A 71,875-nucleotide genomic window follows, 5' to 3' on the forward strand; every position below is an offset into this window, starting at 1 on the left:
GAAGTCTGCCGGCGCCCCCCAGCTGTCCTGTGAGGCCTAAGGACCCTTTTGTTCCTGCTGTACACCTCCCCCCTTTGCTGACTCTATGTCATCTAAAAGTACAGCCACTTTTTTTCCAGCAGGGTCTTGTCACACAGCTAGACTGAACACGCAGTCCTCCCGCCCTGGCCTTCTAAAAGCTGGGATTATGGGCACACGCCGCCATGCCAAGCTTCACATCAGGTTTGGAATGAGCCCATCAACATCACTTGGAGTCTAATACTATTTTCTCTTCCCCTAACTCCTCAAACCTTTTGAGTCTTTAAGCAAAAGAAACCATTTAAAGCATCTGAATATAGAGATAGGAACAGTACAACCATAGACTAGAACAAGCCTTATAGTGACTACGTGTGTCTGTGGAGGCCTGAGGTCAACACCAGCTGTCATTCCTCAGGGGCCAGACACCTTGTTTCATGGACAGTTGCTCACTGGCTTGGAAGTAGCCAACTGGACTTGGGTGTCTGGTCACCAAACCCCAGGATTCTTCCTGTTTCCAACACATAGACACAGACAGATAAGACACTGAACCCCAGGGTCTGCCTGTTTCCAACACACAAGCACGCATGCATGCCCAGGCTCTTCCATATTGTTCTGGAGACTGAACTTAGCTCCTCATGCAGTAAATACTGAATCACCGCTACTTCCTCAGTGCCAACCTTTTTTAGTCTGTTTAGGGCTATGAGAAACAAGACCTATAAGAGGGAAACCTGGTGAGACAGTAAACTATTAGCTCTGAACAGACTCCGTTTCATTTCTTTTTAAGTACTCACTGGGCTCACTGTTTTAAAGGAAACAGGACCAAAAGATTTGATTCAGAACCCAGAATTTAATTGTAATCTGGACTGGTGAGGTCTGATAACAGTTCTTGGCTAAGTGAACATTCACAGGATACTAGTCTTAAAGAAAGTCCTCAAGCAAGAGACTAGCTCTGTGGATTTGGAGACAAAGTAATACGCAAAGATACTAGAGCTAAAGGTGCGACATTCCTCAGATAAGCAGCCTAAGCTCTGGGTCTTACCCCATGCTAGCTATATGTAAGGAACAGTGGGGAAACTTGTTATATAGTCAAAAGGTTTGTTTTTGTATGAAATTTTTAAGAAAGAGAATGTAGATGAAAGTCAGTCAACAAACATTTCACTGGGTGAGCATTCGGTGTTCACTGGTTCATGCTGTGTGGCCGTAAAACGGCAAATAACAGATAAGAGCTCTGTCCTCATACTGCAGGGAAAACAAGGGTTATGTAATCTAGGGGACAGGGTGAGGGAGTGGGGAGCAGTCCAGGGGCTCTTTGAGGCCACTGGCTCTGGAATCACCTAGTTTGAATTTCCTGCTACTTACTGGCCACAAGCCCTTGAATAAGGAGGAAGAGTCAAGGACTTCTGCCTCTGTGTGGACCAGGAAACACACATACCTGTAAATACCGAGCAGAGTATAGTGGGACCACTCCGTGTTGTTATATATGTAGCCTTAACCGTTATACATTTATATAAATAATGACAATCTATCATCCAATTGCTAATGCTGCCAAGTGATAAGAAAAAACCAAGAGGCGTTGCTAGTGTCCTTATTTCAAAATGGCTTCATTAGTCTGAGGGGCCAAAAACAGCTCCATTATTTAGGAGATGGCATTTAGCTGGCAGTGGTGGCACACACCTTTAATCCCAACACTGGGGGCAAGGCAGAGGCAGAGGGGCAGAGGCAGAGAGGCAGAGGCAGAGGGGCAGAGGCAGAGAGGCAGAGAGGCAGAGAGGCAGAGAGGCAGAGGCAGAGAGGCAGAGGCAGAGGCAGAGGCGCAGAGAGGCAGAGGCAGAGAGGCAGAGGCAGAGAGGCAGAGGCAGAGGGGCAGAGGCAGAGAGGCAGAGAGGCAGAGGCAGAGGGGCAGAGAGGCAGAGGCAGAGGGCAGAGAGGCAGAGGCAGAGGCAGAGAGTCAGAGAGGCAGAGGCAGAGAGGCAGAGGCAGAGGCAGAGAGTCAGAGAGGCAGAGGCAGAGGGGCAGAGAGGCAGATCTCTGAGTTTGAGACCAACGTGAGTTCCAGGACACCTGGGATGACACAGAGAAATGTCCTGAAAAGCAAACAAACAAAAAGACAACAAAAGGAGATGGCATTAAACTGAGACTAAAGGACTGGAAGGCCAAAGGGGGCGGGGCTGCAGGAGCACAGACAAGTTCCAGAAAACCAAGAGACACGTACCGGGGGACAAGCAGTTATCTTGTGGATGAGAGCCTGGGGGGGGGGGGATAGTAAAAAAGTACAGAAAATGGACTGAGAAGTCAGACTAGACCCAGAAGATGAAGGGTCTCACACCGATGTTATGGCAGGAAGTGAGATAAGATGATCCCCCAGCATGTGTTCCAGGACCAGAGCCCTGCTCATCCACATGACAGTGAACACAGCACTTCAGAAGGAACTTGTGCCAGGCTGCAGAGAGCCCAAGGAAGGTGATGCTGGGGTACCAACTGGGGAGGCGCCTGACGAGAGATGCAGAGAGCAGGAAAGGATGGGACAAGATGGACAGGACAGGAACTCAAGGATGAGGCAACAAAGGCTTAGCTGGCTGGGACTGAATTTGCACGTGTCCAGCCGGGACACCTCCTAGGCCTGGGAACTGAGATTCAGAGATCATCTCATTACATTAGGTTCAATTATTACGCTATGTATCTGAACTGAGGATGCTGTTCTTTAACGATGATGTGACTATGCACTTCTACTCATTTTAAGGTAGCAATATTTAAACCATACTAATCACCTGCTAATATAGTAAATACACTGTAAACAGTGCCTTAATATGTTTACTTTTAAATCCCTCATGAGATGTTCATGGCCCTATGCAGTAGCTTAAGAAAGTCAGTGGTAGGCCAGAGAGATGGTTCAGCATGCACACAGGCTTGCCTCCATGCTTAACGACCTGAGCTAGATCCCACCTCCACATCATGCCATGGCATCTACTCACCCACAACCACCCCTACACACACACACACACACACACACACACACACACACACACACACACACACTCTCTCTCTCTCACACGCTCACTCACTCGCTCTCACACACTCACACTCTCTCACCCACACCCACACACACTCTCTCACCCACACACACACACACTCTCTCTCACATGCTCACATTCACACACACTCTCTCACACACTCACTCGCTCTCACACACTCACACTCTCTCACCCACACACACAAACTCACACGTGCTCACACTCACACACACTCACTCTCTCACACACACTCTCACACTCTCTCACCCACACTCTCACCTACACTCTCTCTCACACACACACTCACTCTCTCTCACACACTCACACTCTCACCCACACTCTCTCACACACACACACTCATCACTCTCTCACCCCCACACACACACACTCACACTCTCACCCACTCTCTCACACACACACACACTCACACTCTCACCCACACTCACCCACTCACACTCTCTCACCCACACACACAAACTCACACACACACACTCTCTCACCCACACACACTCACTCTCTCTCACCCACACACACAAACTCACACACACACTCTCACCCACACACACACACTCACACACACTCACTCTCACCCACACACACAACACACTCACACACACACTCACTCTCACCCACACACACACTCTCACCCACACTCTCACCCACACACACTCTCTCTCACCCACACACACTCACACCCACACTCTCTCACACACACACACTCACACTCTTTCACTCACACACACTCACACTCTCTCACCCACACACACAAACTCACACACACACTCTCTCTCACCCACACACACACACTCACACACACACTCACTCTCACCCACACACACACTCTCACCCACACTCTACACACACACACACACTCTCTCACCCCCCCACACACACTCACACTCTCTCTTCTGAAAAAGTAAAGAGGTGGATGGATGAGGTGCGGGCTTGCCTGAGGTGATGGAGTACTCCGTATCCTTACGGAACACACCCCTGCTAGCCTTCCCTCCAGTGCTCAGGCCTGATTTTCCATGCATCCCCTCCATTCTCCACCTACTGGTTACATATTGAGCGCACTGAAGCTGCTCTGAAAACCAGTGTACCATTTCTAAAGTAGTTAAGCCGTGTTCTGGAGTTTAGGAAGAGTGTGGTCTGGGTTGGAGACACAGCTCCCATAACTGCAAGTGCGTGCCACAAGGCACGGTCCCTCCCGTGGGTTGCTGTAACAAGTTCCTGTGCAATGTCCTAGCAAAGACACAGAGCTCCTCAAGAGCACAGGCCTCTGCCTCTTGTAGTGACCGTCTTTTCAAACACTGGTTCTTTCCAGGCACGGAGAGCTTTCGTCATACACGCCTGGCCTGTGTCCTGCTCCTTATCTTTTCTGCAGGGTGAGAAACAGTATCAGGGTTCCTCATCTCCGCTCTATTTCCAGCCCTGCCTGCCTGCCTGCCTGCTTACACGTGTCTCGTGTCGTCACACACAGTGCCCTCATGGCTGTGGAAAACCCTCACTTTCCCTACTCCCCGCCTAGCTCTCTCCCACAACATCACAGGGTCCTTACACAACTCTCCATTCTCGGGCTTCTAAATGCCACGGTGCCAACAGAAACTCTGAGAAGCTGCCTCTATCCTGCTCGATGACCACTGCAGAACTGACACCACGGCCCCATTCCCTCCCAAGACTTCCAAAGCAATACTCTCCCTCTCCCTAATTGTTAGCTTCGATCCAAGGCTACGTCTGCTCTTCCTTCCTCTATTCCTCTAATGAACTCACTAAATACAAACTTACAATCACCGTTTGCCTACAACACGAGCGGCCATCAGTGAGCACTAGGAAGGACACTGGAGTGTAATTCGCGCCCCATGCTAGCGACTCTGGGGGCATCACGTCCCTAAGTGGCCAGCATGGTCTTCAGGTTCCCACCTGGATCTGCCCCTCCTTTCTATCCCACTGTCCAGACTAGCTCACCAAAACTGTGTCCACAAGGTCTCTTGCATCAAATCCAAACATCCTCTTCAGAACTTTAAAGAAGGCTCCCTTCTTAGCCTAAGAACTCTTAGCACTAGAACATGCCTGGGGGACCACCAAAATGAGTGAAGCAACCATGACTCAGAGGAACTGCACCCTGCCTGAGGTCACAGATACTGTAGCAGGGGCAGATCCAAATATGCAGACCAGTCAGTCAGTTGGGAGCTCGTCAAGCCCTTTGCTGTGAAAGCCCCATCTGGAACAACTATCTGTCTCCATCTCCAAGCCTGTGACTCACTGGGGCTTCTGGGTTTTTGCTCTGGGTTCGACCCTTTACCTGGCCAAATCGCACCCATCTGTTGGCCCGGTTTGCCACGAGAACCCTCCTGACACTCCCAGCGTCAGCCACACCCCTTTTCAGCCCTTTCCATTTGGCACATAACCCGGCCAACTGAACACAGTCCCCAAACAGGAGGGCGAGCTCCTTACCAGCCGTCTCAGCCATAGGGGCCGTAGGAACCAGCGAGCATGTGCCCCTGGCTGACCAGAGCAAAGCAGACACACAGGCAGTCTGTCACGGCTTGGAAGATGCGCTACACGGCCCTCTCCAATACACCAGCCCTCCTTTCATTTCATGGAGCTAACCACACGGTTAAGACATACTTACTGTCATGAAATACCTCAGAGCTGTGTGCCAGCGGCGGGTGCTCTCCAACACCTGTCAAAAGCTGCTGGATCCTTGCCCAACTTTAATCTAAAAGAGAAAGATCGCTTAATAGAAGTGCACAGTCTCCAGGCCTTCTGAAAAGTAGACACCCAGGTCATCTTACCTTGCACTTAATAAATAGAGGGTCTACAGGGCAGAGTGGGAATGGCTGTCTAGCATAACCTTGAATTTGTTTTAATAGTAAATATCCATTACTCCAAATAAGGGACCAAATTATATATTATGCAAGACAATGAAAACTCACATATCTAAATCTCATAAAATATTAACACCAAGCCAGAAATATACCATATTAATTTCAGTGTTTGAAGATGGCATCCTTAAATGTTTCAAAAACACATAAATTTTTGAACTCGAAAGGGAGAAAAATTTCTGTTTGACTGTGATACATTTAAATTACCATATGTTATGCTGGAAAAGGACACACACTGCCTAGAGGGCACAACAAAACCCACAGGGTCCTTAGTCATAGTTTTGGAGCACCATCATTGTGAACTAAAATCGTGTCAAGATAGCACTTCAGTTTCACTGTAAGGCAAAAATAACAGTAAATCCGAAGCAATGGCAGCATCGGCACCTTCCTATTCGCTGTTTCCTTTTCTTTCAAAGCAAACAATTAAAAGTGGGGGTGCAAAACAAAAACCCTTCCAGTGTTAATTTCAAAGTAAGAATCCCACTGAGCCATGAAAGCAGTAAATAGCAGGGGAAAACTGTGGCTGTTGAATTTTTAAAATGGCATAAAAGGAAACAGACAGCAAAGACTGACTGACATTGTTATAATCTTAAAGGTAACTTGTATCATCTTTCCATAGTATGTCCCTTTTCTAGATCCAAAACTGCTCTGGTAGCTTTGAAATGTGTCTGAACACTTACAAACGTAAGTTGGGTATGTGTGTGTATGTATATTGCTTAGGATGGGTGTGGGGTGAGCGCCCTTACCACACTAGTAACCCAAACAGTTGGCTAAGTATATATTTAGGTTTAGTCCATTAAGAATATAATCACTCTATCACTTCATATGGAAAACATTTTCCTAAGGGTAGGTTATAATCTGTGTAATAGCTCAAGGGAATGCATACATCTGCTTAATGTTTGAAGAAATGCAAATTTGTATCCAAGAAAAGCAGTATTCCCTTCCTCCAACCTCCATTCTCTGGCATCAACAACCACTGTTTTGCATCGATAGAATCCTTAAATTAATCCTACAAGAGCAGTGCAGAGGAGGAATTTGCCTTTTAGAGGAATTCTGTAAAAACTCAATCCACAAAGCTCCTATCTGTTTATTAATGCCACTACCACCGACGACTTGAGCCATCACTTTTCGGCTGCCGATTACTTTACCTTACTGAGAGCTGAAGCCACCCCGGAGATTTGTGGCACAATCCACAAAACTAGGGTCTGTGAGGATTAGCGGGATGGCATTTTTTTTTAAAGGTCGCCTGCTACCTATCATTGCCTAAAGGAAACGGTCTTCTCCTAACACTCTGGGCATGAAAACCATCTGTGGGTGCTCGGTAATTCTTTGTTCTCGCAGACCCTCCCGCCCCCCAGCACGGGTGACTGAAACCACCGAGCAACCTCCAAGCTCCCTTCCCACCTTCGGGGCAAGTCCGGGGCGCGCCAGCCGCCAGATGGCTGCATGCTGTCGGCGCGGAGCGGGCCGGGGGCCGCCAGGCCGCTCGTTCCTCGCGGGGGACCCGCCACCTCGGCTCGCAGGTGTCCCGGCGGCCCCGCCGGGCGCATCCCCCGCCGCCCGCACCCAACGCCCGCCGCCACCGCCGCCGCCGGGGTGCGGGAGACAAAGCGGCCGCTCCGGGGCGCCGCGCTCGCCCGCCCGCCCGCCCGCCCGCCCATCGCCGGCTCCCCGAACAAAATGGAGCCGGCCCGGGGCTGCCGCCGCGAGAGCCCCACAGCCGCCCGGCCCGGCTCGGCCGAGCTCGCGGCCCCGCGCACAAAGCGCCCGCCGCCCCGCGCCCGGCCCGGCCCGAAGCACGGCGGCCTCGCCCGCAGGCCCGGGCCGCCCGAAGGCTGCGGCCGGCGAGTGCCCCCGACCGCCGCGGCGTTGGCGGCGGGGACGGCGCCGGGAGGAGACGGACATTTCATTCGAGCTAAAGTGGAGTCGGTTTAGGAGCGATCATTGGCCGAAGCGAGACACAAACCTCCAATGCAGCCCTGGTTGGCTCCCGTCTCCAATCGGCTGTTTGGTTGGACAGAAAATGGCTGCGAAGGAACCAGTCCCAGCGCGGAGCTCCACTTCCAGGACTCGGCCTCCCCTCCCTCCGCCGCGGGCCGCTTCCCTCTGCGTGACTCCCTCCCTCCGCGACGCCCGCGCCCGAGGCCACGCCCCGGCCACGCCCCCGGCCACGCCCGCCCCCGAGCCGCTCGTCCCGGAAAAGCGCGCGGGCGGGCTGGCGGCGCTCGTTCTCTCCCGGCGGCCCCGTGCGAGGGGGAGGCCGGCGCTCTCAGCGCGCGGCCCCGGGTCGGCGCCGGCCGAGCGGGCTTGCCCCGGCCTCTTTCTCCTTCCTGTTTCTTCTTGCCCTCGTGCCAGCGTCTCGCCCGCCTGAGTTCAGCCCGCAGGGCTTCGACACCGGAGCTACCTTCCGGGATGCCTTGGGCACCTTGTTTTCTAGTGTCCCTCCCAGTGTCCTCGGGCACACAGCGTTCCCTCTCGGGCTGTTAGGCTTTCAGGTTTCATCTTAGCACACCACCCCCTTCCTCCAAGTTTAACCGGTCGGCCAGTCCAGCAGACCACCACCCGGTCTGAAGATGCCGCTTTTTCTTGCTAGGCCCGCTCTACCAAGTTGGCCGAATCGCATGCTGCCTGATGTGCATTTTCCCAACCAGATGACACTGGGCTGCAAAAATTCTTGGCCTCTGTGCAGCCAAGGCCTTCCCTGTGGGCTTCACGGAAACCTGTATCGAATGTCCCTTGGCTGCTATGCGCCATTATGGTGGAGAGCCAAACGCCCTGCCAGGCCTGACACTGCAGAGCTCCTCAGGGTGCCTGCACCCAGGGCTGGGGATCTGTTTCCTTACTTTTGTGAACGATGCCTGGTATACTAACTTTCTAGCTTTACTTATTTAAAAATAAGTGGAGAATTAGTGTCCTAGAATTTACAGGCATAAGTAAGCAAGAAGATCGAGAGTTCCGCTGGGCAGTGGTGGCACACGCCTTTAGTCCCAGCACTCGGGAGGCAGAGGCAGGCGGATCTCTGTGAGTTCAAGGCCAGCCTGGTTTACAGATTGAGTTCCAGGACAGCCAAGGCTACAAAGAGAAACCCTGTCTCAAAAACAAACAAAAACAAAAAAGCAACAAAAAAACAAGTGAAAATATAAGTGTGTGTGCATAAAATATACAGAAAGGTTGAGAAAGATGTTTATTGAGCTCCTACTATGTCTAGAAAATATAAATATTTCCAGACAAATATGGAATCAAAAGCAAACGAGTTAGTTATTCCAAGAGGAGTAAGAGGCACTGTATGATCTGATGGACGACCTGACTTGAATTGCAGGATCCCTTCTCACAGGTGAGATTTACTCCTCTGTTATTTCTTATATTTTTGGTTGTGAGCCTAGCCTTTAATGGCTGAGCCATCTCTCCAGCCCTCTGTTATTTCTTTATAACAGAAATAATACTAACTACTAGGATTGGTTGCAATTATACATACAAAGACCTAAAACAAGGCTAATTCTAAGATTTTTTGTTTGGTCAGCTTGTTTTTTGGGACGTTTCTTTCACTATATAGTCCAAGTTGGCCTTAAACTCAAGATCCCCTGCCCCTGCCCCTGAGTAACTGAGACTACAAGTATGCACCACTGGTGTCTGTCTGTATTAGGGTTTTCTAGAGGAACAAAACTGATTGAATAGATAGACAGGCAGACAGACAGATAGATATAGATTCATAGAGATATTCCTATATATGTATCTTTTAAGTCCCATATGTACACATATATGTGATCAAATAAATCCTATATGTACTTATGGAATGTATTAGAATGACTTATAGGCTGTGGTCCAGCTAATCCAACAATGGCTGGTTCTGTATGGAAGGTCTACGAATCCAGTAATTGTCCAGCCCACGAGGCTGGACGTATCAGCTGGTCTTCAGTAGACACTGGAGTCCTGAAGAAACAGGCTCTAATCCCACTGAAGAAACGGACTTCCCAGTGACAGCAAGGACAAGCAAGCAGAGAGCAAGCGCTTCCTTCTTTCATGTCCTTTATGTAGGCTGCCAGCAGAAGACTTGCTCCATAGTAAAGTGAACTTCCCACTTCAAATGACTCAATCAAGAAAAATCCTTCAGCCGGGTGTTGGTGGCACACGCCTTTAGTCCCAGCACTTGGGAGGCAGAGGCAGGCGGATCTCTGTGAGTTCGAGGCCAGCCTGGTCTACAAGAGCTAGTTCCAGTACAGCCTCCAAAGCCACAGAGAAACCCTGTCTCGAAAAACCAAAAAAAAAAAAAAAAAATCCTTCAAAGATGGACCCAGAAACTTGGGTTTTAAGTAATTCCAGACATAGTCAAGTTGACAACCGAGAATAGCCATCACAGTGTCTATAAGCATTTCAACAGAAGGGATGGGATGGACAGGGATGGATTTTGGCACTGGGGAGCCAAAGAATACTAAGTGTTACAACTCAGATGGAAAGGTATTCTGGCAATCGGGAGCCAAGGAATACCACAGGAAGCATAGCAGCTTCAGCCTTGCTTCAAGGAGAGACTTCCCCAGTGTATCAGCTCTGCTCCACCAGGAGAGGGTTTCCCCAGCCAAGTTATTACAGTTTGGCTCCAGTCCCCCAGAGAGTGGAGTGTAACAACTTAGCTTAGCCAGGGAAGGTTTCCCTGGGCAAAAAGTGTTACAGCTCTGCTCCTGCGAAAGAAGTTCTTCACCCAAACCTCATTCAAGAGATTTCTTGGGAGGGAAGAATCGAGGAGAGTGGCTGCCCTCTGTTCAGGGCAGCCTGAACAGTCACAACCTGATCAGACAGAGTTTATATAGGGATTCTTAGGGGGCGGTGTTTTTCCAGAGAGATTTCCAGGGTGGGGATTGGTCAGATTTCAATCCCTGAACCCAGAATGGCCAGATCTCCTGCTCAGGGATTGGTTGGTTTTCTGTACAGGTTTAGGGTCAGATTTGGCTCTGGTTTCAGGGCCAAAGTGTGTTTCTTTGGCTGGCTCTTTTCCCCTACAGTGTCTATCATAGCGTGTTCTCCACTTCAAACCCCAATTCTCCCTTGCCTTCCTTCCTTCCTTTTTGGTTTTGGCTTTGAAAGACTGAGTTTCTCTGTGTGCAGCCCTGGCCATCCTGGAACTTGCTTTGTAGACTAGGTTGGCCTCAAAATCACAGAGATCCACTTGCCTCTGCCTTCCAAGTGCTGGGATTAAAGGCATCTGCACCACTGCTGGGGTTTCTCAGTCCTTTCTGTGTGCTGAGGCCCAGAAGGACGGCTTCTGCTTCTTTCTCCTGTCTCAGCTGTAGCATTCTCCTAGTCCCACCTCACCACCCTCTGAAGCCCCTAGCCTCGACACAGATTCACACACACATTCACACATACACTTTCACCTCAAGATCCTAAGTGACCCCCTTTTACCTCTAAGTCATCTCTCGCTTCAAAGAGAGAATTTCCCTATCATTCCATCTAAAGTAGCCCTTAGTTCTAGAGCATTGGTAGCACATGCCTGTAATTTTAACACCAGGAAAACTGAGTCAAGCCTTTGATGTCTTCTTCTGTCTCCCTTCCCACCAAATCAGCAGCAAAATAACATTAAAAAAAAACCACTAAAAGGAACTCACCTCCCCCAATAACATTACTCAAGGTCAAGCCTTTAACAGAACATTTGTGGAGGACACTTAAGCTCCCATTTCAATTAGTACATTTCATCTCGTCATAATAGGTGTTCCTTTGCTCTCCTTTCCTGACATCTGAGGAGCTTCAGCAAGAAGCTGGGTATCACAGTGCAGGCGAGGTTGGAAAGGCTCTCCCTGGGTGAGACGTAAGCAAAGCCCAGCTGAGAGCTTAGGTTATGGCCGTGAACAAAACAAAACAAAACAAAACAAAACAAAAAACAGTGCCACAGCTACGTGCAAATGATTTCCCCACAGAGACTGAGACATGGTCATTGTTTTTCACCACTGTTTGGGATGACTTGTTACACAGTACTAAGTAATCAACACAACCTAATTACCTAACAATCTGAAAGGCCGAATGTTATGGCATAAACCAAAATATCAGGTTGTAAGAATTTTTTCTTTTTTTTTCTTCTTTTGAGCCAGGGCCTTGCTTTGTAGCTCAGGTTGAACTCGAACCGAGATCCCCCATCCTGTCTTCCTAAGTTCTAGGGTTCTAGGTGAGCACAACACCAAGCTGAGCCGTTTGCTCGAACATTTACTTATTTGTATATGTATGTGTTCCACTGCCGTGCACATGCGTGGAGGTCAGAGGTCAGCTTTCAGGAGTCGGTTGCGTTCTTCCAACATGTGGATTCCAAGGCTCAAACTCAGGTACCAAACTGCCTTTACCAGATGAATCCCCGCTTGCTAGCCATGAGCCATTTCCTAATGGAGAGGCCGTCTTAGTCCAGCCTGCTGTAACTGAATCCCTGAGATTCAGTAATTCATAGCGAACAGGTTTACTGGCTCATCACTCTGGAGGCTGGGGAGTCAAAAATCAAAGGCTATATGTTGCACCTGGGGCATCTGGTGAGCACCTTCTTTATTCCTGGGAGATGAGGATGTGGAAGGAGGGGGGAGAAAGGAGAGACACAGAGAGTGCATCATAACTTTTCTAACAAGCCCACTCTGGAGATGATCACACGATTAGCATTGGTGAGAGCAGATGGTCCAGGACCCTAATCACCTCCTAAAAGACTCTGTTGTGTTGGGAATTATCTTCCTGGGCCTGAATTTTTGGGACCACTTTCAAGCCAAAGCAGTGTAGATGCAATGGAGAAAGAGAGTAGTGTGTGGCCTGGCATTTTAGTGATAGACCACCCTGCCCCCCCAAAGGTAACAGTGAAAACCAATGGTATTTACCCTTGGATCTCTGGCTTGGTAACGAGGGGATGGTGGTGGGTGGAGTCTAGAGTAGAGTGTAGATTAGAACCCTCCAGTCACCCTCTACCAGCTGAGTGCTCTGGAGTCCAGGCTACACACGCCCCACGTGCCTTTATTTCTGCAGATTGAGGGGCTTCTTCACCCACTTTGCTTACAGAGTTGTTTTGTTGTGAAGCATTAGGCAGTAGACAGGGTTTGGAGTGGTGCCAGCTTAGGGAAAGACAGCTAAAAGCCATATGTTATGGTGATTGAGAAGGCTATGACTGAAGAGGTTATTAAAACTAAGACTAACTGAGTACTTAGGAGGTGTAACCTTTATTAATATTTTTTATTAATATTTCTCTACCCCAGCAGAGTCCTGCCATCCAGTAAGGATTACCTAGTTTAACCAGTTATGGAAGTAATTTATGTGCTCCATGATAATTAACACTGTGGATTAGAGGTGCCCTAGAGAAGGAATAAGAGAGCAGTAAATTTTAATAAGGGCTCTAGGGACTGGATCTAGAAGGAATGAGTTGCTAAGACAAGCTGAACCTTGCCTAGGGGGAAAGGAGCTACAGAGTAAGCTATGGCAGGAATTGGAGGCCACTAACATGCCTCCTACTTCAGGTACCGTGACACATCTGGGGATGTTTAATGGCTCCACATCGAATATTTGAAGCCTTTCTCATAGAAACCAAAACTTCCAAATGGAATGGGAATTTCACCATAAAGAGAGGATATTGGAGCACACTGTGAAGCTCAGGTTTGCATTTGCATTGATTAATTAAATAAAATTAACCTTGGGTCAGGAGGTTGAATTAGCAACTAGTTGACAGAAAATAATCATAGAACGTCAGAGGGCATCTGGAAGAGAGAGGCAGATGTGCTGGATGTAGTAGGGAGGGGTTTTGAGTGCAGCAGGTTTTTCCTTTGTTTCGACCAAGCAGAAGGATATGCTTTTTGGGAGATGCCAGCAAGGAGAGAAGGTTACCTAGGTGCTACTCAACCTCCCTGAGCTAGCAGGTTTTCACCCCAGCCTTTGAATCTCAAGTCTTATTTATAAGTAACGCAATAGAGATTTAATTAAAGCAACCTTTAGTGGCAGAGACAGACCTGGTGCCTTCAGGAACAGAATTCCCACCAGGCTGCAGCCTGAGTGGCTGGGCCACTGCCAGAGAAGCAGGCCAGTAACTACAGAGTTGCATTTGCTGGTTGAAATGGCAGTAGATTAAGGTGCAGCCACTGTGCCAAAGATAAAACAACAGTAAAATGTGCGGGTGTGAGTCCTACAAAGCCCAGCTTTGTCAGGATGGACGTATCTTTATGTTTTGTGTTATCAATTTTTTTTGTTTCCTTCCTTTTCTTTTTCCTTGTTGTGGTGCTGGGGCCTCATACTCACTAGCTAAGTGCTCTGCCATCCAGCCACATGCCAGCCCTCATACCTCACCCTTTGCTATTTACTTAGCCAACTCCTCGGTATTCTTCCAAATTTAGGTTAGATAACAACACTTCATGATGGGTAATGCAGATTATCAAACTGGTTGGATTGAGATGTCCCCTAGGAGGTTAGCAGAGCATGCCACGGAGCGTGTCAGATCAATCATGGAAGGCTTTGACCTACAAAGGTTTAATACATTGATAGACTCAAAGTAAATTTTTTTGAGACAGGGTCTCACTATGTACCCCTGGTGATCTGGAACTGGCTATGTAGGCCATGCTAACTTCAAACCCACAGAGATACCCTGTGAGATCGAAACAGGAGCCATACATCTTGCAAACAAGTTAATGGGAGACCATGACAGGAAAAATATACCTGCAGGTTGCAGTTGAGACAGTTAAGCATAAGTTTGGCAGCGCACGCCTTTAATCCCAGCACTCGGGAAGCAGAGGCAGGCAGATCTCAGTGAGTTTGAGACCAGCCTGGTCTGCAGAGTGAGTTCTAGGACAGCCTCCAAATCTACACAGAGAAACTCGAAAAACAAATAAACGAGAGAGAGAGAGAGAGAGAGAGAGAGAGAGAGAGAGAGAGAGAGAGACTGAGAGTGTGTGTTCCTGTTTGTCCTGTATTGTCTTGCAAGTTAAGGCTTCTATTTGAAATTTAGAATAAGTTCCTGGGAGCTGGAGAGATGGCTCAGCAGTTAAGAGCACTGAATGCTTTTCCAGTGGACCCAGGTTTAATTCCCAGCACCCACATGGCAGCTCACAACTGTCTGTAACTCTAGGATCTAACACCCTCACACAGACATACATACAGGCAAAACACCAGTTAAAAATTTTTTTTTAAAGAAGAAGTTACTGGTTTTTTTTTTTGGTCTGATGTAAACTGCTTGCAACCATTTACATGATGTATATCCTTACCTTTGTTCCTTCCCTTTCATTGTGATTATTTATTATTTAAGATATGTTTATTAATTTATTATGTATACAGTGTTCTGACTGCATGTATGCCTGCAAGCCAGAAGAGGGCACCAGATCTCATTACAGATGGTTGTGAGCCACCATGTGGTTGCTGGGAATTGAACTCAGGACCTCTGGGAGAGCACTGAATGCTCTTAACTTTTAGCCACCTCTCCAGTCCCTATTTATTTATTTTCAATTTGTTTGGTTGTCGTTTTTTTTCTCTTCTTTTTGAGACAGCATCTCTATGTAATCCTGGCTGTCCTGGAACTCCCTATGTAGACCAAACTGGCCTCAAACTCACAGAGATCCACCTGTCTCTGTCTTCTGAGTGCCAGGATTAAAGTCACACACCACCATGCACAGCTCTTTCCTTAGTTAGTTTTGTTTTGTTTTTCGAGACAGAGTTTCTCTGTGGCTTTGGAGGCTGTCCTGGAACTTGCTCTGTAGACCAGGCTGGCCTTGAACTCACAGAGATCCGCCTGCCTCTGCCTCCAGAGTGCTGGGATTAAAGGTGCACACCACCAACGCCCGGTTCTTTCATTGGTTTTTGAGACAGTCTAGTGTAGCCCAGGCAGGTCTCAGTAGCCCAAGATGACATTGAACTTTCTCTACCTTCCAAAGCCTGGGTTACAGGCAAGTGCCACCATGCCTGGTTGGGACTGCAAATTTTGTTGAACCAGGCAGTGTTTATCTTTCTTTTTTTGTGAGTGTGTTTGTTTGTTTTTCAAGACAGGGTTTCTCTCTGGCTTTGGAGGATGTCCCAGAACTAGCTCTTGTAGATCAGGCTGGCCTTGAACTCACAGAGACCTGCCTGCCTCTGCCTCCTGAGTGCTGGGATTAAAGGCACGCACAGCTGCCACCGCCACCATCACCAGATCTATCTTTCTATTTTTTAATCACTACATGCATCCTCTCCCTTTCTGCTCCCCCATGCCTAGGACAGCACCTGGATCAGAAAAGAATGAACATTTACTAAACGAATGAGTTATTGAATCAATGACGCCTTCCCCCTCCACTTCTTCACTTCCAGAAGCACTTGCTGAAAGTTTGCCAGCTTTGTCCCATCACTCCCACCCATTTCTAGGACCTCACACTCTGCTGCCTCACAAGCAGAGGTCCTCCCACCTGCATGCCGTGGCGTGACACTAAGTTCAATTACAAAAATCAAAAGGTAAAAAAATACAATCACAGTGAAATCACAGGACTGACTCTTGAGCCCCGAGTGTGGCACAGGGAGCCTCTCTGAGGAGGAGTCCCAGGGTCTGTGGACCTACAGTGAAGGTCATCTGCACCTGTCCTTTCTAAGCAGCCATAACTACCTTAATCACACTCCAGAAATAGCACTTTCTTGGCTAGGAAAGCACCTCTCAATACTTAAGGACACAAACTCTGCCAGGGTCTTAGACAGGCTTTCTGAAGAGACTCCATGACCATGGCAACTCTTAAAAAGGAAGACATTTAATTGTGGTACCTTGTTTACAGTTTAAAGGTTCAGCCCATTATCATTATGATGGCTCATGACAGCGTGCAGGCAGACGTAGTGCTGGAGAAGTAGCTGAGAGTTCTGCATCTGCATCAGCAGGCAGCAGGAAGAGCCAAATGACACTGGGCCCTGGCTTGAGTATCTGAAACCTCAAAGTCTATCACCAGCGACCGCCTCCAACAAGACCACACCTACTCCAACAAGGCCACACCTCCTAATAGTGCACCACCAACGCCGAGCTTTCTTCACTTTCTTGTTGTTTGTGCTTAGTGTCACCAGTATGTACGTACTGTATGCCTTAAGAGTGCTTGCCGCCGGGCGTTGGTGGCGCACGCCTTTAATCCCAGCACTCGGGAGGCAGAGGCAGGCGGGTCTACAAAGTGAGTTCCAGCACACCCTCCAAAGCCACAGGGAAACCCTGTCTCAGGAAAAACAAAACAGAGTGCTTGCCTTGGCTTTCCACCAGGGTTCACTCATGCTGGGGTTTGTTCCCTAGAGACTCCTGTGTGAAGTCTGGCCTTCAGCAGAGTTGACCATAACTCAACGGAGCCAGAATTCAGTAGAGTTAGTAAAGGACTCCAGAAAGAGCATGTGTCAGTCACAGATGTCAAAACCCTGAAGAGCCAGTCTGGGGATCTGTTCCTGTCCTGTGAAGAAAATAAACATGAGGGGAGAAATACATGGGAGAGAAGGTCTCTGTAGTGTCTGGTTTTCTGTGTCATCTAAGCTCGTACTAGAGTCTGGTTTTTCGGTTAAGCCCTGAGTAGCAGACACTTTGTATACTACATTGAATAGTGTTACAGACAACAGCTGCAAATGAGGTTAATTTTGATTTGTGATGTTGCTTGACTGCTTCCTTCCAACTGAGTTAATAAATAGCCACCAGCCTGCTAATCAACAATGCAAGCAAAATCATTTGAAAGCTCTGGTCAGCCTAGCCTGGTGGTACACACCCTTAATCCAGCAGGCAGATCTCTGTGAGTTTGAGGCCAGTGTCAGTGTCATGGGTGTCCCCGCATGGAGGCTCAAAGAGGCCATTGTGTGAAGCTGTGAAGGTGAAGCCTGGGTCGCCTTGGAGACCCCAAGATGTTGGAGAGGCCAGAGTTGTGGGGCACTTGCTGAGGACAGCTGCTAACAGGAAGTGGACCCAGCCCAAGAGAAAGAAGAGTGATGCAGTCAACAAAGCTGAAAGGGATTGGAGATCTGGAGTGCTTTGACATCAGACATGGAGATGCAGAGTTTGGAGTTTGCCCAGCTGCTTTTCAGTCTTGTTTTGATTCGGTGTTTCCTTACTACGCTCCCTTTCCTCCATTTTGGAGTGGTAATGTATGTCCTGTGCCTTTGAATGTTTGAAGCATGTGATCTGCTTTTTGATTTTGATTTTATAGGGCATTACAGTTAAGAGGTTGTGTGAATCTCAAATGAGAACTTAAACTTTGGACTTTTAAATATTGTTGAGACTGTGATAGACTATGAGGGCTTTGGAAGTGGGACTAAATGAATTTGCATTATGTTATCGATACGAGTCTAGGGGGCCAGAGAGTGGAACATGGTAGTTTGAATAGGAATAGCCCACAGACTCTCGTGTTTGAATGCTTGGCCCATAGGGAGTGGCACTATTAAGAGGTGTGGAGTAGGTGTGGTCTTGCTGGAGGAAGTCTGTTTCTGTGGGGGTGGTCTCGTATACCCAGTGTGGCACACAGTCTCCTTCTGCTGCCTGTGGATCAAAGCGTAGAACTCTCAGTTTCTTCTCCAGCACCGTGGCTGCCTACACACGGCCATGCCCGGCCGTGACGATAATGGACTAAACCTCTGAATCTGTAAGCCACCCAATAGACCTCTTTATAAGAAAGAATTGCCGTGGAGCCGGTTCCATTCCCAGCACCCGCATGGCGTCTCACGACTGTCTGTCTGTAACTCCCCTTCTGGAAAACCTGACACCCTCACATGCAGGCTAAACACCCATCCACATTAAATAAAAATCAATAAACTGTCTTTTAAAAATGTATATGATGGCTGGGAATGTAACTCCACGGTACAGTGCTTGCCTCTCAGTCCCTGGAGTTGACCGCTCACACTGGGGGAAAAGCGTCCATCTGAACACAAAACGATCGTCTTGAGGATTCTGGACCAGGCCTTGGCACACTGTTCTTGCATCTATAGTGTTGCTGAGGCACGGCCGCTATGGGCTGTGTGCTAGTTGTGGTGTTTGCCCGCTGTGGTGGCAGCAGGGGAGCGGGATACAAAGTGGTCACTGCTCCCTGGCTGCCTCTTTGAGGAAGCCTGAGACCTCTGGCCAAGGACGGAACTTAAGACACAAAGAACTTGGGAGCCGCCCACCAGATTTCAGGCAGGCTGCACAGAAAGCCCTTCCAAGCCCATCAGAGAACATTCTGGAACTCTGCAATCAGCCTTATCCTGTGCGCAATCAGCAGAGCTGCTCATTTTCCACCCCGCTGTCCCCAATCCTGCTCGACCGCTCTCCGATTCTCTCAGTGTTGGCTCTCCAGGTGCATAGCCTGGAGTATTGATACCATCTCTGCCCTTCCCCCTCCCCCTCCCCCTCCCCCTGCAGCACACAGTCTCCTCCACAGGCTCTGTTCTACCAACTTCTACCATGTGTTTGGCCAGAGGCAGTAACTCAGCCAGGTTCCATGAGAAGAAACTAAGATGGGGTGTCTGTTTGCCTGACTCCTGTTCCCCCCCTCCCTTCCCCCTCGGCTTGCCACCCCCTGCCAAAGGCCATGGTCAGGCCCCTTCAGTCTGCCTCGGGCCGTAGATTCTGAAAGCTGTTCTCCGGTATCTTTCGGAGATCAGAGGCTAATGGTTTCCTGGTTCCTAACCTTCCTTCCCGGGATTTGACTGCTCTGTTTCCTAAACCTTGATCACACTTTGTAAATACTCACTGTATTGACTATAAATTGTTAATGCAAAGGAATTCCCTGAATGTAGTACCTTGAAAAGTAAACATTTATGGGGTCTGGGGTGCTTGGTAGAATACTTGCCAAACATGCACGAAGCCCTGAGTTGAAGCCTCAGCAGAGCATAAACCTCTAACCTAGCACTTGGGAGGCAGAGGCAGAAAGGTCAGAAGTTCTAGGTCATCCTCGGCTACCTAGAGAGTTCAAAGGTCAGCCTGAGCTGTGTGAGATCTGATCAGGATAACAAGAAGTAAACATTTATGATCTCATAGGGGGTGAGGGTGGGAACCCAGTAATGGCTTTGTGGGGAGGGGTCTGCCTTCCACGCTCATGACACTGTAGTCAAGTTATTGGCCACAGTTGTTTGGAGGCTTGAATGCACCTTGGGGATTGACCACCAAGATGCTATGATTCAGATCTTCAACGTCCTCCAAAGGTTTAAAACACTTGCTGTGCAAACCTGATGGCCTAAATTCAAGCCCCAGAACCTGTGGTGATGCACATCTGTAATCGCAGAGCTCCTAGGGCACCATGGGAGGTAGAGACCGGAGAATCAGCTGGAAGCTTGGAGCCTGCTAAGCTGGAGTACGCAGAGAGGCAGAAACACGAGAGGAACCCCGGTTCAACAAACTGGAAGGAGCGAGCAAATTCCCAAAATTGTCCTCTGACCTCCACATGCATACTGTGGAGCATAATGCATGCATGTACACACACACACACACACACACACACACACACACACACACACACACACAGAGCTGGGAGCATGAGGGAGCCAGGAGCCTATAATCCGGTATCTGTGTTGAGATTATGGACTGACTGTGTATAGACCTCTTTCCTTTCCCCATTACTTATTAGCTAAGCTATTGACACACCCTGTTGTTCACCAGTGGGAAATGAGATCCAAGAATGTCCATTGGGCAGAACCTGCCAACATTCCCAGGGCATAGACTAAATTGATAAAGTGAGGAAAATCTGAGGTGCGGACAGCCTTTCCCAGTAGAATTTCCCTAGCTCAGATCCATCAATCCTGACCAAAGGATGACCAGCCAATCCAGAGAGGTAGGGGAGGCAGAGGCAAGACTTATTACCTAGTAGTAGAATAAATATCAGCCTCTCAAGGGACAATCAAAGACCAAATGACTTAGGTCCATTCAAGATGCAAATATACTGTGAATATATGTGAAGGGGACCCAGAGAAATCATATTAGTGACGATTCTCCAGAGAAACAGAAACAATGACGGCTGTCCACTCTGTGTGTGAGGGGCAAGTGCAGGGTTTATCTGAAGTCCTTGCTGGAGTAGTCTATGAGGCTGGAAAATTTTAACCAGCCTCAATGAATTTGTGCTCTGAAGCTACTCATTGGGTGGTATTGCCATCTTAGTGGTGTTACCAGAATCCAGGTGAATCGATCGTTGCTGGGCCCCAACATCTTGTTGGAGACCTCAAAGGTCCCTGGTAGGCACGGTCATGGTTCACTGCAGAAAATTTAAACGTTTTAAAAGCCACATACAGCAGATCTCTGAAGGGCTAGAGGACCACAATCTATCAAGTACATTTGGGCTACACAAACTTAGTTCCTAATTACCTGCTCAGACTCAAGCCTGAAAAGATACAGGAAGCTAGATGAAGCTTATTTCTAGAATTAGTTAGTAGTTTATAGCCCACAAATATCACAACAAAAGGTTCATATGTGCATAATAATCTCAGAGATTCAGAGGAAATATTTATATCTTAAGAAAAGTTTCAAAGAGTCAAAATAACACCAAAGGGTTACGAGATTAGTAGCAGTCAACAGTTCCTTACTTCTGTTTTTCTTCTGACCTGCACCAGGTTGCTCTTTTAACTTGAGACAGAGATTCTGGATTTTCCTTGAACAAGTATGTTTGGGCTTAGAAGAGAGAGTCATGCTTTAACTCCAAAGCCATTTTTGACTTTTAATTGAGTTGGAACCACAAAAAGATCATTTCCCTTTTATGTCTGTAGAGAGCATAAAAAACAAGCATTTGGGAAGATTTATGAAATCCTACCCTATTGGAGGTAGGCTGTATCGTTAGGCCAATTTTGATTTTAGGCTATCTTTTAGGTGACTCTGTAGAGGATTTGTATACTAATCTGTAAACATGGCATGTTATTTCTCTAGTGTGCAAACATACCAATTAGGAGCTGTATCTGAATTTTGTCTCTGGGTAGTGGGATTAAAGGAGTGCACCACCACCACCACCACCACCACCACCACCACCACCACCACCACCACCACCTTGTTCACTGTAACTCTAGAATTTGGGAAACAAATACCTTATGGAGCTCCACCTGTCTCTACTGTGACTAAAGACACAGGTCATCACTGCCCTGCTCAAATATTTTATCTCAGCTCCAAATAACTCTAACTCTTAGACATTTAGAAAACAAGCTTGAATTGTAGTAACATTTTGGATTTACTTAAAAATTTTTAAATTGCCTAACTGAGTTTTTAATACCAAACAATAAAAATATCATTTGTATTTTCAAAGAAAACTCAAAAGCTGATGTCCAAGATGGTGTGGGCCACATGGAAATCTACAGTTTAACATTCTAATATGGAATTAGACACGTGGTTTGCCAGGCATTGGTGGCGCACACCTTTAATCCCAGCACTCGGGAGGCAGAGGCAGGAGGATCTCTGTGAGTACTGAGCCTGGTGCAAGTTCCAGGACAGCCTCCAAAGCAATGCAGACAAAACCTGTCTCAAAAAACTAAAAAAAGACACATGGTGTAAGAAAACCCATTTTTCCTTTCATGCCAGTAGTATGGCAATTTTACCTTTGGTAAATTATGATTTAAAAATATTACTATTGTTATATGTTTTTATACCTGATCTAATGAAAGGCATTTGTTAGTCTTATAGTTTGAATTGAATGACTAAGCTATTTGAGGAACTCCTGCCTCTCCTCATCAAGAGGTCTCTCCTATTGGAATCTAGTCTTTATCAATTATAATGGTACCCATCACTTTTCTTTTCCTGTGGGAAAAAAAAGCAAAATCTCTTCCTTAACATAACACATATCCTAGTTTACATTCTGAGGTCAACACATCTTTAAAATATATGGGCTGATTTAATTCACCAGTTTTTTCCTCCTATCCAATGCCTCTCCATAGCCATTATTCCTTTTTCATTAGCCTTTAAAAATTTTAGAGTTAATAAAGCACTGTGTAATTTATCCCTGGGGATCTTTATTGCAAAATTTCATTTCTTTGAGTACCTTTTGGGTTGCTTCCTGCAGGTAATGGAGTTTGGATATACAAAGAATAACAAGCAAGGCATTTCCTTACAATTTCCTTGGCTTGTTGCCAAGTGATAGAAAAATTTTTCTTCATACTTTTGCTATTAACATGGTATTTCTTACAAAATTCTGAGGCTTCTTGCACATTTCCTACTAATAGCTGATCAATTTCATCATTACCTTGTGCTAGAGGACCTAGGAGACCCATAGGGATCTGATATGTGTTATATATAAGGGGTGATTTCTGATTATTTATTGTAATTTAATACATAGCAAAGTTAATTCTGAATTGTTTGGAATAAGTTTAGCATTTTCAAACTGTGAAACAACTCTTTCTGCATATTGAGAGTCAGTAACTATATAAGGAGTTCTGGAAAATCTAATAATACCATGAGAATAGCATATAATTTTGATTTTTTAAAAGTGAATCATAAGGACTTTGAGTTACTTTACTTACTTTTCCTGACTTATAACTGGCCTTTCCTGATTTATTTGCATCAGTATAGAATGTAGGGGTTCCAGGAATTGATGTTTCTTTTATTATATGAGGGAGAATCCATTGAGTTCTTTTTATAAACTGAAGTCTCTTGCTTTGGGAATGTTTGTTGTTAATCTCTCCAAAAAATTATTGCAAGCTCTTTGCCAGGGTTCATTTTCTGTCCATAATGAGGAAATGTCGCGATTAGTGAAAGGCACCACAATTTTTACTGGGTGTCTTCCTGCTAATTGGTGAAGTCTCAATCTTCCTTTCAGAATCAATTCAGAAACCTTTTCTATATAGGCCTTTAATTTTTTACTCTGTTGCATGGTAAAGTCCCCATTCTACGACACTATCTTCTCTCTGCATAAGCATGTCTGTAGGAGGATGATTCTACGACACTATCTTCTCTCTGCATAAGCATGTCTGTAGGAGGATGATTCTACGACACTATCTTCTCTCTGCATAAGCATGTCTGTAGGAGGATGATTCTACGACACTATCTTCTCTCTGCATAAGCATGTCTGTAGGAGGATGAGTAGAAGGCAGAGTGCTAGGACACAATCAAGCTCTGGACCAAAGCCATCGGCAAACGCTTTTCTTCCAGAGTCACTTCTCTCTCAGCCTCAGCTAATTTTCTTAGACTCAGACCTCTTTCCTGACTTTTCAACCTTGTCCCAAGCATTTAAGGCTGCTAAACAGCGTAGGGCCACAGTGGGATCACCAAGTCAGACTGTCTTTGCAAGGCAGCATACTGGCCTTCGCCAGTAAATAGGTTTGGGAAATATTGATACTCCCAGCCCTGTTCCATTGTCTGTTGGCCCTAGTTTCCTCTCTCCACCATGCTCTCCATTACAACTAAGGACCAGCTTCCAATACTTCTGACTAAATATTGGAGAGTAGTTCTGCTCTGATTTGCCCATAAATTTAACACCTGCTTCATAGGGTGAATGCATCCCATAGGAAACAACCACTTCCTTAAATCTCCTCAAATCTGACATTTCTATAGCATTCCACTTAACTCCTGAATAACCTTGGGGATATCTATTGTGTGCTGGTCATCCTTGTATACCAACTGGATCAACTAAGGTTGGTCTTCTAATAACCCTGGGCTGCCCCTCTTCATCTTCATCCTGCAGTGGTGTTGTAGGTTTTTGTCTAAAGGAAGTTTACTGCTGAACTTTGCCAAGGCAAGGTAGGTCAGTCCTTCACAATTCCTGCTTCACAGAAAAGTCTGTCAGACATGCTAGGCCTGTAGGCTGACGATGGATGCCCCGACACTGCAGAGGAAACTTGGGTGACTGTCCAGGCAGCCAGCTGTCTCTGTCATTTTTATAGCTTTGGAAGTTTTGTTCTTCACCCCCTGTTTACTCACCGTCCCCTGTCCCAGGAAAATTTAAAAAGAAATAAAAACAAACCCATAAAAATTTTAATTAAAAACAAAAAAGCAAAACAAAAATAAACAGAAAACCGCTTTGCTCCTCTGCCTTTCCAGCCTCTCCATCTTCACTCACCCCAGGGGCGTTGGGAGCTGCTGTGTGTCATGCAGTAGACCCTTTTGTCCAAACAGCTTTACTTGCACCTTCTCTCGGATATCCTGCGGTTGCCAGAGTCACGGAGATTCTGTAGATATGATTCCAGTCCCTTCCGGGGTTCCAGAAGGTCATGGATGGGGTCGATGCTGGGTAGACCAACTCAAAGCCCTGCAAGTGTGCCTGAATGGTAGCTGAGTTGGGCAGTCCTGGCCGCTGGGATCACCTCTCCCATCTTGGGGTCACTAGGGCCCCCGGTATCCCAGGCGAGGTATGTGAGGCTAGCTCAGAAAGACCCTCATACTTCAGCACGTCTCAACAGATAGTTTGCATGGGCCGCTGTAGGTAACACAGGCGAAGGACATCAACACGGACCCCAGCTGCCGCAGGACCATGGCCCTCAGGGCCAGCATCAACTTCCATGCCACCATGGCCCCAGGCGGCAGTGCAAGCCTCTTAGTTCAGCATGGACCCAGCAGCAGTGTGGTTCCTGGACTTCACCATGGCCCCAGGTGGTAGCCCAGACCCTGGGCATCCGCACAGTCTTCAATGGCAACAGGAACCACGAACATCAACACAGACCCTTACTGCAGCAGAGCCTGGACCCAGACATGGCCCTTGGCTGTAGCTTGGGCCCAAAAGTCACCATGGCCCTGGGTGGCAGGACAGGCTATTCTGATCTATACACCCCTAGTTGCTGCATGGTCCCTGGAGTCCAACATGGCTTCAGGTGTCAGCCCAGACCCTGGGCATCTTCTCTGCCTTCAAGGGTTACTGGAGACACAGACATCAACACCCTGGCTGCAGTAGGACCACACCCAGGCATGGCCCTCAGCAGCAGCAGAACACAATAGTTTGTTTGTTTGTGTGTTTTGAGACAGGGTCTATGTCTCCATGGCTGTCCTAGAATTCAGTACGTCCACCAGGCTGGCCCGAACCCACCTAGCACCGCCAGCTTCTACTTCCTGGGATTAGACATTCTATTACTTTCCATCAGCACATCAAAGAAAGTCAGGGTACCTATTTTTTTTTTCAAGCCAGATGCTGTTTTAATTGCTCTCAACTATTTTGTACGTGGGAAGGAATCAGAATTTGATTCTGAGATAATGTGGTGCATTTGGAAGTTATCAGGTTAATTTTATTCATACCTTAAAATATGTCATCTCTATATTTATTCGAAGATTTATTTTTATGTGTAGGAACATTTTTTTTCCTGCACATACATATGTGTACCACATGTGTGCCCAGTGTCCACAGAGGCCAAAGGAGGGTGCTGGATTCCGTGCACCCGCAACTGGAGTTACTGTTAGTTCCGAGCTGCCACGTGGGTGCCGGGAACTGAACCTGGATCCTCTGCAAGAGCACTGCTGAGCCATCACTCCAGCCCTTGGCTTTCTTTTCTCTTTGAGACAGCATCGCCATGCCCAGGTAGCTGCAGAGTAGACATGGTCCTCAAGGTCTATGCCACATGCTGGGCTAGACAGTGTCTTTCTCAGGCGCAAAGTGACACTGAATCTCGCTCAGAACTCGGCCTCATCTTGTGCACCTCCCCCAACTCCTGCTCAGGGGTTCTCTGCTTCCTGCCCAGTATTTCTTGTCAGTGAGCCCAGAGTGCCTGCCTCTGCCTCTCAAGTGCTGGGACACAAGCCTGTGCCACCAAGTCCAGTTTGGGTAACCCTGGGGAGCCAACCCAGGGCTTCCTGCAGGCTAGGTGAGCCCTCAGTCAGTTCAGCTCCGCCCTCTGCCTTGTCTGAACATCTCAATCGTCCACATGTTGTTTTGCTGTTATGGAGAGTGAGTGCCGTGGGAAGAGGAAGGATGCCAGCTTCCCCTCTCCAGATTACACCCAGCACAGCGCTTAGCAGGAGCCAGAGACAGATTGGTTGGGAGGCAGATGAAATGCGAAGCCGTGAAGCAGCCTTGGGAAGTTCCTGACACTGCATCCCAGCAGCAGGCTCTGTTCTGGGAACCATACAACTGCCATGATGCCTAATGCATGACTCAGTCTGCTCAGAGCCTGCCAGGGGAGGGCAGTAGCTCCTCGATGTAGACTCTTGCCCTACCCCCCAACTATTTGCCTAGCCAAATCCCATGGATTCTCCCTGAGAGAATGCCACCCCCTTCTACAATGCCCGAGTATGGTCTCCTGTGGGAATAGCCACCCGGCCACTGACTGGGCTCCTTGTCAGCATTCCTGCCCCATCCCATCCTACCATCCTGTCAGCTGCCAGAGATATTATCACTAAGATGTTTGAAAAATTCAATTCTAAAGATTAAGTACTCAGTTTCTCTCTAAACCCAGAGATACAATCAAACTCGAGGAGTTTGGCATAAGGTACAAGGTGTTTTGTAATCTGCCCCAAGGTCCCTGGTTCCTCTCATTACCCGCCCAGGCACAGTTCCGGTGTTGAATAAACCTGCCGACCCTGCCAACATGCTGTCAATTGGCCAGTGCTCTCATTTGCCTGGCCGCCTTGCCTCTCCACTGTCACCTGGCAACTTTTCTTCTGCTCAACTTCAGACCTGACTAAAATTGTGCTCAGGGGTTGAGGATGAAGCTCCTGGAGTAGAGGGCTTGCTCTGGGTGGGAAGCTCTGGAGTAGAGGGCTTGTTCCGGGTGGGAAGCTCTGGAGTAGAGGGCTTGTTCCGGGTGGGAAGCTCTGGAGTAGAGGGCTTGTATCAGGCCAGGTTCAGTTTCTGGCCCTGTGTGACCTGGGTGGTGGTACATGTGTGTAATCCCTGTACTTGAGAGGTGGAAGCAAGGGCACCAATAATTCAAGGTCATCCTCAGCTGTATAAAGAGTTGAGGCAGGCTTGCCTATGTGAGACCCTTACTTAAAAACAAGGAAAGAGGAGGAGGAAGGAAGGGAAGGAAGACAGGAAGAGAGGGGGAGGGCATAAAGAATCCCACCTACTGCCCTCCATTGTTTAAAACCCTTGACAAAGGAGCTAGAGAGATGGCTTGGTTAAGAACACTGATTTCCAAAGGACCCGGGTTTGGTTCCCAGCATCCACCTGGTAGGTAGCTAGGACTCCAGGTCCAGGGATCAGACACCACCACCCTTATCCAGCTTCTCTGGGCAATGCACTCGTGTGGTGCACACTCATACAGGCAAAACACTCATACGTTTGAAAATAAAGACTCCTAAAAATAAAATAAAGCCCTTCATGGTGTAGCCGGATTCTGAAGGAGGAAGTAAAGTCAGAATAAAAACTATTAGGGGAAACCATGGCAGTGACCACCTGGAGGAAATGGCTACTTAGGGTATCTGGTCAAACAGCTGCCTGCAATTATCCTCTTTCATAGAAAGGCACACATGCCGACTTCTGCGCTCCTTAACTGCTTAGGTAAACACTCCTGGCTGCAAAAAAAGGAATTTCTGGTTTTTTCTCTTCATCTGGACCCCTGAGGCCCACCAATGATGGGCCAGTTAGAAAAGGCAGAAACGCCACCAGTACTCTAAAACCCTGTGCGGTTGCTGGGATTTGCGCTTTCTCCGCTGAGCCCCACGCTAGCACATTCCTCTTGTCCTCGGTGTCCTCCTGGTGTCAGTTAGAGCGTCACAATGCCGTGACCAGGGAGAAGAAGTAAGGAGGAGACTGAAAAAGTGTGTCCCACGGTTGATACTCCGTTCCACTTCTCATTTCTGTTTTCTCCACTCTGACTTTCCCCGAGGGATCACCTGCTGTGCTCGGATCCTGAACTTTTACCTTCAAGGCACAGGCCTGGAGCTGCAGAGAAATCTCACTGCTTACAAGCACGGGCTGCTCCTTTAGAGGATTGGGGTTTGATTCCCACACCCACATGGCAGCTCGCAGCCGTCTGTAACTCCAGTTCCAGGGGTCTGATGTCTTCTGCCTGCTCTGGCACTCGGCACAGCACAACCTAGACAAAAGACGATGTCAAAGCTGTGTCAGGCATGGCGGTGCACACCCATCGCCCCAGCAGCTAGGAGGCTGAGACAGACAGATCTTGCGTTTGAGGCTAGTGAGAGACTGTGAGGGTTGATCTAAATTTTCATCTGGAAGCTTCTGGGCATGCCTGGTGGATTATCTTGAACGCGTTATTTGAAGGGGAGATCTGCCCACTCTGGGTGGTACTAATGTTTGGCTTGTTGTCCTCGGTTAATAAAAAGGAGACTGAGCTGAGCACAGGCACTGTCATTCTCTGCTCTCTGGGCATGGCTGTAATAGCTCTGTTGCCGCAGCTTCCCCACGGTGATGGACTGTACCCTGAACCATGCATGAGCCTAGCTGACCCTGTCTCCCCTCAGTTCCTTTTGTCAAAGATATCTTATCACAGCAACAGGAAAAGCAACTAACAGATCTTGTTCCAAAAATCAAACAAAACTCTCTCTGAGACTCTTCTGCCAAAGGAAGTTGGAAACGTGGCCTCCTTCCCATGGGGATGTTACACTAGCAAGTGTATGGATTGCTAAGGAGTATCGTGTTGTCTAAGGGAGACAGCTTCACTTAAAGAGAAGGGGGTGTAATCTGATGTCATCTGAGCTTGGACCCAGGAGCTTTCTAGGACTTGAACAGCTGATGTTCTTCTGAATGCTGTGAATATATGTTTCTCTTATTGGTTGATGAATAAAGCTGTTTCGGCCAATGGATAGACAGGATTTAGCCAGGCAGGAAACACAAACAGGGAGAGAGAAAGGTAGTAGGCAGAGCCAGGGAGACACCATGTAGCTTCGAAGGAAGCAAGAGACCCAAGCATCACTGGTAAGCCAAGACCACAAGGAGACACACAGGTTAATAGAAATGAGTTAATAAAGCTGACCTGACAAGGGTTAGCTCTTGAATCCCAGACTGATGTCTGGGATTCCAGCATGAGACTGATCAAGACCCCCTGAATGTGGGTGTCAGTGAGGAGGCCTAGGTAATCTATTGAGCCTTGGGTAGTAGATCAGTATTTATCCTGGGCACACAAATGGACTTTGGGTGCCCATACCACAATGAAAGATGCACTCTTACCCTGGACTCTTAGGGGAGGGTCTAGGCCCTGCCCTGGATGAAATGACAGACTATGGATACCCCCTGGAGGGCTTCACCCTCCCTGGGGAAATGAGGGGATATTGGGGGGGCTGGTAGGAGGGCACAGGAGAAGGGGAGGGAAAGAGAGAGGGACCTGGGATTGACATGTGAAGCAACCTTGTTTCTAATTTAAATTTAGATTTAAAACTAAATAATTAAAAAAAGAAATGGGTTAATAATTAAGAGACTGGTAGTCAATAAGAAGCCTGAGTCACCAGTCAGTTTATAATTAATATAAGCCTGTGTGTTTATTTGGGACTAAATGGCTGCAGGACCGGGTGGGACAGAAACTTCCATCTACAAGCAGTAAATTATGTTTTCAATTAATCTGGTCCATTTATGACCATTGCATCTGAGTCTCCAAGTATTGAGTTTTAATTAAAAAAAAAGAAGAAATCTATATCTGGATGTTACCTTGCATAAGGTAATTCACTAGGAATGAGGGATAAGATTGGGATACAGAACACAACTCAGATGGGTCTTAGGTGTGGATTTAGGGTCCCAGCAGCCTTTGTTTTTCAAAAGCAACTTTATACTTCCCTTTCTTTCCCCCATCTTCCCCTTCTCCCCTCTTCCCCCTCCCTGCTTTATCCCTCCCCTACCTTCCCTCCCCTCCTCTAGTCTCTCTATAAATGTGGAAGTTGCCTGAAATTCAGTAAACCCATTTTTAAAATTAAATGCTAAGATGCATTCCTTTGCCTCATGGAATATGTCATTAATACCAACACTGGCCTGTATTGCTAGAACTATTCACAATTTAGAAGGGCTGAATTAGGGTAGGCATGCTGGCACTCAGGAGGTAGAGGCAAATGGATCTCTATGAGTTCAAGTCCAGCCTGGTCTCTAGTGAGTTCCAGGTCAGTCATGACTACATAGTGAGACCCTGTCTAAAAAGGTAGGTGTGCATGTGTGTGTGTGTGTGTGTGTGTGTGTGTGCACCTGGATTAAAGCCAAGCATGAGAGCAGGAACCTATAATCCCAGCTCTTGGGAGGAGGAGGTAGGAGGAGCTCAAGTTTAAATTCAATCTGGGCTACATAATGAGACCTTGCCTCAAAACAAAACAAGCTGTTTGTTACTGAACATCCAAATAAGCAAACCCAGTAAATCCACTTCTGCCCCCCCAGTGTCTGCAGTGAACTGTCCTTTTCATTCTTTTGCTTTTGTGTGTGTGGTGTGGGGAGAGAGGCACATGGGAGTGCTGGTGTAGCTGTGGAAGCCAGGTATCAGCCTCTGAAGCCATTTCTCAGGAACTGTCAGGCACATGGGAGTGCTGGTGTAGGTGTGGAAGCCAGGTATCAGCCTCTGAAGCCATTTCTCAGGAACCGTCTTTCATTTCTTTCTTTTTTTTCAGACAGTATTTCTCACAGGCTAAGTACGCACAACTGGCTGGTCACGGGCACCCGAGATCCTCCATTCTCCACCTCCTCAGTGCTGGGAGCCCATGCAAGGCCTGCTACGCGCAGTCTTCTTCACATGGCTTCTGAGGACTGAACTCAGGCCCTTATTCTTCTACCACAGGCAATTTACCACATGAGCTGCCTCCCCAGAGTCACATTCTTACTAATGCTCAGAAAAAGAAGCAAACAAAACAAAAATTAGCCAAGTTAATCCATCACTTGGGAGGCAGACTCTGATTAGGGGCCAGCCTCGTCTACTAAGTGAGTTCCAGGACAACCAGGGAGGGCTGTGTAGACAGACCATCTCAAAAACAAAACAAAAACCATACCAACAACAACAAAGCTAAAAGAGCCCGTCCTCTCAGGGCGGTTTGCGAAGTCTGTCTTAACATCAAAGGTGCTTAGGGGTGCTGAGCAGAAGTGAACCACAGCCCTAGGAGCCTCACGCTTTGCACAAGCCAACTGGTTCTTACTTTTTTCCATGAAAAAAATACATTAATTTTATATGCTCATGCATGTGTACATGTACATGCCACAACACGAGCATGGAAGTCAGATGATAACTTTTGGGAGTTGGTTTTCTTCCTCCAACTCTACATGGGTTCCAAGGATCAAACAGGCCATCAGCCTAGTGGAGCAAGTACTGTTACCCGCTGAGCTGTCTCTCCAGGCCACCATCTGGTCCTCAGATAAACAGAGAGCAATCCAAGCAGAGATAGTTCTGTGGAATCCATCTGGGCTTCCAAAGGCCTCCCTGAAAGGAGAGAACTCCTCTATGTAGAGGGTTTGGGGACAATGACAATTCAGGAGCCATTTTGGGAAAGGGAAACTGTAGGAGAGGCGGGACTGACGGGTATAAACTGGTACTGAAGCATCTGCCTTAGACCACGGGGCGTCACAGCCAGGTGCTGAAGCTCTGGGGCGATGCAGAGAAAACGGTGCGGGGGAATTCTATGGAAAGAAAACCATCTGGGTACTCTTGCTTGCAGGGTCAGCAGGGTCCCTGAGGCAGTGTGTCCAAGAGGCCGAGGCCCCTTTGCTACAGGTTAAGTGTTGATCACCCCTACACACACACTCTCTGTCTCTCTCTCTCACATCCCCGCACACACTCCCACACACTCTCACACTCACTCCTACTTGAAAGGGGTAAACTAAACTCAAGGGCTTCACTTCTGATAATTTAGAAATAAAGGGACCAGACCCTCACTCAGCCCCCTGCTTTAGCAGCCATGACAGGCTACAGAAAAGACACACAGGCCTCTGACACAAGGAAACTCCAGATCCCCTGGCCTCCTGGGAGTCTAGGGCCAAAACTGAACACAAAGAAACTCCAAACTGCTCCCCCCCCCCCAGCCTCCTAGATACTCGGTTCCTGGGAACTGTTTGGCCACAAAAGAAACTCCAGGAGAGACCAAAACCTCCCCTGTAGTCTCCAATATACAGTTCTGAAAACTATTGCTATCTATGTACAACAGGCCACCTGCAAGTAACAAGACAGTGCCATAGAAACCACAGAATGTTCCCTCTCAGCACTGACCAATAAAAATAATTGGTACACAGGTATTTCATGCCAAAATATGACTTTGAAAAATGTTCCTAATTGTACCCAAATGTCAACCAATCAAAAACCAACCCATACCTACTGATGTAATCCTGTAACTTTTGTCTTTAAAACCTAGCAGTAGACAGGAACTTAACTCGCTCTGGGGGCTGCTTACATCAGCTTGCTAGATGGGGTCCCTGTCATGGGTGGATGAACAATCCTTAAACCTTGCTTTTGCAGTTTGGTGGGTCTTCCTGATGGTCTCTGGGGACTTTGCAACTTGGGCACAACACTACACACATGCTCACACTCAGTCATACATTCACACTCACATACACACACACTCCCACACACAACACATACACACTCCTACTCCCCCCCCCTCTCTCTCTCTCTCTCACACACACACACACACACACACACACACACACACACACACACACACACACACACACACACAGCCCCCAGTCTGTGGTAGAACCTTTGAGAGGCGAGGCCTAGCAGGAGGAAGTTAGGTCATAGGGTCTATGCTCTGTAAAGGACTGTAGGACCCTGTCCCTTCCTTTCTTTTTGCTCCTCAGCCACCATGAGGTGAGCCGTTGCTCCAATCTGCACACCACACCACACCACAATATACTTCCTCACCCCAGGTCCCAAATCAGTGACCCTCAAACTTCTATGAGCCAAGCTAACCTTCATCTCCAGGTTAATTATCTCAGGTATCTTGTTCCAGAAACAGAAAGCTGACTTACTTTCCTCTGCTCTGTAGTTCTTCAAGGGAGGTCATCGCCATGGCCAGCTTCTTTCAAGGATTGCTCATCTGAGAAGTGTTTGCTGAGCTGCCTGCCATCAAGGGCAGGGCACCCACAAGCTATCCACAAGACTCCAAAGAGCACAGAAGAAGCTAGATTCTTCTTTTTTTCATTTTTTCAGATATTTATTTTTAAATTTAAATTAGAAACAAGGTTGCTTCACATGTCAATTCCAGGTCCCCCTCTGTTTCCCTCCTCTCCTCTTGTGCCCTCCCACCAGCCCCCCGATATCCCCTCATTTTCCAGGGAGGGTGAGGCCCTCCATGGGGGTGTCCATAGTCTGTCATTTCATCCAGAACAGGGCCTAGACCCTCCCCCAAGAGTCCAGGGTGAGAGTGCATCTCTCATTGTTGGATGGGATTCAATGAAACTCACCTTTTATTGGTTGGAGCTTATACTCTGGTGACCGCATGGCACATTCTTGCCCTGTGACCGCTCCGATGCCTCTCCCCCCACCCCAAGAGTCTCTCTCTGTCTTACCTTGTCCCCATGGCTACAAAACTAAATGCTATTAACGTGCTTTCTGTCTCAACAGTGCCACCCCTCCTGGGCCAGTTTCAGGCCTGCAGGGTCCACCCCAAAACTCTTCCAATTTCTTCTCCAGGCAATAGCCCCCTGCTGCCAAACAACCTCCCTTTAGATAAAATCTGTCTCCATGGCACACATTCAAAGCTGTTCAAGATCTGTCCCCCTCTCCCTTTCAACTCAATGTCTTCAAAAACACAGTCCTTTTTCTCTAGTATTGTCACTTTCTAACACTTTCTATTCTTTGCCTGATCACATGACTGTCATTGTCTCCATCCCTCTGTCCTTGTCATCACCAGATTAAAGACTTGCTGGGTTCTCCCAGTTCTTCTCAACTACTTTCTGTGTCCTGGCTGAGAGACAGTGAGCAGCTTATTGAATCTGTCACACTACCTGTGTGTGTACTTCCCCAAGCTGGGGCACTCCCAGGCACTGGTGAAGATGTTTAGACCCAGCCCTAAGGCACATTCCTTTAAGCCTATTATAGATACTGCACTCTGTAACTGTAGACACACCTTGGGGGACTCCCCCCCACCTCTGTCTGTGTCTGTGTCTGTGTCTCTGTCTCTCTCTCTCTCTCTGTTGCAAAGATGCTGTGGTGTTTAATAACTGCTCCTAACAGCTAGGTCATGCACCACCTGGCCTCTAGTGCTTTTCTCTGGTACTCCTATGGCCCACCCAGGCACAAGTCTGGGCAGTCCCCTGTGGAAAGTGTTCTGCTGCCACTTGGGGGGGGGTGGCAACTCCAGCCGCTGGTTCTGCTGGACGGAACACTGTCTTTTATTTATGGTTCCCAGTGATTTCTCATGGAACTACTTGATAAATTAACAGCCTGACTAAATTGCCTTGTGGCAAAATTTACTCAAATGAATGACATATAGGTCAAAGGTGACATGGAGACCAGCAGTTCATGGTATGTGCTCTAGGGGTCCCAGGTGCAGTTTTAGTTGGAACTTCCCTGGGATGATCTCCATAATAATTCCCCTATCTCTTTTATTCCCTTAAGCCATTTCTGATAAGTTTGTGTTATTTGTAAGTGAACATGTTGTCCATCAAGTATGACCTCATCTGAACGGGACCACTGGGCTCACCTGTGGATTGCCAGCTGTCAGTTTTACCTGAGGAAAAGGGATGAGATCGAAAACTACCTCCTTTGATTGTCACAGGCACACCCAAAGTGATGCGTCTGCAGGCGTGTGTCAGTCGGCCATGGTGTCCATCGGAACTGTTGGGGAATCTGTAAGGCCAATCAGGTAAGTAAGAAACGGAAGAACCTGGCTCCAGAAAACCAGGGCGGAACTGCCCATTGTTTTCTATTGGGAGATTACCACAACCATAGCAATGTACAGATAATGCCTCCCAGGCCTGAAACCCTGACTCTGGGCTGACTTCCCACCTGGAGGCTCAGGAAAATGTGCTCCCAGGAGCTAGCAGGCTCCAGTCCACTCAGTCCTAGGATGGAAAACCTATTTCCTCTCTGACACTGCTGTTCTCAGCCACTCCTTCCCAGTCACTCACCTGAATACCGTGGGTAGTTCACAACATGGATGTTTGGATGTTTGCTGCCACCCAGGGGATGGCAGACTACGTATATACATATACGCACATACATACATACACACACACATACATACATATGCCCTCCCACCTTCTCTTCTTGGCAACTGTAGAAGTCCCTAGATTGTGAGTGTTTGGTGTATATGATACTAAACAAAATATGTGATATAGTATACCAATCACTAAATCGATAAGTTCTAAAAAACAGAGTTGGCTTCGAAGAATGTAGGTGGGAGACACAAGTCCTTTTTTTTCTTTCTTTCTTTCTTGTTTTGTTTTTTTTTTTTTTTTTTGGTATTTCAAGACAGGGTTTCTCTGTATTGTTTTGGAGGCTGTCCTGGAACTCGCTCTGTAGACCAGGCTGGTCTCGAACTCACAGAGACCCTCCCGCCTCTGCTTCCTGAGTGCTGGGATTAAAGGAGTGCGCCACCACCGCCCAGCTGAGACACAAGTCTTGAACTCACCCCCTCGAGGGCAGGGCTGAGGATCTAATGGGGCATCTGAGACGTGGAGGAATGGGATGGGAGGCTAAGGATTCTCTAGCCTAGGCAAACATGACCAATCGTTAAGACTTTGTAGAGCACGTTCATTCTGAACATGGAGGAGTTGGTTGGATGTAGAAATGCTTGCTATAGATGCCCTGATCATGACCCACACCTGTGGGGAGAGATCACGCACAACCACGAGGGTGCGTGGGAGGAGTCATGGATAAGAGAGGTAGAGGAGGGGCTGCTCTCTTGGATCCTGGCCGTGGTTCTGAGACCACAGAGCACTGACCTGGCTTTTTTGCGTAAGTGATTGCTCTCTCTCTAAATAAATATCTGCACCCCTTTTCCCAATATTAGTTGCGTGGGTCTGTCCCATCTCCACTCACCCCTGCAGTGATGCCACAGCAGAGCTAGAGGAAGGCTAACAACACGCAGCCACGTGACCCTATTTGCTGTAATTATTAAAAACCGGCATGAGAGAAAAAGATGCCATTCGACAGACCTCAGGTGGAGGGGATATTTATTAAGGGAAAGGGTACAGGAGCAAATGGGAGGGGAGAGGGAGCCTGGCCTTTGTGGGTAGGAGCAGCAGAAAAGAACAGAGGGGCATGGTGGGGGGAGACGGAGAGATAGGCAGAGAAGCAGAGGAACAGACAGACAGACAGAGAGAAAAAAGACGGGAGGGGGGCAGGACCCTTTTATAAGGGAATGTAGTGAATGTGCACAGGAGGTGCTCTTAGTGGCTGCAGCTGAGGGCGTGTCCTGTCAGAACCCCAAGGGCAGGCCAGTACAGATGCCCGAATACTAATACTGTCCATTCGTGGTTTTCATAGCTATCTAAGCAAGCAACTAAGAAATGTGCATGGGCTCAGAATGAGGCTGGTGCAAAGCACAGAGGGCTGAGTGTGCAAGGGAGACCAGGTCAGCCACACGATTATCACCGTTTGGATGCCGTCCTCTGGTAAGAAAGCCTGAGACCCAGGAAAGGGTGTGTGAGGAAAGACAGTGGTCTTCCTACAGGGGAACAGAGATGCTGGGAAACTCACATATTTCACTAAAAGTACAGTTCGTGCAATAGAACTGGTATTCCATAGTGTGTGTGTGTGTGTGTGTGTGTGTGTTTAGCAGAGTCACTGTAAACATTAGACTGAATAGTTGTTTTCTAGAACTACCTTGATCTTGAAGAAACATTGTGAAAAAACAGTGATTGTTTCCTGTGATTTGTAACATTGTTCTTCTGAGGGGGCATTACAGCCTTTGCATGTCTTTGGTCACAGACACTTCTGGCACAACTGAAGCTCTTGGATTATTGGGTTCTGCAAAACACAATAAGGACTAAAGTAGCAGGGGTGTGGTACTTTTCTTTAGGGAAACATATAGATTAGATTGGGGGCCTTGGTATGAGGAAATAGTTTACTTTACGTAACAATCAATAAATTGTATGGCTGTTCAAGGTTCAGTTCCCCAGGGACTGACCTTCCTGCTGCCACACAGGCCTAAAGGAGTCATCTTGGTGTGACTTCTTCCTTTGGCTAATTGATGCAAAACAGAACACTCCCGACAGTGTGGGCAAGCCTGTAGAATATAGAGGCTGGCAAATCCCTACATCCCACTGAAATCACAGCATCACTGTTCTGCAGTTTGTGTGCATTTGTGTTGAGACCGGAGGCCACCCTCAAGTGCTTTCTCAGTATAGCCCTCTGCCTTATTTCTTTCAGATAGACTCTCAGCGGGACCCAGGGCAAGTACAGGGATCTGCCTGTTTCCCCAGGCCCAGCTCTGGGACTACATGCACACACTGTTACATGGGGTCTAGAGACCGAATTCAGGTCCTCAAGCAGCAAGCACTCTGTGGGCCCTGTGTGGAGAGAGAGAGAGAGAGAGAGAGAGAGAGAGAGAGAGAGAGAGGGAGGGAGGGAGGGAGGGAGGGAGGGAGGGAGGGAGGGAGGGAGGGAGGGAGGGAGAGAGAGAGAGCTTCTTTCCTTTGGTCCAGCAAGATTAATAATTAATAACAGTCCCCCTACCCATCCCACAACCCCATACTCAAGCCTCCTAGGAATTCCACATCCTTTGTAACAATAGGGTAGGGAGAGGGTTTTTTTTGTCATTAACCCCAGGCCACACTCTCCTGCCCCCCCCTTTTTTTGGTTTGGTTTTGGTTTTTTGAGACAGGGTTTCTGTGTGTAACAGGGTTTCTGTGTGTAATGTCCTGTCCTGGAACTCCCTCTGAGGACTATTCTGGCCTTTAACTCACTGAGCTCCGCCTGCCTCTGCCTCCCAAGTGCTGGGATTAAAGGCGTGCACTGCTGCCGCCTCCACCACCGCCCAGCCTTCCCTGCCCTTCTAATGTAAGTTTGTGGTAGTAACCGGTGGTGTGTCTGTTACGCTCACACACTTCCTGTGTCCGACACCCACACACTCACGTGCATTTTTTTCCCTGCAAGGTACCGACGTGCACCCAATCAGCCTCACCACAGGGCCGCTGCTCTTGCTTTCCTCCCGTTGCTTTGTTTTCTGTCATCCAGCCAGTTTTCTACTTTGTTTTTTCCAGACAGGGTTTCTCTGTGTAGCCCTGATTGTCCTGGAACTTGCTCTATAAACTGGGCTGGCCTCAAATTCACAGAGATTTGCCTCTGCCTCTGCCTCCTGAGCACTGGGATTAAAGGCGTGAGTCACCACCACCCAGCTCTACACTATTTTGCTGTTTCTTCCTTTTCCTGGTAGTGCACGACTCAGAGGTCAAACGCCAAAGGAAGTGAAGACGTTACAGCAGCCTCTGGCTCCAGCCCCCTCAACCCTGACAGGAAACAGCCAATGGCAAATCCTTCCACGCGGTACCTATACTAACTAGTGCACTCTTGACAAAGGGGCCACCTGTCCCACCAATCCCTCTTCCTTTCTTTTTAAGCAGGGTAGTGGAATAGTATGCCCACAGTTCATATATTGCTCTAGTTTGTTGGCTTCTTTAGATAGGGTCAAACTTCCTTAGTGGCCAGGGGTGGCCTTAAATACCTGGTCTCCTACCTTTGTCTTCCAGGTGCTGAGATCACAGGAGTGCTCCTCCAAGCCTGGCTCTCTCTCACAGCTGTGCTCCTCCAAGCCGGGCTCTCTCTCACAGGAGTGCTCCAGTACTTTTCCTTCCTTTATTTTTGAGATGGGGTCTCATGTATCTCAGGCTAGCTTTAGACTTGCTATATGGCTGAGGCCGACTTTGAACATGTGATCCTCCTGTCTTGGCCTCCCATGCACTGGGAATCCTGGCATGCATCACCACACCCAGTGTTAGTGTCGCTGGGCATTGAAGGCAAGGCGTCGTGCGTGTTGAGCAAGCCCTATTCTGATGCAGCCACATGCCCTGGCCTCTAAACTTCTGTGAGACCATTCCCAAGGTCTAGCCTGTATCAGGCACCACCGTGGTTAGTCCCTTCCTCGTCATGTTTGCTGTGAACAGAACTTCTGAGCAGCCTTTGGCACAGGAATGGAAGAATGTTCGGGACATAGTAGGCCCAAAGCAGAGGAGCTGTGTCCTGAGCTGTGGGCCACTGTTTCTGAGCTAGGAAAGAAGTGCTGACAGGAGGAGACGCCACTTAGTGGTGAGGGAGACAAGAATGACTCATCAAGGGTGACGTTTAACTACTTGTGTCAGTGGCGGTGGGAGCATGCCATGGCACATAGGAGGTCAGGTTGTGTAGAGTTGCATTTCTCCCTCCTCCATGTGGGTTCCAGGGATTGCACTTGGGTCTTCAAGTTAGGCAGCAAGTGCCTTTACCCACTGAGCCATGTAACTGGCTGAGATGACAAAGTCCTATGCATCCAATTCTAGTTTTATTTGTGTCTATGTGTGTCTGCATGCCGCATGTGTTTGGATGCCCTCAAAGGCCAGAAGTGGACGTTGGATCTCCTGGAGCTGTAGTTATAGTTATAGGTGTTTATGAACCTGCCGTGGTCCTCTGAAAAAGCAGCAAGACTCTTAACTGCTGAGCCCTCTCTCCAGCCTCAAGATGATGAGATCTTGATGAGCAGAAACACTTAAGACTGAGTGACCATGCATCACTGCCCTAAGGAATCTGGAATGTAGAAAGATCTTCCCGTACAAAGTTGCCTGGCTAACACAAGTGTCTACAAAATACAAGTGTGTAAATCAGATAGTCCATGTAAAAGGGTTTCCTAATCGTCTGCTTAAATGGTACCCCACAGCCTAGCAGGAGGAAGGCGTGTTCTCAGCTGCATTGTGAGTTTGAGGTCAGTCTGAGCTAAGTGAGACCGATTAATTAGTTGTAGCTGGTACCACTCTCAAGTCTCCCCCATGACTCTCAACCTGCTCAGTGCTTTTCAGTTACTGCTCTTTATTTCCGTGCAGGTGTGTCCAGTCCGCAGGTCACAACTCCCCAGGATAACTCAGAAAGAGACCAACACAAAATCATTAACGAGGTTGGGCTTGGTGCTATTTGCCTTTAATCACAGCAGGTGGGATCTCTGGGCTCGAGGCCAGCCTGGTCTACATAGTGAGCTCCAGGAATGACAGGGCTACAGACAGTCCCTGCCTCAAACAAAACAGAACAAAACAAAAAAAATCATTTACTGCCGGGCAGTGGTGGCGCACGCCTTTAGTCCCAGCACTTGGGAGGCAGAGGCAGGCAGATCTGTGTGAGTTCGAGACCAGCCTGGTCTGCAAGAGCTAGTTCCAGGACAGCCTCCAAAACCACAGAGAAACCCTGCCTCAAAAAAACAAAAAACAAACAAAAAAAGGAAAGAAAAAATCATTTACTTACTTAAAACAGTGTAAGGTGGTTTTATGTTGTTGCAAGTTGTAATTTGTTGGACTCAGTTGCACAGTGCTCCGGAGCAAACTCTGTAGGTGATAGTGTTATGACACAATGCCAACAGATTGAAGATGCCTGCATGTAATTACCTTTCCCATGCGTGGGGATTTTCCGTTGTCCCCTGCTGTGTCTCCAGCACTGAGTATACTCATCTTTCTATTTTTTGAATGTTTTTCTTAGGGATTAAATGTTCAGCTCCAAGCAAAAGTTGCGGGAGATGAAGACAAAAATGGTTGATTTCTCTTTGGAGTTTATTTTTGCGCATGTATTACATGCACATAATTCAAAACCCAGATGTTACACAGGGTGGGGTGGAGAAGAGCAACTCTCCACCCTGATGTGTCGGAGAGGCTTTCCCCATAGAGGAGGTGCCATGTCCTCTCCAGTGGCTCTCTTAACATTTCGAATCTCCAAGGTAGGGTGGGGCATTAGGATTCACTTCCTAGATAGGGCCTCACACACCGAGTACACTCACTAATCAGCTAAATGCAGCCTCCCCTTCTAAAGTCTGCAAATGTAAGGACTTCCCCTTATCTCTCTGGTTGCTTCTGATCTCCACTATTCCCAGCTTTCCCTGCCCTGAGTGTTAGGGTTAGAGTTAAGGTTAGGGTTAGTGTTTAGTAAAAGAGCTGGCATTATTAAAAGACTCAGCACATTTCTCTAACAAACCAAGAAAGGGTCTATATAAATACACTGTTTCTCCTAAAGTCCCATTGTCTTCTCCACTGGAGACATCTGACACTGTCGATATCAGCTTTTATAAATTCCTTGAGAAACGTATACACCACCCTGTTATGTGAACCCTGCAGTAACATGCCTGTTCCCATGACCCCCCTCCCCAACTCAGACAGACATGACTTGACATGAGAATGAGCACTTTGTGGGTTTTATGTTTATTTCTTTATTTTTGTTGTATTGCTGCTGGTGGTGGTGGTGGTGGTGGTGGTGGTGGTGGTGGTGGTGGTGTGTGTGTGTGTGTGTGTGTGTGTGTGTGTGTGTGTGTGTGTACTGAAGCCTTGATGAATGTATAGAGAGATCAGAAAACCATTTGTAGGAGTTGGTTCACTCCCTTCACCATGTGGTCCTAGGAAATGAACTCAGGTCATCAGGTTTGGCTACAAGCGCCTTTACCCACTGAACCAACTAGACAGCCCTTGTTTGTTGGTTCATTTTTTTTCCTTTATACAGGGTTTTGTTATATAGTTCAGGCTGTTTGGAACTCACAGCAATCCTCCAGCCTCACTGTCCTTTTTGCTGGAATTATGGGGTATATGTCACCACATCTGGTGAGAATTATTACTTCTTATAAACATTTGACAAAACAATTACACCATACTTGTGTGGTGTCTCCTGCTTGTAATCCCAGTGTTGCAGAGACAGATGCAGGAGGATCCCTGGGCTTGGCTGGCTAGTCTGTCTAAACTACTTAGCAAACTCCAGGGCAGTGATAGGCCCTGTCTCAAATATAAAACAAAATAACACCAGATGTTATCCTCTGGTCTCGCATACAAGCTTACACACATTTAAAAACATGCATGCACACATGTGCACACACATAGATATCTGCATAACACAGTTACTGTCTCGTGTCGACAGATACACTGTGGGGATTTTCCATGGAAACTGGATTTTTGAGATGTAGTGGGTCTTTCTTTTTTATATCAGAAGTTTCGAAGTCAGAAAGCAGCTCCGATTTACAGTTGGGGGTGTTCCCTGGGTGTCTCCGAGGCACGCTGGCTCCAAGTGGGCAGATACCTACAGCATGAGGCAGAGATCTGAGGCTACAGTCTGGACCTGCCCTGGCCAGGAGCACGAGCTCCACCCAATGTCAGCAGAGCTGCCCTGTAGCCTCACCTGCTGTGCTTGGAGGTGTGGCTCGCTCCTTAGGTCACCCCAAGCTAACACTGACAGACAGCGCTTATGTACACAGGCCAGAAAATGCACCAATTTAGGGCTAGAAGGTGGAGCCCTGGGATTAAGCATGTTGGAGTTCCTGCATTAGATCCCCAACAGCAAAAGCAAGCAAACAACAAAAAGCCATTTAACCCTCTAAAGTATACAGTTCAAGGGCATTAAGTACACTCACACTGCCGCACAGTCACTACACAGCGCCTACTTCACCAAACTCCCTCATCCTTCCCTTCCTCAGCCCATGGCTCCCCTCGGTTTACTCTTTGTTGTTGTGAGTTTGGCCACTCCAGTTACCTCAGATAAGGGAGATTGTGCCAGGCTTATTCTGTTGGGTCCACCCACTAGCTCCTAAATCATGACAAGGAGATGCTTGGCTTCATCTTATGCTCCTTGTGCTAACTCTTATAACTTAACCTTTTCTCTTCATTTTGCCTCTGGCTTTACCTTTTTTTTTTTAAATTCTTTTCTTTTTGTATACCTTACTTTGACTGCTTCTCAGGTCTGACTGATGGCTGCCTGGCTTCTTGCCCTGGGTGTGGTCTTCTCTTCCCCGCCCCATTCTCTTCTTCCTTTCTAGATTCCTCCTCCTATTTATTCTTTCTGCCCAGCTGTCTCTCCTATCCCTCTCCTCCTAGCTATTGGCTGTTCAACTTTTTATTAGACCAATCAGGTGCCTTAGGCAGGCAAGGCTGTATCTCCTGTGACACAAGCAAGTCTGATGCATTGGGAAATGAAAGACAAGACATCTCGCCATTTGTGCTAAGAGAATGAGTGTGTGTGTCTTTATTGCAAATGCTAAGATGTCTCTCTCTATTGTAGAGAGGAAGCAGTCTTATATACAGGCTTGCAGCACAGTGGAAAAACCCCAGGTGGAAGAGATCGTGTTTTCCTCGTGCTAGATGTTGATGTCAGGGGGGCAAGGCCAGGGCAGTCAGCCAGGACTAGAAAACAGGATGCATTTGGACTGGAAAACAGGACGCAACTGTTGGCTGACTAGAGACTCACAGAGACCCCATGGGGGCTGGGGCCCAACATCTCCCCCTTCTTTATAAATTAATGCCTGTCTGGGGTGGCTAGGAGGTTAAAGCCAACCTTACCCATGAATGGAGAAATCACCCGGGCTGCATGACCCTCCTGTCTTAGGGTGGTTGGCATCCCCTTAGTCTCACCTGTCATTGACCATCTAATTTTTCAGTAGGCTGAACCATAGTTTAGCTGAGGGATTCTCTGTGGTCCTAAGTGACAACTCCAGCTTGGACTTGTCTAGCACCACGGCGTCTTAGCTGAATAAAGTAGATGATAATAAGTCCTATGGCTAAAGGCCCAGAGATGGGGACCTGGCCCATTCTTTAATTAAATGACCTGCCATCTTGGATCCCTTAAGGATGATCTCTCCACAGGATGAAGAATCCCAGGTCTCGTTCATCCTAATAATTTCATTGGCCAATTGATGAGTGTAAACTTTGCAGGAGTAACACAAATGTGTGCCAGGGTAGGCGAACAGGTTTAAGGATTTAAAACTCCTACCTGGACTAAGTTGTTTAAGGAGCTCTGAGTGCTGAGAGCCTCTGTTACTTCCTGTGCTGGTTTATTCACTATAGTTACAGACTGTGAGATGGCAGTCCCAGATACAATGGCTGCTGTAGCAGCAATAGCAATAGCTACAATCACCTCAGAAGTGATGCCAAAGTCTCTTTTTTGTTGCATTAGGCCAAACTGTGTTTCTCCAGAGAAATACACTGGCATGGGCATGATACCAGGAATACCATCCACCAAGGCTGATATTTCACCACTCCAACATCTTTTTAAGTGGCCATGTCCTGTCCAAATACTTAAAAGGGGCTTTTGCCACTCCTCACGGTCCACACTAGTGTTAAATTGTTTTAAATGGTCCTTTTTTTCCCCAAAGGGAAAAACTGGAAAATGAATTTTGTGTTTCAAGGTGTGTCAAGGAAAAATTTATAGCCATCCAGTTCTTTGTCGGCTCCAGCATGAAAACTCATGCGTCTGGGAGGCTGATGCAGCAGGTCTGTTCAGAAACTGAGAATCTGGAACCAACACTTTCCTTTCATTCATGACTCCAAATTAGGACAGAATCGGGTCTTCTCCACTGTCTAGCGTATGGATGTCTCCATTTGACCTGAGCAATAACCGCTCAAGTTTCATCATGCCAGAAAATGTCTGAAGCAAACTGCTCAGTGGCATCAACATTTTAAAATTTTGAATCATGTGGAAACTGAGGACAATTATCCCCCACTCCCTTTTATACATTTTGAAGTTTCATTTTGATCAATTTTCCATTGAGTGTCTAGACCTGTTATCTGTTTTTATCACTTTTGGAACTGCTATGTAAGCAAAACATTTTGTAAACAATGACTTATTTCATGTTTGGTGGCTTTTCCCCTTTGTATGGTGAACACCAAGTAACCTGAATACCTATCAACTGCCATGTGTATGCATTTTAACTTGCAAAATTCTGTAATAAGAGTAAAAGCAATCTGCCATCATTCTTTTATTAGTTTGTGGGCACACCTCATTGTTGGACACTCTTGACGAGCAGTCTCTCTAGTTAAACCAAATTGCTTTCTTAAATTCCTGTTATTCTGATGATGAAACTTATGAGACTGCAGAGCTCTCTCTACCAGAGATAAAGCGACCACTTTTGTTAATCTATCTGTTGACTTGTTCCCTTTTTCCAGTGGGCCTGGAAGGTTAAATGAGCTCTCCTGTCATCCACAAGATGTGGCAATGTTTTTAGAAGAATTGAATTTGGAACTTATTCAATCAATATTTTAACCAGATCATTGCAAGTTCCTATGCAGTGAACTGTCTCTATTACTTGAAGAATATAAAAATGTATGCAAATTAAATGAGTCATTTACTAGAAGTTGGAAAACCATTGTGACAACTCTAACTCAACTATCTGAGCTGAAGCCGGAGTTGTTCCCTCCATGTACTTTTTATCATCTACACCATAAGTTGCTCTTCCATTAGCAGAACCATGAGTAAAAACTAACAATTATAGGACTTTTTCTACAGGTTTGGGAATGCAGAAGGAGTTGTTAGTATGAATTGTGACAATCTGTGAGCTGGAACCTGATCATCAATTCTCTTTGAAAATGACAAAAGCATTTTCCCGTGAATCACTGTTTTGAAACAACCAATCAACTTGTTGCTTGATATAAGGAACTTGGTTCTCTGCCAAAATATCTCCTAGATTCTGTTAAACATATAATCCCTGTCTCAAGAAACCAAAAGGAGGAACAATTATCAAATAAGTGTTAAATTTACAATACCCAGCCCACTTGCCTTTGGCAAATTCTGCAAATGGTACACCATAATTGATACTATCATGGTGAATCCAAAGCTATGTACCTAATTTGCCTCTTATCCTAACATGTATTAACAATTAAAATTTATCTTTTTAGGTCACAAAAAGTTTTCTTATATCAACAAGTTAAGCTTTTATGCTTCTTAGATTTATAAAGTTTATATCTCTTCTGCAGGATTCTTTTCTGAATTTGGTGACATGAAACACAACAACTATTTCATCTTCAACTTTGTCAGAGCCCTGAGAAGGATATATTACTTGAGTAGACAGGAAGTGCAGAATAAGCAACTCCAAAACTCTAGGAAAGACAGACATCTGGCTGTCTATATGCTCACCCAAAATTGTTCTGCAATGTTAGGTTATCCACCTTCAGTCTAGAGGCTTAGAGTATCTGACAGATGTTCTGTAAAACAGAGATTTTGAAGGACTGTACCACCTTGTCTTAGAATATTTTGCAGCCATTTTTCTTTGTGTCCTGCTTGTTCAATTTGTACAGTATATTGTCAGCAAGTTTAGGCAAGGGCAATTTCTTGCCCAAATAGCTAGCTTTGCTACAATAAAAACAAACTCCTTATGTAGGTTCTTCAATGCCTGCCCTCCTTTTAGAAAGTAGACTGGTGATGCCAGCAGCAGATATGCCTCACGATCATGAAAAGCCTTAGGTTATGAAATATCTTCAATATTGTATTTTGTAGGTCTCTGGAGGGTTTGAAGACCATTTATCTGTCTAACACACATGCTTAACCTTAAAAACCGAGCAAAAATGACAACAAGCTTAATACAGTTGACTAACTACTAACCTACATTTCTTAACTAACTTAAAGAGGTTGTAATAATAACTTTCAAGAATTAGAACTTTATATTACACTTTAAATCAATGTAAAGGTACAATTTTTTAAAAAGTATAGAAATATATATACAATATAACAAAAATAACATGTCTGTTGCACCTGCAAACAAATACACAAAAAATGAAAAAGAAACAAACTGATGAATGATCAATATAGTATAGTGTAGAAATTAAGAAAATGAAGACTATGTTAATATTTTTAGAATAAAAAGTAGAAAGAAGCTGGGCATTGGTGGCACACGCCTGTAATCCCAGTAATCCGGAGGGAGAGGCAGGCAGATCTCTGTGAGTTTGAGGCCAGCCTGGTCTACAGAGCAAGTTCCAGGACAGCTTCCAAGACAATACACAGAAACCTGTCTCAACTCCCCCCAAAAAACTATAGAGAAACAATGTATAAAGCACACCACAATATGTTGGGGGCAGGACAGATGCAGTCTGCCTCAGATCTCTTGTGTAGTCCTGTTACTCACTTGGTATGAAGAGGTGAGTGTGTGTGTGTGTATGTGTGTGTGCGCGCCCCTGCACGCAGGTGCATGTTTAACCACAGCAAGCTCATAGCCAAACTGAGCAATTTAGTGAATTCATGTCTCAGATTACAAAATGGCTGCCCAGATGTGGTTGTGGGAAGATGAGGAGTTTGAGGCTGCCTTGAGTTTCATGAGACCCTGTTTAAAGCAAACATCTGAACAACAAAGGGAAAAACCAATAAAGGGAAGGTCTATAGGGGAAATGGTTTTAAAACTGGTAAAATGTTTGCCTAGCATAAATTATTCTCTAGATTTAATATTCAACACCACCAAAAGGAAAAATGTGCAACACACACACACACACACACACACAACCACAATCTAACCACAATAGAAGAGATACCAGCATAGAAATGTGAAAAGCAGGGTCAGCTCAGAAAGAGAATGTGGACAATGGCAGAGACTAACCATGTCCTCTGCCCTGTTTCTCTCACTGCTGACCTTGTAGAAGCCCTAGTTTCTCAGCACCTGTCTGGGATCCACGAGATTACTATCTCCATATTTCACCCCTCTGACTCACCTCCATCTTAGAAGACTGATCCACTCCCAGGAGCTCTACAATTAAAACAATCACCAGGAAGGAATCCTTCCTCAATAGACGCTGAGATGTGCCATGGGAACAGTCAGGTTTAACTGTCCCTCTCATGTCTCAGGCTTGCAAGGTCTTGCCCTCCACCAGAAGCATGTGTCCTCTGCAGCAGGCTCCATGCACTGAGCCTGCTCTGAAGCTTCCTCCAAACACTGCTTAGTTGGAGACCTTTCTTGTTACCAAAATCTCTGTCCCCACACCCAGGCCCATGGATAATATAATAAACGCTGCATTTCATCAGATGTGCCTAATATGCATTGTTCCCTAGGTGAGAAGTGACAGGTTTGCTCCAATTGTCACAGTAAGTGATGCTGTAGCATGATCCTGAACACTCAGGGATCAGTGGGGACATCAGAGTCCTGAATAAATGCCTGGCAGACTAAGACAATTAGCATGTCTACCTCATGGGCCTATCCCTACATGTCACCAGAGACTTCACTCTTGTTTGTGTGAAGATGGATTAAGGAAATACTGGAATGCCCAAATAAAAGAATAATGGAAATATATTTTGGGGTACTCACACTGAGGACAAGTAGCTGTCATGACCTTCTGCCCTTAAGGTACAGGATGCTATGATACAGGATGCTCAGACCACCACAAAACAGAGCAAGACACGTCTCTTCCTTATTAGGGATGGCATCTGCACACCGAATCCACACCCAAAGGCAGGTACCAAAACTCTATTGGAGGAACATGTTGCCCCTACACTTGCTCCCTTTGTCTAAATAAGAGGGTTTTCACCCTGATTCAAACATTATATGCAATGATAACATATCAGGTTTAGTCTAGGAGAAACAAAGGTAATAATGGATACAAATTTAGACCTTCAACCAGCAAGAGCAGCATTAAACAAGAAATGCATACTAAATACACAGCCAAGGGTAAATGGCATGTTACCGAGATCACTCCAATAGTTTTCCTATTCCAGAAAGCCTAGGTCTTGTACCTAATGTGCTCTAAATAAGATAAGAGAGGATATTAGTTGTGACTATCTGGTCTTTAACCTCATCACACACCTGAGATGGAAAATAACATTACTTTGGCAAGCAGGAAGTATAAGCAGGTGACTTCCTAAAGTTTTAAGAAATTACAAAAACAATTGGATGCCTGGACAGTTACCCAAGATATCACAGTAATGTCTGAGCAATCAACTTTGGCTAAGGCCTAGAATATCTGACAGATCATTACCAAAAGCAGGAAAACTCGAAAGAATGTCCTATCATGTCTTGGAATGATTTAGCGTTCTCTTTTTGCTTCTCTCCTGCTTGTCCAGTTAGGACAGTAAGCCCATTGTCAGCAGTGGTAGCAAGGGCACTTGTTTTCCCATAGGCCACTTTTGCCAAGAAGAAACCAAACTCCAAGTGAAGGGTCTCCGGTGCCCACAATATTAACCAGTATAATTCCATGTTGTCAAGAGCAACTCTGTCTCATGTTAACAGCATTCTAAATTATTAAAACATATAAATGCCATATTATATTGGTATTGGAAGTCTTTGAAAATCAAATATCTATGCTCAGTGCATCTCTGAGCATCTAGGGAACCTGACTAAAATAACTAGATATGAGTAACACAGTTTACTATAATCTGTAAATAATATATAGTGCTAACTGACTGAAGCATTATATATATATATGTATATATATATATATTTAAAGGAACTTTAGACAGATTGTAGCATGAGGACAATGACCTTGAAATTATAACAACCGTTAGTCTAATACAGCACCTAGTGTTTGAAGGACAAAGTCAAGAGCAGAAGCTGCAGATACAACACATAGTCTAATAGCATTTCCTGCTCTCTAACATGGCACCTAACAACCATTGACGACAAGGTACTCAATGCCCTCTTCTGGCCTCTGCAAGACCTGCAAGCATGAGGGGCAATTGCTGTATCATGAGCAAAGGTGGTTATTAAAAGCTATTTCACACAGTGATTTGCTGTGTGTTTATTATTGATGGTGTATTACAAGAAAACAGAGTCAGATAGATACCTTTGGTTTCCTGATATCTTTTATGAAATGATTATGTGTTTTGAATGATTTTGTTGCTCAAGAGTGTATAGAGCAATATATTTTTATTTCTCAATAATTTGGTCCTTATGATCAATTTGTGAAAATGTGTCTATAGAGTACCATGTAATAGGCATAGTTAATAGATAACAATGTGGAAACAGAATGGAAACAGACTCCATCACAAAGTATCTATCCAAGCTCTAACTTCTGCTATCCACACTCAAGGCCAACAACACCTATGTGATTGATGCTGGTTGGGAACTCACTGTGTAGCCCATGCTGCATGGAACGTGCAGGGATCCACCTATACATGTGAGCTGTGGGGATATTGGAGTGTGACACCAGACCTGAAAAAGACTTGTGTGTAAGTGTGAACAGTTGCAAATTGCTTTATTATTCATAAAAACAATGTTTTCAAAAGGGGCTTTAAAATGGTAGTCAATACAAACGGGATAGCCATAACAAATTATGAAAAACAATAACAAGAACAAAAAACACCAAAATAGCAAAAACTATAACAAAACAACCAAAAGCAAAAATGTAAACCAAAAACCAAAGGAAAACTGAGATAAACAGCATTCTCTTGCCACATTTTGAAAGGTACAGATGTACAGCCTGGAGTTTGCCTTGCCAGGAAGTCATCAATTTTAACAGGTTTTTCAGGATGAGTGTGGGAATTCCTCTGTTGCATCTGAGGAGTTCAGTATTTGCTGGATATTAGGCTCAGCAGGAGGCTCTTGCTGTAGCACATCCTTCTGCAAGTGGCTCTCATCCTGGGCAGTGTCCTGTTCCAGCTGAGGTTGCAGCTCTGTGGACCTGGGAAAGGAAAGTAGTTAAGACACAGGTCAGGTGGGAACCTGCTGCGTTAAGCTCCTCGCCCCTCCACCTCAGCTGTGCTGGACAGTCAACATTGGTATTTTGACTTATATGATTGGTGGTACCCACATAGAATAAAGATAACAGAGTAGCTGAGCATGCAACTTTTCCTGGTCCTAAACTCATGTCGTGACTTAAACTAAGCACTGTGTGTTCTACTTTCTAGTAGAAAGAATAGGACCTTCTCCTACAGTTCAGGCACAACATTTCGCAAACAGCAACAGCATATTAATACAACAGTTAGCAGCATAGGGGAATGCACACGTTCAACTTGATGAGTTATTGGTTGACTACATCATTTTATACATACACACCATACAGCCTCGCTCCACGAAACCTGATCTAGTTCATGAGGCTAGCTCAATTCTCACATCGAGTAGGTACCTTGAACATGAACAGCACATAAGATGGAGAAGCATTTCCTGAGATTGACCCTCTGAACACTTGCCCTGCCTGGAACCTAACACACACTTTTCATGGTCTTAGGACAAGAGCTGGAAATCCACATGCTCACTCACTCTGGGAAGCTGTGACAGAACACTCCCCAAACGGATCTAATCTTGACTGCAGCTGAGGCATCTCTTGGTTTCCACTTAGAAAGTCCTTAACCTACTCTATCAAGAGAACCATTTGCATAGGAAATGGGTAAATGATGCAGAGAGAATTGCTCACATTAGGAATCTCTTCTCTACAGGGGAGGTTCCTAAATAAATTTGCGATTTTAATCAGACCAGGTGATGCACATTCTCAAATCCCATCACTTGGAAGGCTGAGGAAGATAAATTTCTGTCAGTTCAAGAAACTCCTGCTCAGAACATAGAGAGGTCAGAAGGCAGGAAGGGAGACAGTTCTACAGACACACTGATATCAAACGTATATTTTTCTGGATGGAAGATCTTTTTGAGTGAACCAGTACGTTTCTCTGAGGTAGTCTTTCCCTGGTGGTTTTTGAGAGCCATGCATGTGAGAGGAAGCCCATAAATGATACAGATCCCAGGTTCAGGGGAAACACTTGGCTCTACCTCTTCCCCCAAGCCTGGGCTCCTACCTCATCTGGGAGACATCAAAATGATGCTGCATCGTTTCTGCCAAATCCTTATGCTGAAAGAACATCTCCTTCTGTTTCAGTAGGACCTCAAGTCTTTCTTTCAATCTCTTGAGTTCCTGTTCATTAGAAGATTGTATTCTTAAGGAGGGTGACTGGCTGTCATACAGATGGAAACACATACAGAGGACCCCAATAGCTCAATGAGCAGGATGGCCAGTAAAACACTAAGCAACCAGGGTAGTAAGAAACCCTGATTCAATGTAGAGACTGACATCAAAACCTGTGGTCTCCTAGGCCTATGCACACATGAATAATGGACCACCATACCCGCATGATTAAACTACACAAAGATATAATCTCTCCCCCACTTTTTTTCTGTCTGTGTCCAAGTGTCTAAGTCTCCCTCTCTCTCTCTCTCTCTCTCTCTCTCTCTCTCTCTCTCTCTCTCACACACACACACACACACACACACATGCACGTGCACACACACACACACATGCACACAGAAAACACACACAAGGAGAGAGAGGGAGAGGGAGGAAAACATAGGGAAAAAGGGAGCTGTCAGAAAGAAACAACATGAAAGATGAGCAGGTGAGTTCAGACTAAACATTCCAACTCTTTTAGAGTAGTCTCACAACTCAGCCAGCATTCCATGGGGCCGAATACTACTGTGGATGATGTGATATTTTCTCATATCCATTGTGTTCAGCTCATTAGAGAATTTATCCCCTGAAGGGCCACATCTCCCAACTTCCACCATCAGCTTGTCAAAATCTCCCAGCTGATCATCCAATCAACCCAGACTAAATTGTGATGGATGGGAAAATGTCTGTCACCAAACAGGGATGACAATCAGCTACTGATGACAATTTGTCACTATGTAGTAACAGCTGGGCAAATGAAGACAACACATTTGGAAGCAGGAAAGAGAAGAAAGTCACATGTCACCCAAGTCATTGACTATGAAGAAACATTTGTCACTTGCTTGGGCTTCTCCTCCTTGAAAACTGATTCCCACTGTGATGTCACAATAGCTCTGCCAAGAAATGAATCTAAGGAACCAGAGCTCACTCACTCCAAGTTCTGTGCATAGAATCCTAACTATTATCATGACACATACGTGTGTGATATGTTACTGACCTATCCATGTCACTGGACTGCAGCTTCAAGCAGAGCAGGAGGGATGATTTGCCAATTAGCCAGTTTCTTAAGAGGCTAACTCAGCAGAAGTCTTGTACAAGGACACTGAGCTGAATACTCTGATGTCATGAGTAGTTGACTGGATGGGAGCATGGAGGAGTAACTGATGTGAGAGCACAGATGGGTGGGTGGGCAGACAGCAGTCAAATGGCCAAGTGGTGGAGACCTCCATCTGCACCACGTCCCTGCCCCTACCTGTTGCTGGATTTTCATGTCACTGCTCTCTTCGTCTTGGTCTGTAACATTCAAGTCCTCCAAGTGGTGCTTAAGCAGGACCCAATCATCGTGCAGTTTCCTTTTCTCCTGCCTCAGCATGTCCACCTTCTTGTGCAGCTGACTCTCTTCCATCAGGAGCCGGCTGTGCAGACCTCTGGAGACACTCTGCATAGTAAGGCCCCGCAACCTCCCTCTGCCACCTCTGCCTCCAGGAACCACCACCCCAAATGGCCTCATGCTTCCAGGAAGACACAGCCAAGAGTCTGATACGGCTGTGACAGCTGTACTCAGGAGGTGAAAATGAGAGAAAAGCTACTACCAGACATAACCAAACTACTACAGATAACCCCAACACCAAAAGGGGTTCATGTCCCTTGAATAGAAAGTGGATTCCCCTACCTGTCCAGGATAAGAGGAAACATCAGCAAGTAGTGGACAAATACTCTCCAAGTGAGGACAGGAGACCCAAGGTGAACATCTACAGGTTCCACAGCCATCAGACCGCTAAACCCTTGGCCTGAACTCCAGAAGTCCAGGGCTTCCTGACCTGCTCCTCACAGTACAAATTGCATTTCTATCTAGAGGGTCCTGAGGCTCCAGGACAATGGTGGCAGGGGCTTTCAGTCTCTTTCACACTTAGCAAAGTGTGTCCAAGAGACACATATCCAAGAGCTGCTTGCTAAGGAGCAGAAAGGCTAGAAGCATAGCTGTGGACTCTCCAGTCCAGAGAAAACAGAAGGCAGAGGTGGCCATTCCACAACTCATGGGGTCCACGCCAAGATGGGCTCTTACCGATAGAAGACTGTCTCCTTCTTCAGCTCACTGAACTTTTCTGAGACCTCAGTTTTCTCCTTCTCAAAAACCTTTAGTTCCCACAGGACCTGTTTGTGCTCCAACTTCAGTTTCTCATAGAATGGATTTGGCTTGTGGTAGGGTCTAGAAACAGAAGGAAAGAATCCATGACCACAGGCCTCAAGTGTCATGTGAACTCAAGTTGTATCCTGGTCTGCCACAGCCCAGTGGATGCCACATTCTGACTGCTAAGTACTGGAACCTCCTGGTGCTTTTAAACTTGCTATCCTGTCCCTGGGACAGCAGTGGCTGGGTGTCCAGATGAAGGATGCCCTGGATGCAGGAGCTCACAAAGGGTTTGTGCATCTAGCAACTATGTTACCAGGAGTCTATGACTCAGGGCTTGGCACACCAGATACTGCAATGAGGTTTCTCCTGATTAAGAACAGTGATTCTATGACCCAGGTGACTATTGCCGATGAGTTACAGCACATAATTTTCAGGTTGAGACCAAACACTAGGACAGCTATATAAACTTCCCAAGGGTTTGCTAGGTGCCACCAGGGTGAGAAGTTAGGACAAGAACGTTGATGCTTAAGTGGGGCTCCCACACCTCAGCATTATCATAGCCTGGAAACGGATACAGGAAAATCCTCAGGCCCCACCATCGTCCTGTTTCCCAGATTCCTTCAGTATACACAATCCTGCAAATGCATGTGTGAACACATGAGGGAGAGAGAGAAGGGGAAGGAGAGTGACATAGGGAGAGGGATGAGGGGGAGGGTGCAGAGGGAACAGAAAGAGTAAGGGAAAGGGGAGCAGACAGGGGGAGGAAGGGAGAGAGAGAGAGAGAGAGAGGTAGAGAGGGAGGAAGAGGATGTGAGGAGACACAGAGAGGAGGATCAACCATAATCAGCTGCTAAAGTACTGTGTGGGGCACTGTTGTATTATCTAAGAGCGGAATGCTCAAAACTAGAGAGAAAGAGTGAGGAGTCCCAGGACTCCCTGTACCACACTGAGAAGGACCAAGTGGAACCGTGCCTGCCAAGCTGCTACCACTAAAACTCACAAATGCATGCTGGGAACTCACACGTTGCCAACTCAATCCCTGAGTTATGTGACTGAGACCACAGGCTATGGTTTTCATTTGGAGAAAGCAGTGAAGTTAGAGTCCCCATCTCACTCCCTCCAAAGCTTCAGGTCTGCCTCTCCTCTGAGAAGAAATTAGGTCATGAGGTGACTACAGAGTCACTATGGAGGTGCAGCCTTCTAGAACCTAAGTACTTTTTTAATCAAAAGTTTTGTTTTATTTAAACAGCATATTTTTATTAATTTTCTTTACTACCCACAGTTTCCCCTCTGTCCTACTCTCCAGGTCTCCCCACATAACCCTGCTTCCTATCTCCTCCTCCTGGTCCTCCATCATCTCCACTCAGAAGGGTGCCAGCCTCCAATGGTCTTGAGCAAAGGATTGAGCTCCTTGCCTTGCATCAAGGCTACATAAGATAATCCAGCATGGGGAAGAGGTCCCAAAAGCCAGCTGAGCTCCAGGGACAGGTCTTGATCTCACCTCCAGGATCCTACAATGACACCAAGTTACACCACAGTCACACACATGGAGAGGGGCTAGGTGAGTTCCATGGAGGCTCCCTAACTGTTGTCCAGAATCCATGAGCTCCCATGAACTAGTCAGCTGTCTCTGTGGAACACAAGACCTCAAAAGAAAGGAGGTGAGGGTGAGTGTGGACAGTCCTGTGCAGTATGAAACAATGGATACCTATTGTCCACAGTTCCTTCACTGATGAAGAGCAGGCGATCTCGCAGTTCATTCCTTTGGTTGGTCATCAGCTGCAGCTCTGTGGTCATCCTCTCTATCTCCTTCTTCACTTGTTTCTTGGTGAGGAGCGTTGGCTGGGATGAAAGCTCTGTAGGAGCCTCTGTGGGTAGATGAAGACAAGTGAAATTGCCTGGTGACAATGCACAGAGAATGGACAGACCACCCTGAGGTTCAAACAGAAAGATCATGTCTGGACTCCAGGGAAAATCCAATAATTTTAGGTCAGGTTTGTATGCCCCCTGTGTGGATCACAGCTCTCCCAACACTCTGTAGAGATGTGGTTATATGAGCAGTCAGGGGTTTTATCTATGTCCCTGCACATGCCTCATGTGAACACAGAGACCACCTTTCAGGATTAATTACAGTGACACCGCATGCAGCATGGTCCAGAGCCCTGAAGCCTGCCTGTCTTTTCAAAAGCCAGGAGACATGGCAAAGTGCACACGCACTGAGGAGCTTAGAGGAACCCACATCTCCTGCCTGTTCATTCCAGGTCCATGGATGAGGACTGGAAAGTCACGCAGGGACACAACATGGTCAAACGATTCACCAAGTCACCCCACACCACTGAGGGCCCATACCATGGAAGCTGGCAAGAAGGAGACCATTGCTGCCCTGGAGGCATGCTCTGACAGTTGTTTGACTACTTTAGAGTACTGACTATCACCCTCAACTGATGATTCAGTCGCCTAAGGGGGCTGCTTTCAGGTAGATGTCAATAGAGGAGTTCTGCTGTCTGAGGATATGAAGTCTTAGCCAGAAGTACTCTTCTCTCCATGTGACTGGTGTCAGACAGCCACTGCACCCCAAGGAAACTGCTGAGCATGAAGTGCAGTGATGCCTGCACACATCTGGGGACACATTAGTGCCTACTGCCTCCAGGTGGTATCCCGTTGTCCCCACATTACACTACCGAGTGTGCTAAAGGTAAACGCTAGGTGATCCCACACAACACCCTTGTCCTTGCCCCGTCCTGCCATGGGGAACAGACAAACTCATGTTCTGGAATCATGGACTATCCGGAACTTTGCTTCCCAGAGGGCACAGCTTCTCTGTCCCATTACTGGAAGTCCCAGCTCAAGACCACCTCCCCCAGCAACCTCCCCATCTCCTGCCCAGCACTCACTGTGCCTAACCCAGGACCACTTCCTTGTTCCTGCTTTATTATGAGAACTAACAGCAGCTTCTTTCTGCCTCTCTCTAGTCTCTGGATGTTCTCCACGTTCTCTCGCAAACAGAGACCTCAGTCTTGACAACATCTCTAATGATTATCCAGAGTCACTGAAGCAATGTCCTAAGTGCAGTTGGTGTTGCTACAACACTGGTGACATCATGGAATGCCAGGAGCTCTCTAGGATACAATAGAATGCCCAGGGAAGGGCCTGCTGATCTCATGGAGAACAGCCTTTGCCACCCTGCTAATTATCACTCCATGAATGATCCAAAATCCCAGGTTCCCTTTCCAGGACCCTGCCTTGGAATATAGGGTAAGCCATCCAGCAGCTCCTCCTTCCAAATGCAGAGTTTCCTTAGCTTGCATGGAAGCCCCATAATACTTCCCATGTGGAGAACTTAGTAGACACAGTCCACCATGGTGGTCACTGTGAGCAAACCCCATAGGACCCCTTGGTTATCACAAGGAGCAGATGCCCAAGAGCTCTTACGTCTCCACCTTATTAAGCTGAACACTAGTTGGGAATGACAATATGATACTTACTTGATTGGAGATGAGATAATCTGCATATTGACTCAGATCTGATAGCAGAATTTCAGCAACTCGCTTTTTCATGTTTTAAAACTAAACTATGGACACGGACTCAGTGTGGGGAACTGGTGCCCACTCCCTTCCATGCCCCTGTGTAAAGCCCTCTCTCAGCTTTGGTGAGTTGCACTGAAGGATGGTGGTGGTCAGTTTGAAATCACATCATAGAGGCCTCTACAGGTACTGGGAGGGGGACAAAGTCCCCAGTCTGTGTCCCCCAGGCAGCAAGGTCATGGCTGAGACCCCTGCAGACCACACATGGGGATGGGAACCACTGCAAGAACCAGAGCAGCACCCACCATTCCAAACCCAGCAGGACTCACAGACCGAGGCCCACTGGAGCCTGCCTGACAGAGGGTGCTGTGTCTAGGATTACCCAGAGAGACTTTCCTCCCTTCCTATAGATGGAACAAAAATGATCCTGCCTGTCCATCCTTTGGCATCAGAGCTCAGACAAGGGTCTGAAATAAACTTCCCAGAGACCAGGTATCCTCATTCCCAGTCACAGTTGTCTCACCATTTACACACTCATTGAGTCACTCACTATTCTTTTCCCTGCCCCCGTTGTGCCAGGTTCAAGACCAGGAGCTGGAGACAAAGTGCTGGCCAAACTTTTTCTCCAAAGAAAAACAGGGACCAGTGGAGAGGGGTTGTTATGGGGGATTCCTGGAGGAGGCAGCCAGGACCAACAAGAGAAGAGGCACCCTGCCAGTGGGGACAGGCAGAAGTAGTGGCTAAGCAGGACAGTGCACTCCAGGAAAAGTTGGAAAATGAGAGGCAGCCTCTTGTGGAGGCTGGAGAACAGACAGACATGTGGGACAATGACTGGGAACACAGCCTATGCATATTGTCACAACTGCTGTTCCTTGTAGGGCTGGGGAGAATCATCAGAAGAAACAGGAATGCCCCCACCTTGACTGGTATAGGACCTAGACGTCTCACTTCACTGGAATGGTTTGGCACTGCCAGGAGGGAGAACCTGGCCTCCAGCAGAACCCAGCTACCAGATAAGGCCCTGATTGTTAAGAGAAGCCTTTTTCTTTGAGAGAAACCTTCCCCCCAGCCTGATTCTAGAGCCGCATCAGTCCCAAATAAACACACAGGAGGCTATATTAATTATGAAGCTGTTGGCCTTGCTTGTTTCTTACTGGCTAGCTCTGACTTAAGTAGTTACCTCATAATTGTTAATCTAAGTATGTCTCTTACCGGAGAAGTTTCTGGGCTTCCTACCCCATGGCGTTACATGTGTTTCTCCTTCCCAGAGTTCTCCTGGACTCCTAGTCCCACCTATCTAGATTCCTATTGGCCAGCAGTGCTTTATTGACAAATGCACACGACTTCCCCCAAACATCTCCTCTTTTCTGTTTAAACAAAAAGAAAGGTCTTAACTTTAACATAGTCAAATTGTATATAACAGAACAGTTATCAAATAAGAACATAGTTACAATATTTTAGCAAGATTTAAAGAAAATATCATCCATCCCATCCTTGTGAGTCCAAAGTTCTATATGTAACTTATCTATTATCATAACTAAGGAAAACTATAATTATAACTACCTGTCTTCAACTCCATCAAAGACCACAGAAGGATAATATATAAACACTAGGATTGACACAGGTATCTTGCTACCTGGACATTCACCCAAAGTTCCTCTGTAACGTTGGGGCATCCATCTTCAGCCCATAGGCCACAATGTGTCCAGAAGATTTCTCAGCAAAGCAGGAAATTTCAAGCTGTCCATCTGCATTGGCAGTCTGTCAGTCATTTCTCTGTGTCCTGCAGAAAGCCTCGTAGACTCTTCCATGAAGCAAGAACCCTGTAAGACTGAGTTCAGCAGTCACTTTTCTGTGGGTCCTACATGTCCAGTTTATACAGCAACAGTCAAACAGTCCAGGCAAAAGCAGTTTCTTGCCCAAATGGCTAATCTTGCCATGTTGAAAGCAAACTCCATAACAAGTTTCTTCAATGCTCATCTTCCTCTCAGACGTACTTGGTGCTGCCAGGAGCAGACATTTCTCATTGTCAAGAAAAACCCTAAACCATTTTAAATGCCATTTTCTGAAGGTCTTTGAGAGGTTTGAAGACTGTTTATCTATCTCAAATATATTTCTATATATCTAGAAAACCTAACTTACCTAACTATAAATTCTATTATAAGTAACTATCTATAGTCTGTATTCAATTATGCATTACGTTTTAAAAGATCAGTATAAGCACAATACTTAATCAAGAGGAGAAATATACACATCACAAAATTGACCTTGGATTTGTATCAATAAATGAAAAACAATACCCATACCATAATTCCCCTTTTTACAATTAAAAAGAGATTGGCTGTGATCATTAGCCAATTATAAACAATCCCATTTAAATGAAAACAAAGATTTATAAACAAGATGGGAATTAGGACGTCACTCATTCCAAACTGCTTCCTGCTGGAAGGGGGCACTGTTTATACCATGGGGATCATTACAAAACTCAGAAACCTGTATAAGGCCGTATTTTCGTGGTCTGTAAAGCTCCATCATCTTAGCTGTTTCAGTTGTTGGAACACCTGGGCTACTGCTTCCGGGGGTCTTGGTTCATCAAACCACAGAAGCATGGAAGGAATCCTCAGATTTTCATTTTCTGTAGAAACATAAATAAAAACTCCTTTTCGAAGTAACATATCCTTATACTTAAATTTTGAAGTCAAGGAATTTTTAAAAGATAGAAGTTAAATTAATTCAGCAGCATTTATAATCAAGTGTACTTTAGCAGCTGTTCCTTCCTGATCAATCAAAAAACTGAAAAACACAATAGCATACAGTATCCAGACTCTCTGTGTATTTTCCATCTTTACTTGGCTTATTTATTTATCTATTATTACTTCATTTCTTTTAATTTTATTTATTTTTCTCTGAGAGAGGGTTTCTCTTTGGAAATCTTCCTGCCTCTGCCTCTGCAGCAAATTCTACCAAATTCTGTCTCTCAAGATCAGGGTAACATTGGTTTAAAAAAGAATTTGAATGAGGTCCTTGTTTTTCTATTTTAAGGAATAGTCTGCTTGCTTAGAGACATCTGCAGAAGTCCACATGCGTTAAGAAAACTTATTTCCCACATGGATGCCAGGCTTCATGATGGAATAAAAAATAAGAGAGAGTCCCAGGTATACTAAGAATAAGAGAAAATGTGTTACATGGTAGCTGAACTGAGCTTACAGGGTACCAATGAGTGGAGAAGCATCAGGTGGCTCCACATAGTTCCAAGGCATCTTTCTCCTACAAGATTTAGGCTCAGAATCATCTTTCCATTTTAAAGATAAGGAAACCGGCCCACCCCACTGTGCCACAATGTTTCTGTTGTGGGTTAGATCTGGCCTGCATTCTGAACAGTGGTATTGTGGTGGTTTAAATCAGAAAATGTCACATTACATATGTCAGGCAGAGACTTACCTCAGTCCAGAGTCACAAAATCACTCTAAATCTCACACTTAAGATGAGGAGCTCATTTCTACAGACAACACGATGAATAGGATTACAACAGGAAGTTGTTTGGCAGGTTCTGGTGGTGTTTTCAAGAGCTACTCTGCCAAATCTGACCAAAACAGTGTAGGACATTGCTCTCAAAGTTCCAATCATAGTCCAATACTTTATTAAATATGAGGAGTGATTTATTCCCAGAGAATATAACAGGATACCTTTCTATACTTTGCCATTTTAAAGACAGGGATTACAGAGAAATGCATTCCCTCATCTAAAATCCCATCATATAACTTCTGGGCTTCAGCTCAACTTAATATTGCAAACATTAGCCCCAGTGTCCTCACTGCATTGAATCACACAGGAGTTCACTACGCAGGATTCATTACATGGATATGCATAACAGCTCATCAGAGACCATAACTCTCTGCTTTAGTATATACTTCCCTAACCTCAACAACCACTTCCTCTATCTGGCCTATTCATGCTGCAAGTTATAAATTTTCACCTTTTCACTGGAATTGAGCAATAATGCCTCTAGTATATGTTCTTTTATATTATATCTTTACAGATATGAGGCAAAGACGAATTAATCTAGGACCACAACAAATCAAAATGAGAATTACCTTAATCGAATTTTCAAAATTGTTCATTATTTGAAGTTTAAGAGAGTTTTTATAGCTTGTATGTCTGTGCACCGTGTGCAAGTGGTATCCGCAGAAGTCATAACAAGGTGATGGACTCTCTGTACCTATGCTTACAGGTGGTTTTAGCTGTTATGTTTGTGATGGGATTCACACAGGGGTCTTGGAAAGAACAGCCAATGCTCTTAATGCTGAGTCCCATCTCCAGCCACCTGGACTAATTTGCATCACAGATGTGGGCAATTTTTATAAGAATACAGAAAATGCGATGATGAAGATGATGATGATGCCAGAGTAGTTATCGCTGGAATGAAAGGAACCAACATGTTTAATGTACAAATGCTAGACCTCCCCCTTGTTACCTTGCTGTGTTCAGGGCTCACAGGAGCAGTCTTGGGTGCCACCTTGGTCCCCCTCACTCTACTCTATCATTTATTCTCTATATCTTAAATTTTTAAATTGTGGATGCTTCTGGCAACTCCACAGCAGATCGTCATTGGCGGCCTGCTGTACAGCAAAAACCTCTAGTTAAATGGAAAGACCTGATCTCAGGTCTTTGGAGAGGACCAGATCCAGTTTTGGTTTGGGCCCGGGGGTCTGCTTGTGTTTCCCACAAGATGGTGAGTCCCCAATTTGGGTTCCAGAGCATTGTGTGCTCTGTTCCTGCTGATACTCATCAGCTGCATATAGACTTATTAGGCTTTAATGAGGAACCTGCCTGTCCTGATGCTGGCAGGTCTTCAGTGTCAGATAATCAGCCTCAACCATAGCCTAGGAAAGGCAGCCCTCAGGATGATTTTGCCTGCTTGGACATTTGCTATATTCCATATCACTCCCTCGGGAGAAATGTTTAATTATCTCCTCCAGGTATGCCGCTTGAGAAGCTATTGATCAGCCTTGGTGCTCCGTTTCCCAGTTTTCATACCTATTCTAGGGAAAAGGGACCAGTCAAAGAAACACACCCTAAAACCAGTGCCAAAGGAACACACTTTGTCCCTGGAATCAGAATCAGTGAAAGAAATGTACCCTGGCCCTAAAATTGGAGCCAAAAGGCTAAAAAGGACCAGAGAAAGAAACACACTTTGGCCCTGAAACCAGAGCCAAATCTGACCCTAATCCTGTTTAAGAAAGTAACCAATCCTGGAGCAGAGCTCTAGCCAATCTGAGCTCAGCACTGAAATCGGACCAATCCCTACTCTGGAAAAACTTCCCCAACCCCAGGAATCCCTATATAAACCCTGTGTATGTTCAGCTTGGCTGGTCCAGCTTCCTTCCAATAAACACCTCTGGATGAGCTCCAGGATACCTTTCTACCTGAGCTGTGTAACTCAGTATCCTTGGCTCCCGAGCTCCAGGATACCTTTCCACCTGAGCTGTGTAACACTCAGTATTCTGTGACTCCAGAGTGCCAGAATACCTGACCCACTCCTGTTCCATCCTGTCCCGACCCATCCGGAAACACTTACATTTGGTGCCGAAACCCGGGATAGGCTCTCCTGGTGCCTGTGCTCCCTTTCATGGTCTGAGCCGCACTGGGACCCTATCTCTCATCTCCAGTTGGCCTGCAGCAGACTCGCCTTCCAGCTCACCAATCGCTTGACACTCTATCCACCATCAACGATTGGGTAAGTCTCCCCTTCATTTGGTGTTTCAGCTCCCTAAGTCAGGGTTACTTGTAGGGGCGGAGGTAGCCCAGGCAAGGCCCTTAATAGCTGACCCTCCTCACCTTACCCCATCCCACCACCCTTGAAATTGCAATCCTGCAGTTTCCTTAGGCCCTACAGGGTCATTGCGTCCCTTCCTGAACCTTTCCTGTGGATGAGACCCTCTTAGAGCTCGGTTTCAATCTATGCCTTCTGGCCTCTAGAAAAGCCCTGGTACCAGGCGCCGAGTCTCTTCTGGCTTAGCTGGGCTAAGCCTGCCCCCCGTTGAGTTGGGGGAAGACCCTCTGAACGGCTTGGTCCTCTTTCAGTGGTCCTCCCTGAGTCCTGGGGACGCCCTTGACTACAGTCTGCAGTGACCTTTTCCTTCTCATCCATGGGAACTGTGTCCTCTGTAGCCTCCCATTCCCCCTTGGGATGCCTCCTAGAAAACCTCAAGTCTCTACACCTGACACCTGAACTAAAGGGTCCTAAACTTATTCGCTTTTGCCATAAAATTTGGCCTAAATACCATTTAGATAATCAGTCCAAATGGCCACGTAATGGCACCCTGGATCCCAATATTATTCGGGACCTTTACAACTACTGTAAGCGATTGGAAAAATGGAAGGAGATTTTCTATGTCCAGGCTTTCTCTCTGCTACGCTCCAAGCCTTCTCTCTGTGCCTCATGCTCTCCCACTCAACTCCTTTTGGCTAGGAAGTCTGAACAAGATGATCCCTCCACTGCTTTTGACCCAGCCAATGAGCCTTCTCCCCGTCGAACAAAACCCTCAGCTCCCCCTCTTGCACTGGCCCCTCCGATTTCCCTTCCTCCCTCTTCAGTGACAAGTCACCCTAGTCAGCATTCACTGGCACCCTCCTTCAGCTCACCACCAACAGTCCCTAGTCCTCCCACTACTCGGTCCCGCTGCACTAAGGGACCACCCCCTTTACCTCCCCAACCTAAACCAGCTCCAGTTCTCCCCTTGCGAGAGGTTGCCGGGGTGGATGGCTTAGTCAAAGTTCATGTCCCCTTCTCATTGACTAAACTCTCCCAAATAGACAAAAGATTGGGATCCTATAGTGCCAACCCTTCCACCTTTATTAAAGAATTCCAGTATATTACCCAGTCCTATAACCTTACCTTCCATGATGTTTATAGGATTCTTACCAACAATCTCCTCCCTGAGGAACGCAGGCGAGTTTGGGAACAGGCTAGAATCTATGCAGATGACATCCATCAAACTGATGATACCTACCCAGTTGGATCTATGGCAGTTCCTGACCAGGAGCCTGACTGGGATTACAATACCCCAGAGATCCACCTGCCTCTGCCTCCTGAGTGCTGGGAATAAAGGCCTCTGCCCCCACTGCCTGGCCCCTTCTCTTCATATGCTTTATTTGCCAATGTTTAGATCAGTATGCCCTTCGGTCCCTCAGTCGTGAACTCATCTTGAACATGAACAGGACTTCCTTTATGTTCTGTTGGACTTACTGACAGTTTCAAGTGATTTCAATTAGGATAGTCATATTTAGGTATATAAACTGTTGGCTTATAGTCTCTGCTTATTTTACATTTAGGGTTATTTTGTTCTATTTATTTATTTTGCTGTGTGTTATTTTTTTCTTTTTTTATTATCATTTTTTTATTTTAATTTTAAATAGCTTGTTTTACATGTCAATCCCAGTTCCCTCTCCCTCCCCTCCTCCCACACTCCCCTTCCCCCCACCCTCCCACCCTATTGCCAAATCCTTCCACATAGGGGATATCTAGAGTCTGTCATTTCACTCTGGGTAGGGTCCAGGCACTCCCCTAAGAGTCCAGGCTGAGAGCGCATCCCTCTTTGTGCTATAGGCACATGATGACTGTTTGTATTCCAGGGATAGACACTGATCCACAGCTCAGGGCCCCATAGGTTGCCCAGGCCTTCTCGCTGACACTCACATTTGGGAGGTTCAGATCAGTCCCATGCTGGCCTCCCCACTGTCGGTCTGGGGTCCAAGAGCTCTCCCCTGTTTAGATCAGCTGTCTCTGCTGGTTTTGCAAGCCCAATCTTTGCCAATTTGCTCATCACTCCTCTCTCTCTGTCACTGGGTTCCTTGGGTTCAGTTCAGTGATTAATTGTGTGTTTGCCTCTGCTTCCATCAGTCACAGGATGAAGGCTCCCGGATGGTTATAGACCTCAAGTTCATTATCAGGAATGGGCATTTGAGGTGGTCTCTCCACTATTGCTTAGCTTACCAGTTGGTGTTATCCCTTTAGATCACTCAAGGTCACTCTGGTGCCTGATCTGTCTTCTATCCTATGATTCCCTCTTTCCCCTATTCTACCCCCACCCACTCAACTTCCTGTTCCCCCATGACCAACTCTCTTCCTCTTCACCCCCTCTCTTCTTCCCAGCTCCCACTCCCCCCCCACCCCTCGCCGTGTTCCCCATCCATTCAGAGGATCTTGTCTCAATCCTCTTCTCTTGGGTACTATGCATATATGCATATCTTTTAGGTTCTTTCCTGTTTCCCAGACTATCAGTGGAAGTACAGACTAGCACTATCCTGATCCATGTCTAACATCCATATATGTGTGAGTACATACCATGTTTGTCTTTTTGCGACTGGGTTACCTCACTCAGGATGGTTTCTTCCAGTGCTATGCATTTACCTGTGAATTTCAAGATTCCATTGTTTTTTCCTGCTGAGTAATACTCCATTGTGTAAATGTACCACATTTTCTCTATCCACTCTTCAGTTGAGGGGCATCTAGGTTGCTTCCAGGTTCTGGCTATTACAAATAATGCTGCTATGAACATAGTGGAGCAGATGCCCTTGTTGTAGGAATTTGCCTCTTTTGGATATATGCCTAAGAGTGGAATTGCTGGGTCTAGTGGTAGATTAATTCCCATTTTCCTGAGGAATCTCCATACTGATTTCCAGAGAGGCTGTATGAGTCGGCACTCCCACCAGCAGTGGAGGAGTGTTCCCCTCTCTCCACATCCTCTCCAGCATAAATTGTCATTGGTGTTTTTGATTTTAGCTATTCTGACAGGAGTAAGATGGTATCTCAGAGTTGTTTTGATTTGCATTTCCCTGATGGCTAAGGATTTTGAGCACTTTCTTAAGTGTCTCTTGGCCATTTTAGCCTCCTCTATTGAGAATTCTCTATTTAGTTCTGTACCCCACCTTTTAATTGGATCCTTTGGTGTTTTGGAGACTTGTTTCTTGAGTTCTTTGTAAATTTTGGAGATTAGCCCTCTGTCAGATGTAGGGTTAGTGAATATCTTTTCCCATTCTGTGGCCTGCCTTTTTGTCTTTTTGACTGTGACCTTTGCCTTACAGAAGCTTTTTAGTTTCAGAAGGTCCCATTTGTTAATTGTCGATCTCAGTGCCTGTGCCACTGGTGTTATGTTTAGGAAGTGGTCTCCTGTACCAACTCCTTGAAGAGTATCTCCTACTTTCTCTCCTAAAAGTTTCAGTGTGGCTGGATTTATGTTGAGATCTTTGATCCATTTGGACTTAAGTTTTGTACAAGGTGATAAACATGGATCTATGTGCAGTCTTCTGCATACCAGTACCCAGTTATGCCAGCACCATTTGTTGAAGATGCTTTCTTTTTTCCATTGTACAGTTTTAGCTTCTTTGTCAAAAATCAAGTGTTCATAGGTGTGTGGGTTAAAATTAGGGCTTTCGATTCGGTTCCATTGGTCTACCTGCCTATTTTTGTGCCAATACCAAGCTGTTTTCAGGACTATAGCTCTATAATAGAGCTTGAAGTCAGGTATGGTGATGCCTCCTGAAGTTCCTTTATTGTATAGGGTTGTTTTGGCTATCCTGGGCCTTTTGTTTTTCCATATAAAGTTGATTAATGTTCTTTCCAGGTCCTTGAAGAATTGTGATGGAATTTTGATAGGGATTGCATTGAATCTGTAGACTGCTTTTGGCAAGATTGCCATTTTTATTATGTTGATCCTACCAATCCAAGAGCATGGGAGATCTTTCCATTTTCTGGTATCTTCTTTGATTTCTTTCTTTAAGGACACAAAGTTCTTGATATACAGGTCTTTCACTTCCTTGGTTAACATTATCCCCAGATATTTGATGCTGTTTTTGGCTATATTGTAAAGGGTGATGTTTCTCTGATTTCTTTCTCAGTCACTTCATCATCTGTATATAATAGGGCCACTGATTTTTTTTTGAGTTTACCTTGTATCCTGCCACATTGCTGAAGGTGTTTATCAGCTCTAGGAGTAACCTTGCAGAGTTTTTTGGGTCACTTATGTAAACTATCATATCATCTGCAAATAGTGAAAGTTTGACTTCTTCTTTTCCTATTTGTATCCCGTTTATCTCCTTTTGTTGTCTTATTGCTGTAGCTAGAACTTCAAGTACAATATTGAAGAGATATGGAGAGAGTGGGCAGCCTTGTCTTGTTCCTGATTTTAGAGGAATTGCTTTGAGTTTCTCTCCATTTAGTTTGATGTTAGCTGTTGGTTTACTGTATATTGCTTTTATTATATTCAGGTACGTTCCTGTTATCCCTGATCTCTCTAGGACCTTTATCATGAAGGGGTGCTGGATTTTTTTTTTGTGATTGCATATTTTTTTATTAATATTTTTATTTTCCATTTTAAATTTAGATAAGAAAAAAGGTTGCTTCACAAGTCAGTAAGAGGTCCCTCTCCCTTTCCCTCCCCTCCTCCCGTGCCCTCCCCTCCATCCCCCCCCCGTTATCCCCTCATTTCACCTTCATGAAATAATTTTTAAGGTCTGTCTCTTCTTCGTCTATGTAGTGCTTTTCGGGTCTTGCTGGTGTTGGATCCCTGGATTCTGGTGGGGTCATGTTGGTGTTTGTATTGCTGAGTGAGCTCTTACTCTGTCTTCTTCTCATCTCTTCTTCCAGTGGGTGCTGGTGGGGTCTTTCCGTCTCCACTGGTCTCCTTCCTTCCTGCAGCTGAAGCTGGGGATGCTGACACAGAGTTTGGGGCCTGGAAGGGCTGATGTCTTTCCTGAAGCTGGACTCGCTGGGGTTGGGGTCTTGGAATTGCTGACATCTTTGCTGTGTGGGCGGGTCTCCTGAAGCAGGACTCACTGGGGTTGGGGTCTTCTGTGTGTTATTTTTCTGTCGGTGCCACAACACACACTTTGGCAAGTAAGATGAAAACTGGGGGGTGGAGGTCACTGCTGTTTTTCCAACGTGTGGGATAAAGGAAGGAAAGCTTGGGAGCATTGCAGAGGTTCAGATTTCTGTTCTGTTGAATTTACTAAAGGTTTCAAGTGATTTCTACAAGGATTGTCATGTTTAGGTGCATAAACTGTTGGCTTATACTCTGCTTATTTTGGAGTTAGGGTTGCTTTGCTCTGTTTGTTTATTTTTGTTCTCTATCATTTATCTGTGGGTGCTACCACACACACTTGGGGAACTCTGGGAAAACTGAGGGTGGTTGTTAGTGATTTTATTTTTTTCAGCATGTGGAATCAAGGAAGGAAAGCTCATGTTACCGGGTCTGGAGAAGGCTACTATAGGCTTTGTAGAAGATATGGGATAGTGTCTCTTTCCTTTTCCCTTATTGAATAGTTGGAAAATATTAATGTCAGTTATTTTAAAACTTGGGTAGAATGCACATATGAATATATTATCCAGTCTTTTATTCCTTTTGTCATTTCATCGTTGAAGATCTTTTAAAATAAATTTGTATTTATTACACACAATCTTATTTTACAAACCAATCCCAGTTCCCTCTCCCTCCCATCCTCTCATGCCACCATAAATCCCTTATCCACACTCCAGGAAGGGTGAGGCATCCATTGGTGGATCATCAAAGTCTGTCACATCATTTGGGGCAGGACCTAGGTCCTCCCCATATATCTACATTGGTTCCACTGCCAGAAGTACCATAGACTGCCCTAGACCCCCCCTGACACTCACATTCAGAGGGCCTGTTTCAGTCCTATGCTGGTTCCCCAGCTGTCACACTGTGGTCTGTGAGCTCCAACGTGTCAGGTCAGCTGTTTCTGTGGGTTTTGCCAGACGGTCTGGACCCCTGTGCCCATCACTCCTCATGATCTACAACTGGATTCCAGGAGTTCTGCTCAGTGCTTGGTTGTGAATCTCTGCTTCTGCTTCCATCAGCTATTGGATGAAGGCTCTATGAGGGCATTTAACGTAGTCATCAATCTCATTATAGCGTACAGATATTGCCTGATGGCCCTTTCACTCAGGACAGACTAGAAACCATGCAAACACAAATCAGACCTTCTGAAACCATCTATTTTCACAACCATGGAAGAGAAGAAGTGTGGAAAGATGCATTCTGTTTGGGATCTCGGTGCACAAATGCACAAAACAACCAACAACTTCTCTGTCCCTGCACAGAAACACAGGACCATATGCTGTGTGTCCTGACTTTTCCCCTTTAAATGCAAAGTCTCACACACACATGGGTAAGTATCAGATTCAGCAAGCTGTAGCCTCCCCTACAGCCAAATCAACACACACAAATATCAGGACCTGCTGCATTGTAAATCCTGAATAACCAAGTTATATTCACACAAACACAGAGGAGAGATGGGGAGGGAGAGGGATAGGGAGAGAGAGAGAGGAGGTAGAAACAGAAGAGCCTGAGGGCAAGGCTGAAAAAGATGGGTGCTGGATCCAGTAGGTATCCCATCACCCATAGTCAAACCCCCCTGTCCAGTAGGTATCGCATCATACACTCACACCAGAACATGATGCCAGGTTCTGATATATTTCCCATTCCCTTACAACCAAATCCCTCTATATATGGCAAGGTGTCATGTCTTTCAGTGTGTCCCCAGTCTTACAACCACAACCTCCCCATGCAGAGTTTGGAGTCAGGTACTGCTCAGAATCCCTTCTTCTATATCCAATGACACACATATGAACATACACACATGGGAGCTCACAGGTCCTTTGAGGTTAGCCCTACATAGCAAATAAAATACCTATAAACACACACTCTCACACACACACACACACACAGACACACACACAGACACAGTAAGTTTTCTGGTCCTGTAATGTATAAATGGCCATGAAAATTCTCTGTTTCTGTCTCTGTCTCTCATACACAAACACTCTCAAACGCACATACGCACGCGCGCACACAAACACACACACACACACACACACACTCATCCATAATGAGGTGTCAGTCACTTACTGCTAGATAATCATTCCATTCAAAGCCCCCTCTTAAAACCAAATGCAGGCCCTTTTGTCAGTCTCCTCCTCTGTAACTAAGCCCTCACACAGTACATTGCTCTGCCTGTATCTATCTACCAGGTATTTTTTCCTGCACAGCCAATGTCAACATATAGCAGGATTAAGCTCCTGCTAAGCACCCCCTGCCCTAGAGACAAAAGTCCCAATACAAATAGAAGCCAGGTATCAGACATTTAGGGTAGCCTTTTCCCTACTGTAAGAATTCCAATAAAAGCAAAGGTGTATGCATAAGATCAAACCATGCCTCCTGAACATGGCTGTTATGTTTGGAGGCCTGGGTAGGCTATGGGGCCACTGGCAGTAGAACCAGTATTTATTCCTGTGCATGAATGGGCTTTGGGAGATCATTCCATATGGGGATACTCTCTCAGCCTAGACATATGGGGGAGTACATTATAAAAGATAACCGTTGTTTAATAATACTCATTATTCAAGTACTTAATGAGTGTATTAAATACTAGATACTAAATTTACCCAAAGTAATCACTATTGATAACCTTGCTTTTCCCTCTCCCTGGGTCCTGGACAACCTGCCCTGCTCTTCTCCCAATTCCAATCCTACCCCCCCCCCATTTCTTCTCCTCAGCACCCACTCTGCACCACCCTTTATTGAGCCTGAACCTTCTGCCACTTGCCTGTCACTCCCTGCCAGCCTGCTGCTGGGCCCGAGACTTCTTAGGGAAGCTTTCCTGGTTGCAGGGACTCTCTAATCCTCTGGCTCTCTCCGTACCTCGGGATGGCTCTTCTCCAAGGCTACATTTTCAGCCCTGGATCCATTTTTAACAGGTTTTTGCTGCTCTCTGACAAGTGTCAAAGGTTGCATGGCTGCATAGTACAGGTTTAGGTGGCTGCATAAGGACTCTGCATGCAGAAACCAGCAATCACCACATGAAAGCCTCACTTAATGGACCATTA

The 71,875-nt window shown here is 46.2% G+C and overlaps 2 protein-coding genes and 1 long non-coding RNA gene across 6 annotated transcripts in view; 1 reads left to right on the top strand and 2 right to left on the bottom strand.

Moving 5' to 3' along the window:
* The window catches only part of Nfyb (nuclear transcription factor Y subunit beta), a 16,556-nt gene extending 8,537 nt beyond the window's left edge, over positions 1-8,019 (bottom strand). The window contains exons 1-2 of one of the 4 annotated variants that reach the window (XM_013111917.3): positions 7,881-8,019; positions 5,675-5,748 (exon numbers count right to left, since the gene is read on the bottom strand). Coding sequence is in view for 2 of the 4 variants with exons in the window: in XM_005067961.4 (XP_005068018.2) it covers positions 5,662-5,667 (6 nt within the window). In the remaining 2 variants the exon portion in view is untranslated. Of the gene's footprint in view, positions 1-5,661; positions 5,749-7,318; positions 7,463-7,880 lie in introns of those variants that run through there. The other 3 variants (XM_005067961.4, XM_040755159.1, XM_013111916.3) reach the window with 3 other exon arrangements.
* A 29,032-nt stretch (positions 8,020-37,051) lies between these two features.
* Positions 37,052-46,315, top strand: LOC110340505. The gene is made up of 3 exons (XR_005880547.1): positions 37,052-37,158; positions 39,235-40,439; positions 45,631-46,315. It is a non-coding gene; the product is annotated as an uncharacterized LOC110340505 (long non-coding RNA).
* Positions 46,316-50,614: 4,299 nt separating this feature from the next.
* Positions 50,615-57,436, bottom strand: LOC121143326 (disks large homolog 5-like). The gene is made up of 6 exons (XM_040755160.1): positions 57,340-57,436; positions 56,154-56,313; positions 54,377-54,520; positions 53,564-53,738; positions 52,166-52,281; positions 50,615-51,057 (listed from the first exon to the last, which is right to left on the bottom strand). The coding sequence occupies exons 2-6, from the start codon at positions 56,240-56,242 to the stop codon at positions 50,901-50,903; spliced, it is 681 nt and encodes a 226-aa protein (XP_040611094.1). The 5' UTR covers positions 56,243-56,313; positions 57,340-57,436; the 3' UTR covers positions 50,615-50,900.
* Between the last annotated feature and the right edge of the window lie 14,439 nt (positions 57,437-71,875).

The sequence above is a fragment of the Mesocricetus auratus genome, unplaced genomic scaffold (genome assembly GCF_017639785.1).
Source record: "Mesocricetus auratus isolate SY011 unplaced genomic scaffold, BCM_Maur_2.0 Super-Scaffold_100011, whole genome shotgun sequence".
Taxonomy (NCBI): domain Eukaryota; kingdom Metazoa; phylum Chordata; class Mammalia; order Rodentia; family Cricetidae; genus Mesocricetus; species Mesocricetus auratus.

Excerpts from the sequence above, each read along its gene's own strand:
- LOC121143326 (XM_040755160.1), bottom strand. The coding sequence starts at position 56,242 with ATGACCACAGAGCTGCAGCTGATGACCAACCAAAGGAATGAACTGCGA. Across the intron at positions 54,521-56,153 it reads GAAGGAACTGTGGACAATAG|ACCCTACCACAAGCCAAATC; the intron begins GTATCCATTGTT and ends TTCTGTTTCTAG. Across the intron at positions 51,058-52,165 it reads TTTGATGTCTCCCAGATGAG|GTCCACAGAGCTGCAACCTC; the intron begins GTAGGAGCCCAG and ends TTCCTTTCCCAG.